The following is a 63959-nucleotide window of genomic DNA, read 5'->3' as shown; positions in this document are numbered from 1 at the left end:
ACAAATTGGAAGTTGCTGGCAGTCTTCAAAGTACCCCAAAGCTGCCACAAATGATTGGAGGATGCGCGAAGAACTGTGGATTACATCGGACTGTCCACCCCGCAGGTTTGAGGACCAGTCATAGACAATTTAGAGTGAAAAGAAAATTTTATTTTCACTCGCATACAAAATCGTTCTAACTTGGATTGTTGTCGTGTCTCTCATGGAAACACACCTGTTGTTGTTGATTTTGGACTAGCGACTGCACAATGCATCAAGGCCGCGGAACAGAGACACACTACGGGCTCACACACACACACACACACACATCCACAAAAAAATTTACGCCACACATACACACATCCCACCCTCCCCCCCAACCCAACGCCCTCAACGCAAATCCCATAGGGGTGATGAATGGATGGTCAGCGCCTGACAGCTGCGGCCTACCACCATGATCTTAAACTACCTTCCCTCTGTTGCTAGATATCTCGAGATGTATGTTGTAATATGTATATGTGTTTTCCTATGGAGGTTTTTTCCCACTCCAGACTGGGCCCAGTCTAGATTGCATTTTTTTACTCATCCTTCCCCAGCGTTTACATTTTTCCCATCTTTTACAGGGTGCCTTATGGCGACCCATCAGCGTTCTTGTTCTGTAACCCTGTACACTGTTTGTTTGTCTAATCTTGGACAGGTTTGTAATGAAAACAAAGTTTCGTTGTACTTGTGCAATGACAATAAAGACCTATCCTATCCTTTAATTTTGAAGAATGTACTTACATTACCATTCGCTGCTTAATTTAGAAAATTAGTATTTTTGAATTGATGTTCAGTACCAGCCTCAACCTTAAACAGGTTGCCCTCAAGACTCACATTCCTTAAAGTGAATACCATATTGTGGAGAGGCGGAGCCGGCAGTACGACAGCGAGGCAGGACACGCCGCAGCCCGGCCCAAGATGGCGGCGAGTAGGCGTGGACGGGAGCACCGGGAGTGACGCGCAATGAAGATCAGGCGCGTGGGTCGCGCACCTGGGGACAATTGAGTAATCCTATCGGATTGTATAAAAGGGCAACAACCGTAAACGTCAAGGAGACAGGTGGAGTGACGAGAAGGAGCCAGGGGGAAGCTGACGCTGAGAAAGAGAGACTGAAATCGTGAGAGAGGCGACGACGGCCGAAGTAGAAAGGCAAGCGGAAGAGCGAGCGGCAGACGGAGCAGCTGAAAAGCAGTCTTTATTAAAAAATAAAGAAGTCTAAACGTGCCGCCGCTATGTCCTTCCTTGACGGTCCTTGGAACCCGCACGACAGATTGAGAAGGCCATCACACATATGTTTTGGACCGTAAGGCGCACTTCAAATCCTTGACAGTGCGCCTTATACATACTTGCCAGCCCTCCCGATTTTCTTGGGGGACTCCCACATTTCAGTGCCCCTCCCGAAAATCTCCCGGAGCAACCATTCTCCCGAATTTCTCCCGATTTCCACCCGGACAACAATATCGGGGGCGTGCCTTAATGCCGCTGCCTTTAGCGACCTCTACAACCTGTCGTCACGTCCGATTTTCCTTCATACAAACAGCGTGCCGGCCCAGTCACATGATATATGCGACTATCACACACACACACACACACACACACACACACACACACACACACACACACACACACACACACAGCTCGGTTGGTAGAGTGGCCGTGCCAGCAACTTGAGGGTTGCAGGTTCGATTCCCGCTTCCGCCATCCTAGTCACTGCCGTTGTGTCCTTGGGCAAGACACTTTACCCACCTGCTCCCAGTGCCACCCACACTGGTTTAAATGTAACTTAGATATTGGGTTTCACTATGTAAAGCGCTTTGAGTCACTAGAGATAAGCGCTATATAATTCACTTCACTTCTCACACACACACACACACACAAGTGAATGCAAGCATACTTGGTCAACAGCCATTATATAGGTCACACTGAGGGTGGCCGTATAAACAACTTTAACACTATTACAAATATGCGCCACACGGTGAACCCACACCAAACAAGAATGACAAACCCATTTTGGGAGAACATCTGCATCGTAACACAACATAAACACCACAGAACAAATACCCAGAACCCCTTGCAGCACTAACTCTTCTGGGACGCTACAATATACACTACCCCGCTACCACCAAACCCCGCCTCCCCCAACCCCCGCTAAATTTTTCAACCAGCTATTGCAAGTAATTTAAGGATTTTACCATCTACGGTAATATTATCAAAAGGTTCAGAGAATTGGGCTCAGGAACACTTCAGAAAACCACTGTCAGGAACTACAGTTGGTCGCTACATCTGTAAGTGCAAGTTAAAACTCTACTATGCAAAGCCAAAGCCATTTATCAACAACACCCAGAAACACCGCCAGCTTCGCTGGGCCTGAGCTCATCTAAAATGGACTGATGGAAAGTGGAAAAGTGTTCTGTGGCCTGACGAGTCCACATTTCAAATTGTTTTTGGAAACTGTGGACGTTGTGTCCGCCGGAGCAAAGAGGGAAAGAACCCTCCGGATTGTTCTTGGTGCAAAGTTGAAAAGCCAGCATCTGTGATGGCATGTGGGTGTATTAGTGCCCAAGGCATGGGTAACTTACACATCTGTGAAGGCGCCATTAATGCTGAAAGGTACATGCATGTTTTGGAGGAACATATGTTGCCATCCAAGCAACGTTATCATGGACACCCCTGCTTATTTCAGCAAGACAATACCAAGCCACGTGTTACAACAGCGTGGCTTCACAGTAAAAAGAGTGCGGGTACTAGACTGGCCTGCCTGTAGTCCAGACTTGTCTCCCATTAAAAATGTGTGGCACAACATGAAGCCTAACGGAGACCCCGGACTATGGAACAACTTAAGCTGTACATCAAGCAAGAATGTGAAAGAATTCCACCTGAAAATCTTAAAAAATAGGTCTCCTCAGTTCCCAAATGTTTCCCGAGTGTTGTTAAAAGGAAAGGCCATGTAACACAGTGGTAAAAATGCCCCTGTGACCACTTTTTTGCAATGTGTTGCTGCCATTAAATTCAAAGTTAATGATTTTTTGCAAAAAAATAAATAAAAATGTGTTTTTCAGTTTGAACATTAAGTATCTTGTATTTGCAGTCCAAGCCCTGCGATTAGGTGGCGACTTGTCCAGGGTGTACCCCGCCTTCCGCCCGATTGTAGCTGCGATTGGCGCCAGCGCCCCCCGCCACCCCAAAAGGGAATAAGCGGTAGAAAATGGATGGATGGATGTATTTGCAGTCTATTCACTTAAATATAAGTTGAAAAGGGGTTGGAAATTTTGTTTTTAACATTTACACAACTTGCCAACTTCACTGGTTTTGAGTTTTGTCGTTCAATTGTGCAATTAAGGTTTTAGTACTAAAATGTTCATTGATAAACTTATTTTTTTATGTTAATGACTTAAAACATCTATCTTTTGTTACTACCATTTCCACACATTTTGCATATACAGTATTTGCCTGGGCAATTTTGCCATGAAATACTGCAGTGGAAGTTTCAGAGTATTGGGTTATTTTCCTTCATTTATTTTTTTTGAATCAGTTTTTCCCTGTGGTACGCTCTGTTGCACACACAATTTGGGAGCTTAGTCAGGAGACTTGAGAGTAAATGTGAAAGGAGGCTCAGCCTCCTGCGATCAAACGGGTGTTGCTGACCACTGGAGTGCAATGCAATGTAACAGCCAGTAAAAGTCACAACAAATACTCCCTAAATGTGCTGCCAGCCAAACTGGAGGAATGAAGCGAGAACTTCTTTCACATTTCACCCAATTTCGGTTTATGTTGCCTCATACCGTAAATAAACTACAGCTATTTGTTAGACCTCTAACACCCACACATATAATTATATACTTTCCTTGAATGTACTTGAAGGGATATAAAATCACAGTCGAGGTTCTTGTTGACATATAATATTTAATGTGGAATGTGTGGATTGTGCTGGCACACACTGAGTAGGATTGGTGAGCTACTGCCCTCTATAGGTGCCAAAGGTAAACTACATGGGCTTTCTGTAGCTACTTACAGTACCACTAGAGTGGAAAAACAAGTTCCCTCTATATTGAAACTATAATCATATATGTCTGATTTATGACACCAAAAGACTTCCAAAGTTTGAGAATTAATATAGACATTTAAAATTGTATCAATCTCACAGATTCCCCAAGCCATTTTGAGAGATAATGAGGAAACCGGTCATGTGGTCGCGTGACGTCGCGCTAGGAAACATAGATCCCTTTCCCATCAACAACAATGCAAATCAAGCAGACTTTGTGGGAGCCAACAATGATTACTTTTAGAATTATTATGATTCAAGACCTTTTTTTTTAGCCCGAACACAAAGTTGAGTTAACACATTCGGTGTGGTGAAATTACTCTCTGCATTTGACCCATCACCCTTGGTCACCCCCTGGGAGGTGAGAGGAGCAGTAAGCAGCAGCGGTGGCCACGCCCGGTAATCATTCTTGGTGATTTAACCCCCAATTCCAACTTGATGCGGAGCGTCAAGCAGGGAGGTAATAGGTCCCATTTTTATAGTCTTTGGTATGAACTCACAAGCTACCGATAGGTTTTAGAAGCCGTGTGACGGATGCCGTTTCATTATGACACCATAGCATCCACAGCATTGCTAGGTGCTAAACATACAAACTAACAATAACAAACCAGAATTAAAACAAACACTGTAATATTTCCACTCTCGCTGGGATGCCGACCGACGGGATGCTCACATAATTCCGTTTAGATGAAGACTTATTTGGAACATCTCACAGGTGAACAGGCTAATTGGACACAGTGGGTGCCATGATTGGGTATAAAAGCAGCTTCCGTGAAATGCTCAGTCATTCACAAACAAGGATGTGGCGAGGGTCACCACTTTGTGAACAAATGCCTAGCAAATTGTCAAACAGTTTAAGAACAACATTTCTCAACAAGCTATTGCAAGGAATTTAGGGATTTCAACATCTACAGTCCGTAATATCATCCAAAGGTTCAGAGAATCTGGAGAAATCACTGCACGGAAGCCATGGTATTAAGGACCTTCATCAGTGTGTAAAGGATATCATCACATGGGCTCAGGAACACTTCAGAAAACCACTGTCAGTAACGACAGTGGGTCGCTAAATCTCTAAGTCCAAGTTAAAACTCTACAATGCAAAGCCAAGGCCATTTATCAACAACACCCAGAAACGCAGCCGGCTTCGCTGGACCCGAGCTCATCTAAAATGGACTGATGCAAAGTGTAAAAGTGTTCTGTGGTCTGACGAGTCCACATTTCAAATAGTTTTTGGACGTCGTGTCCTCCGGAACAAAGAGGGAAAGACCCATCCGGGTTGTTCTCCGCACAAAGTTCAAAAGCCAGCATCTGTGATGTATGGGGGTGCATTCAATCAAATCCTCATGAAGGGTTAAAAAAAAAAAAAAGACAATATAAAATACATCCATAAACGTGGATGCATATGCAAACGTACGATTTATTTTTATTTATATATGGGGCGGCTTAGCTCGGTTGGTAGAGCGGCCGTACCAGCAACTTGAGGGTTGCAGGTTCGATTCCCGCATCCTAGTCACTGCCGTTGTGTCCTTGGGCAAGATACTTTACCCACCTGCTCCCAGTGCCACCCACACTGGTGAATGTAACTTAGTTATTGGGTTTCACTATGTAAAGCGCTTTGAGTCACTAGAGAAAAGCGCTATATAAATATAATTCAATTCAATTATTGCTCTTTTATCCTGCACTACATACAACAAGCTAATGCAACAAAATGTCGTTCTTATCTGTACTGTAAAATTCAAATCTGAATGACAATAAAAGGAAGTCTAAGTCTATGAAGGGTGAAAAAAAAAAAAAAAAGTTCCTGCAGGAAGCGTCTTGTGGGGTCTATTTCGACACATCGGGGATGTGAAAGTGGACCCGCTTGTCAGTCCACGGCCACATTTGTCTACTAGCAGGTGAAGGATGCATGAATTATAATCTTTAATTTACTTTTAGAAAGTTTGAGAGCAAGCAGAAGCAGCTATGGGCTCAATGTGTCAACAACAGCACTCACTGCTCTCAATGCGTCGCTAAAATAGTCCGCCTGCGTCAGCGCTGGTAATAACAATATCACTCATATTTGGTTCATTTTCAGGTCACGACATGTAAATGGAATATTGTTGGCAGTTTCTGGATGTTTTTAGAGAGTATAATGAGTACAACAGAGGACCCTCCATGTGTAGACTCCATGTCTACACTAACTCGTTTAACCCCTTAAACGAATAATTATTTACCCTAAGCCCGTGTCAGCCACACTCAACCAGTGTTTAAGGCATAATAGCCAACCGTCCTGAACGTCCCGGGAGACTACTGACTTTCAGTGACCATAACGGGGGGCGTGCCTTAAAGTCACTGCCTTTAGCGTCCTCTACAACCTGTCGTCACCTTTACTTTTCCTCCAACAATGTACCGGCCCAGTCACATAATATCTACGGCTTTTCACACAAACAAGTGAACGCAAGGCTTACTTGGTCAACAGCCATACAGGTAACACTGAGAGTGGCCGTATAAACAACTTTAACACTGTTACAAATATGCGCCATACTGTGAACCCACACCAAACAAGAATGACAAATACATTTCGGGAGAACATCCGCACCGTAACACAACAAAAACACAACAGAGCAAATACCCAGACCCCCTTGCAGCACTAACTTTTTTGGTACGCTACAATATACACCCCCCATCCCCAACCCGGCCCACCTCCACTCCGCCGCTCCCCCATCTCCCAAATTCGGAGGTCTCAACGTTGGCAAGTATGGTTTAAGGTCCCGCTCCTGTCCGGTGGGCCAGCAGAGGGCGCCACCACCATCCTGTCCGGTGGGCCAGCAGAGGGCGCCACTACTATCCTGTCCTGTAGGCCAGCAGAGGGCGCCCTTGTCAGCCAGGGATGTGGTAATTTCATGGGCGACGGCCTCGCCAATTGCAGCTGCGTTCTACTCGCCGTCGCCACCTGACTCTTCCCCGCTGGTTGCGGGGACACTTGGCCTGGCGGCCCACCTCCTTGTCTTTCCTCCACCCTCCCGTGACTTTGGACTGTTATTTTGGGGGGGTGGGGGGGGGCCTGTTCAAGAACGTCTGGTATCCGTTATGGGAAGGGGGGCTACTGTCAGGCTTGTCCCTGATAGTTTAGTCTATGTCTTAGTTTTTCCTCTGCATATGTCTTTGTTTCCTGTCTTTATTTCCTGTCAGCGCTCTTATTTTGTCTGTTTCCCGTTTTTCTCCCTGGCACTGTTTCCCCTCAGCTGCGGCTGATTGGCACCTGGCCACTCCTGGTGTCAATCAGCCTGCTCCTATTTTTACCTGTTTTGTCCTCCAGTCAGTGCTGGATTATTGTCGTGCCGTGGAGTGTGGATGTCACCACTACCTGTCTTGTCGCTTGTAGCTTTGTCTACTTCTGTTCACTTTGCTCATGCCATAGTTCCGTCGTGTCACAGTAAGTGTTTTTGTTCTTAGCCAAGTTTGTTATCCGCCTTGTGCGCGCCTTTTGTTGGTACCCTTTTGGTTTGTTCTTGTTTTAGTGTTTAATTAAATCATGTTTTCTTACGCAATGCCTGCCTCCTTCTCTGCATCTTGGGGTTTGTCAACAACACAATCAGACAGTTCTGTACAAAAAGTGCACTTTAATTTAGTTGTTTTGATATGTCATCTTAGTGACATCATGCACAAAAGTGCACTCATAGCTTGTTTTAAAATGTCTTTGACAATCTTGCACTTTCCGTTTGGAAATGACATGAATGTTTGTGCCACTGCTTAATAAATGTTAAATAAATACACTTTTGGTCAATTGACTCAGTTGTGATTTGCCTCTCTGCATGAAAGTTTAAAATGAGCATATATTATTAATGCAGTATGAAGAAGAATGTTTTAATGTAGACACATAGAATCATCACACTGCTGTGATTATATGCATCAAGTGTTCATTCAAGGATAGGGCAAAATATGGAGATACAGTATAATGTCAAACAAAAGCAGCAAGCTAGTGTTCTGAATTCAAAGAAGAAAACTTCCAAGATTTTTGAAAAAGATTGAATAAAAGCAGAGTGTGAAATGATGACTGGACGGTTCAGGCATCCATAACTTTTCTCCATGACTTCCTGTGATCAATTCCTCCCCCTGTGCTGATTTAAGCAACTATGGCACTTACTCCTCCCTCTGCTCTTGTTCCTGAGCTGCAGGGCACTTCTCTCCTTATCCTTCCTTATTCCCTTGCCTCCTACCTCCTACACCCTGCCTGCTGCTCCACCACCGGAAAAACCAAGAGTCAAGGCCTTTGGAAGTGCACACACTTACAGTGGGGCAAAAAAGTATTTAGTCAGCCACCGATTGTGCAAGTTCTCCCACTTAAAATGATGACAGAGGTCTGTAATTTTCATCATAGTTACACTTCAACTGTGAGAGACAGAATGTGAAAAAATTCACATTGTAGGAATTTTAAAGAATTTATTTGTAAATTATGGTGGAAAATAAGTATTTGCTCAACCATTCAAAGCTCACACTGATGGAAGGAGGTTTTGGCTCAAAATCTCACGATACATGGAACCATTCATTCTTTCCTTAACACGGATCAATCGTCCTGTCCCCTTTGCAGAAAAACAGCCCCAAAGCATGATGTTTCCACCCCCATGCTTCACTTCTGGTGTTCTTGAGATGCAACTCAGTATTCTTATTTATACCAAAAAGTTCTATTTTGGTTTCATCTGACCACATGACATTCTCCCAATGCTCTGCTGTATCATCCATGTATCCATTTTGATATAAACTCAACTCGTCTTGTTTGGAGGAAGAAGAATACTGAGTTGCGTCTCAAGAACACCATACCTACTGTATGAATGAATGAATGAATGAATGGGTTTATTTTGAGCCATGCAAACAAAACAAGAGAATGACATAAAATACAAAAGAAATATATAGATACATTATTTTTACACCTACATTGAAAACCTTACATGTGCCTAATCTTTTGTAGATGTCAAGATTGGCTCAAAAGGGAGTGGGAAGAAGTAAACTTATTAGGTCCCACCCCTATACATATACAATATATATATACAATATATAATACAATAATATATATAATATAATTCAATTCAGTGGTTGCTGCTATATATTGTCTATATAAAATACATTTAAATTCACACACACTTACATATATACATATGTACACACACATATACACACACACATATATACAATTTATATATATATATATATATATATATATATACATATATATACATATACATATATATATATATATATATATATAAATATATATATATATATATATATATATATATATATATATATATATACATATATACACATACACACACAATCACATACATACACACATGCATATACCCAAAATACACACACACACACACACACACACACACACACACACACACCTATATAAATACAATATATATAATAGTATATATAATATACACTTTTGTCTAAACATTATTAACAGTTTATGGTGCCTATGAGAACAAGCTTTCATTTTGACTGTGATATTAGTGGTTAATAGTGGATCTGTGGCTGTGGAGCTACTGCCCCTGATCAACAGGACCTGAGGACCACTCTTGCTATGTGTCCTATGCTGTGCATTAAAAGAGACGAGGGGAGCCCCCTGCCAGAGGAGTTATCCACGAACATAAGATCCCCCACTCGCCTGCCCTGTACTCCAGATAGTGTACTTATTATGTGTCCTATGCTGCGCATTAAAAGAGACGAGGGGAGCCCCGTGCCAGAGGAGCTATCCACGAACATAAGATCCCCCACTCGCCTGCCCTGTACTCCAGATAGTGTACCCAAATCCCTTTTCTTGGTTTCCATCGGCACCAATTCTTTAGTCAGAATTCATATTTGTTTTTACATTTGCAGAAAATTAGTATTACTCAAAATTGCATATAGGATTGTTTGTGTACACACACACACACACACACACACACACACACACACACACACACACACAGACACACACACACACACACACACACACACACACACACACACAATTCAATGTATTCCTCTCATTGATACTAATTCATATAGTTTAACTAGTTGGGTGATGTCATAGAAGTAATAATAATAATGATAATATCAACAATGACTAAACAATAATAATATCGATAATGATAACAATAATAATAACAATATGAACAATAGCAATAGCAATGACAATAAATGATGACAATAATACATATAAAATAATGAAGATGATGATGATAATAACAACAATAATAATAATAACAATAATCATTATTAGCCAGTGATGGAGTTTAACACTTAGGCATCCATGTTCACATTCATATACATTGCCCATACCATTTTTTTGTATCTTGTTTTGAACTGATGGATATTTGAACATTGCTTGAGCCCCACATCCAATCCGTTCCAAAGTTTCACTCCACGGACAGACACACACAAACTTTTCCTGGTAGTTCTTACTGTTGGAATAGTAAAGATACTACACCCCCTTAGATTATGAACTCCTTCTCTGTGTTTGAAATGTATTTGAATATTGGCAGGTAGAACCTTTTTGTTTGCTTTAAATAATAATTGAGCTGTATTAAAATCAACTAGATCAGGCAGTTTTAATAATTTAGATTGTAAAAATAAAATATTTGTGTGGTCACAATATCCCACCTTGTGTAGAATTCTTATTGCACGTTTTTGGAGTGTAACCAGGGGATGTAGTGAAGTTTTGTAGTTGTTGCCCCAGATTTCTATGCAGTAATTTAGATATGGTAAGACCAATGAACAATATAATAAATGCAGAGCTGTGTAATTTAAGAAGGATTTGGATTTATTGATAATAGAGATGGTTTTGGAGAATTTGCTTTGTATATGTCTTATGTGTGGTTTCTAGCTTAATTTATTATCAATAGTGACTCCTAAGAATTTAATTTCTGACACCGTTTCTAGAATCACGCCATCTATATTTATTGCTGGTCCTGGATTGGAATAGCCGAATAACATAACTTTTGTTTTCTTTAAATTAAGGGATAATTTGTTTATATCTAACCATGTTTTTAATTTTGCAAGTTCAATATTTAGGGTGGATACAAAATGTGTATAATTATCGTTAGAATAGAAAATATTACTGTCGTCTGCGAATATGACTAATTTTAATACATTTGATACTTTAAATATGTAATTAATATATAAGTTAAATAACTTGGGACCAAGAACGGATCCCTGTGGAACCCCACAAGCAATGTCCAAATGCCCAGATGTAAACTCGCCCATCTTCACAAACTGCTGTCTTTGTGTTAAATAGCAAGTCAAAGCTACTCCCCTTATTCCATATCTGTATAATTTTTTCAGTAATATTTGATGATTAATGGTGTCAAATGCTTTACTCAGATCCATGTAAATTCCAGCTGCATATTTCTTACTATCTAAGCTATTGGTTATCTCTTCTACTGCATCAATTATTGCCATAGATGTTGACCTTGCTGTCCTAAAACCGTATTGACTTACATTAATTATCTTATGTTTATCTATAAATTTCTGTAATCTAGTGTTATATAATTTCTCTAAGATTTTGGAAAACTGCGGGAGCAAAGAGACAGGTCGGTAGTTTGTGAAGATGTGTTTGTTCCCATTTTTATATATTGGTATTACCTTTGCCATTTTCATTTTATTAGGAAATTGTCCTGTTTGGAAGGACAGGTTAAATATATAAGTTAGTGGTTTGGTGATGGAATGTATGGTTTTTTTCACAAGTGTCATATCTATGTCAAAACAATCAGTAGATGTTTTATTTTTGCAATTATTAACAACATCTATTATTTCCTCTTCAGTTACTCCCAACAGAAACATACTCATTGGATTCATTTCAATCAGTGACTCCATTTCATTGCTGCTATAATCAGGGATTTTGGCTGCCAATTATGATCCGACATTTACAAAGAAACTGTTAAAACTCTCCACAACATTATTCATATTATAATTACCTTGGTTGTTATCAGTGAAATAGCTAGGATACGAGTTATTTTTTGAAGCATGGGGGTGGAAACATCATGCTTTGGGGCTGTTTTTCTGCTAAGGGGACAGACGATTGATCCGTGTTAAGGAAAGAATGAATGGGGCCATGTATCGTGAGATTTTGAGCCAAAACCTCTTTCCATCAGTGCGAGCTTTGAATGGTTGACCAAGTACTTATTTTCCACCATAATTTACAAATAAATTATCTAAAATACCTACAATGTGAATTCCTGGATTTTTTTTCACATTCTGTCTCTCACAGTTGAAGTGTACCTTTGATGAAAATTACAGACATCTGTCATCATTTTAAGTGGGAGAACTTGCACAATCGGTGGCTGACTAAATACTTTTTTGCCCCACTGTAATCATTGGACTCCAAGGTACACGTTTGTTCCATTTCCAGGGCCCAAAAAAAAAAATCAGGTTCAGGTATGTTCCCACATGGAATTGTACAAAAGTAATAACACCTTGCAGGTACCAGAACTATTTACAGGTCACATTGTTGGGTAGGGAAAATCACTACAGTGCAAACAAACAAAAACATAACACTAAATGTCATAAACTCTGCACAAAAAAATCATCAGTTATCTCTTCCTGAAGGATTTACGCAACTCCCGTTGCCTCAACAGAGCAAAAGACATCACCAAGGACAACACAAACCCGGGCTTCCACCTGTTCGACCTGCTACCATCGGGCAGGTGCTACAGGTGCATCAGAGCCAGAACAACCAGACTCAGAGACAGCTTCTTTCCCAGAGCTGACACCATCTTGACCCCAAACTTGGAATAAACAATTCACCCTTATACGATATCCTATACCTAATAATAACTTTCAAATTTAATAAAGGCTAGATGGATGCCAATATTCTATTGTGGGACTTAGGATACTTGTTTAATCCATCCATCCATTTTCTACCGCTTATTCCCTTTTGGGGTCGCGGGGGGCGCTGGCGCCTATCTCAGCTACAATCGGGCGGAAGGCGGGGTACACCCTGGACAAGTCGCCACCTCATCGCAGGGCCAACACAGATAAACAGACAACATTCACACTCACATTCACACACTAGGGCCAATTTAGTGTTGCCAATCAACCTATCCACTTGTTTAACATTTTTTTGAAAACAACGTAATATAACAAGACTTGAGTCTGCTGTTGATGGGTGTAATTCCAAAGCCACCCATTTGGTGTCACTGTGACGCTGTGACACATAACTCACTTGTTGCCGCTGATTTTATTTTTTAAAACCAACAGAAGCACCAAACTCAAACAAAACAACAAGAAGTTCGACTTACAATGAATTTCAGGGCACGACAAGGAGCAGAATATGCATTTAATGTCACGGTTTTTGCTTATTTCCGCATGGCGTAGGAAGAGGAGGAGCGAGTGTTGCGTTTGAGGAAGTTGCTCAATATGGGAAAAAGAAGAACACACGTTTGATGGACTTGCTGCTTAAAAACATGTCAGCGTAGAAATAAGACGTAAACACTCATTGAGTTAATTGAATTGATGACAGAATGTCAAATAACTCGGTGACGCCTTCTACTTATATTCGTAAACTACGCTACAGTTTGCTTTGCAGGTTGGCCGACTTTTTAGACCCACAGGACCGATGGAAAGACGTCATCACGTCCATCCGGAAGTCAGATGGCGACTTTAGGTACTCTCAGCATCATGTCAAGTATGTCATCTACATCATTTTTTTTTTTATTTATCTAATGTCATCATTCATTATTTCTATTTATCTATATATCTAATGTCTTCATTTATTATTTCTATCCATCCATCTGTTGTCAACTACGATTCTTCAGCTATAAATGATTGAAACAATTACTGAAATAAATACAAACCGGTTTCCATATGAGTTGGGAAATTGTATTAGATGTAAATAGAAACGGAATACAATGATTTGCAAATCCTTATCAACCCATATTCAGTTGAATGCATTACAAAGACATGATATCTGATGTTCAAACTCATAAACTTTATTTTTTTTTGCAAATAATAATTAACTTAGAATTTCATGGCTGCAACACGAGCCAAAGTAGTTGGGAAAGGGCATGTTCACCACTGTGTTACATCATTTGTTCTTTTAACAACACTCAATAAACGTTTGAGAACTGAGGAAACTATTTGTTGAAGCTTTGAAAGTGGAATTCTTTCCCATTCTTGTTTAGAGTAGAGCTTCAGTCGTTCAGGTTCCAGGGTCTCTGCTGTCGTATTTTACGCTTCATAATGTGCCACACATTTTGGATGGAAGACAGGTCTGGACTGCAGGCAGGCCAAGAAAGTACCCGCACTCTTTTTTTTACAAAGCCACGCTGTTGTAACACTTGTCTTGCTGAAATAAGCAGGGGCGTCCATGATAACGTTGCTTGGATGACAACATATGTTGCTCCAGAACCTGTATGGACCTTTCAGCATTAATGGTGCCTTCACAGATGTGTAAGTTACCCATGCCTTGGGCACTAATACACCCCCTTACTATCACAGACGCTGGCTTTTAAACTTTGCGCCTGTAACAATCCGAATGGTTATTTTCCTCTTTGTTCTGGAGGACACCACGTCCACATTTTCCAAATATAATATGAAATCTGGACTCGTCAGACCACAGAACACCTTTCCACTTTGCATCAGTCCATATTAGGTGAGCTTGGGCCCAGCCAAGCTGGCGGCGTTTCAGGATATTGTTGATACATGGGTTTGGCTTTACATAGTAAAGTTTGAACTTGCACCTACAGATGTAGCGACCAACTGTAGTTACTGACAGTGATTTAATGAAGTGTTCCTGAGCCCATGTGGTGATATCCTTTACACACTGATGTCATGCAGTACCGCCTGAAGGATCAAAAGTCCGTAATATCATTGGTTACGTGCAGCGATTTCTCCAGATTCTCTGAATTTTTTGATGATTTTATGGACCATAGATGGTAAAATCCCTAAATTCCTTGCAATAGCTCGTTGAAAAATGTTGTTCTAAAACTGTTCGACAATTTGAAAAGGGACAAGCGGTAGAAAATGAATGAATTAATATTATATTGTATTTTTATACAATATATACAATATTTAAAGGCCTACTGAAATGAGATTTTCTTATTTAAGCGGGGATAGCAGGTCCATTCTATGTGTCATACTTGATCATTCCGCGATATTGCCATATTTTTGCTGAAAGGATTTAGTAGAGAACATCGACGATAAAGTTCGCAACTTTTGGTGCTGATAAAAAAGCCTTGCCTTTACTGGAATTTGCAGACCATGATGTCACAAGGGTGACGGCACCTCATGTTCTCACATTGTTTTTAATGGAAGCCTCCAGCAGCAAGAGCTATTCGAACCGAGAAAACAACAATTTCCCCATTAATTTGAGCGAAGATGAAAGATTTGTGGATGATTATATGATAGCAAAGGACTAGAAAAAAATAAAATAAAATAAAATAAAAAGCGACGGCTACGGGCGGCGGCAGAGTGAGCGTTTCAGATGTAATTAGACACATTTACTAGGATAATTCTGGAAGATCCCTTATCTGCTTATTGTTTTAATAGTGTTTTAGTGAGATTGTAAAGACATACCTCGAGGTCGGAGGGCTGCGGTGAACACGCAGTGTCTCAGAGAGAAGCCGAGGAGCCAAGCACACAGCTGCCTTTTAAACAGCTACTGCAGGAGGATGAATAATCCAATGGTGTCTCCGGTAAGATATACATCACAATTTTCCCATCCAAAAACATGCTGATTGACGTAGAGAAACATGTTCGCTTGACCGCTTTGTGTTGAAAACAAAGAAACGCCACTTTCCACCAACAGCATTGTTCTTTATAGTCTCCATTATTAATTGAACAAATTGAAAAAGATTCAGCAACACAGAGGTCCAGAATACTGTTTAATCGTGCGATGAAAAGAGACGACTTTTAGCCGCAAATGGTGGTGCGCTAATATTTCCTGACAGTCCGTGACGTCACGCGCACGCGTCATCATTCCGCGACGTTTTCAACAGGAAACTCCGCGGGAAATTTAAAATTGCAATTTAGTAAACTAAAAAGGCCGTATTGGCATGTGTTGCAATGTTAATATTTCATCATTGATATATAAACTATCAGACTGCGTGGTCGATAGTAGTGGGTTTCAGTAGGCCTTTAACAAATCCCAATTACCATGTGCAATATTACAGTATATGTAACAGCTGTGGCAAAAAAAAAAAATAAATAAATAAAGAGCAGATCCAACAAAAAAGATATATTATAAACAGTAAGAGGTAGCTAACATAGATGCGGTCAGGTAATATTGCTGTATGGCGAGTGATTATTCAGCTGGATGTGGTTTGTGTTTTTTTAAATAATTTAATCAGAACATTTTAAAGGAACTTTAAGATGTAACAACTTAAAATTTGATATTCTATTACTATCTATCTTGAACAAAACAAAGACAAAAGGGGCAAAATATTTCAACGAAAAAAGTAAAAAATTTGCCCCCCAAAAAAGTCATATTTTGTTGACGAAAAAACTGAACTTTATTCTCATAGGTGCTGTATACTCATCCATCTATTTTTTCTACCACTTTTCCCTTTCCGGGTCGCGGGGGGTGCTGGAGCCTATCTCAGCTGCATTCGGGCGGAAGGCAGCGTACGCCCTAGACAAGTTGCCACTTCATCCCAGGGCCAACACAGATAGACATACTGACATACTGTATACATAATATTTATTTATTACAATACGAAGGTCCTGCAGTCCTGGGTTCAAATCCAGGCTCGGGATCTTTCTGTGTGGAGTTTGCATGTTCTCCCCGTGAATGCGTGGGTTCCCTCCGGGTACTCCGGCTTCCTCCCACTTCCAAAGACATGCACCTGGGGATAGGTTGATTGGCAACACTAAAATTGGCCCTAGTGTGTGAATGTGAGTGCGAATGTTGTCTGTCTATCTGTGTTGGCCCTGCGATGAGGTGGCGACTTGTCCTGGGTGTACCCCGCCTTCCGCCCGATTGTAGCTGAGATAGGCGCCAGCGCCCCCCGCGACCCCGAACGGGAATAAGCGGCAGAAAATGGATGGATGGATGGATATATGTTATATTGCTACTGTGGTACATTTTTAGTCTACTTTATACTTGCATTATCCTTTCTTATTTCCATTCTTATTATTTATTGTGATGTATTAGCATTAACATTATTATAAAGACTATTGACTGTGATGAGGGGGCAACTTGTCCAGGGTGTACGCCGCCTTCCGCCCAAATGCAGCTGAGATAGGCTCCAGCACCTTCGCGATCCCGAAAGGGACAAGCGGTAGAAAATGGATAGATGGATGGAAAGACTATTGATCTTATTCGCCACATCTAGTATGTGTGTGACAATCATTGGTACTTTAACTTTTTAATATAAGACCAATGAATCCAATTTGGGTCATCTATTTACATTTGACATTTAACTCTGATTTTCACGCTACATATACATATACATATATATATATATATATATATATATATTCATATATATATATGAATATTTTTTTTCTCCAAATGAATGTCCTTGCTTAATGCTAAACACGTTTACTGTCGAGTACGAATAATATGATTGATTAATCTCCAAATATTATTACAAATTATATTATTTATACACCTCCATCCATCCATTTTCTACCCAAACAATTGTCACACACACTAGGTGTGGTGAAATTATCCTCTGCATTTGATCCATCCCCATGTTCACCCCTAAGAGGTGAGGGGAGCAGTGAGCAGCAGCGGTGGGCGCGCTCGGGAATCATTTGGTGTTTTAACCCACAATTCCAACCATTGATGCTGAGTGCCAAGCAGGGAGGCAATGTGTCCCATTTTTATAGTCTCTGGTATGACTCGGTTTGAACTCACGACCTTCCAGTCTCAGGGCGGACACTCCAACCACAATGATTTTTATTTTGTATATATATATATATATATTTTTTTTTTTTTTAATTTTTTTTTTTAATGTATATATATATATATATTTATTTGCTTTTTCCTGTATGTTTAATGGATGTCCCGATTTTTGCTGGCTGCAAAACAAGTTTACCTTTGAGTACTAATAAACTAACCCATTATGTATTTTAATTTAATTGATCATTATTTTCCTTCCTTTTTAGTGTGACCCTAGTTCTTTAAACCTTTGCCGTTGTTATCTTTTAACATGCATCCTACAAGTTATGTACAGTATTTTGTATGTTCATTTGCAGGAGATTTGAGAGCCTGGTCTCACAGGGGAAGAGTCCCACAGTGGAGCTGCTGTACGACTGGGGCGTGTCCAACTCCACGGTGGGAGAACTTGTGGACATCCTCAAGAGCCACAAGTTATTGGCAGCTGCTAGTGTGCTCTTACCTGGTATGGCTTATTAATATCTATATGTGTGTGTGTATATATATATATATATATATATATATATATATTTTTTTTTTTTTTTTTTTTGCATAATCAGTTTAAAAATGCTCTGTGGGGTACATTGTGGCCTATAATCACACATCTATAGTTGTTTTTGCAAACTTATTTCCTATGTTACTAATCTACCATGGAAGCATATCAGTGCATGACATCACTGATGGTCGATTAAAAGTGTTTTTGTTCACTTACAGTGGACGAGGATGTTTCTATGGAGGTGACCCGTGCCTCTTTTGCAACACAAACACACAGCAGCCTTCCAACTTCTCCAACCAGGAAGCTAAATGAGACGGAGAAGACCGAGTTAGCGCCTGCTGAGCCACAACCACGCATCCAACTGGAGGAGAGTGAACCAACCCATAAACAAGGTGGCTCTGATATAATTATTAACTATAGATATGTAGTTACTGTAAAACGGTGGTAGCCACACTACAGCCCATATATATATATATATATATATATATATATATATATATATACATATATATACATATATATATATGTGTATGTGTGTGTAGCTGAGATACGCACCCGCGACCCCAAAGGGAATAAGCGGTAAAAAATGGATGGATGGATAAATATGTTTGTTTGTGCCCTTTAGGCAAATCTTATTGTTGCTATGGATGATCATATCTGCTGTACAGATTTACTGTAGAAAAGAAAAGGGTTGCATACTTCTCTTATTGCCTTATTTGTATTTGACCTTTGACTGAGCATTTCATGGAAGCTGCTTTTATACCCAATCATGGCACCCACCTGTTCCCAATTAGCCGGTTCACCTGTGGGATGTTCCCCAAAAATTGTTTGATGAGCATTCCTCCGGGTGGTATAGCTCGGTTGGTAGAGTGGCCGTGCCAGCAACTTGAGGGTTGCAGGTTCGATTCCCGCTTCAGCCATCCTAGTCACTGCCGTTGTGTCCTTGGGCAAGACACTTTACCCACCTGCTCCCAGTGCCACCCACACTGGTTTAAATGTAACTTAGATATTGGGTGTCACTATGTAAAGCGCTTTGAGTCACTTGAGAAAAGCGCTATATAAATATAATTCACTTCACTTCACTTCCTCAACTTACTCAGTCTATTTTGCCACTTGTGCCATCTTTTTTTAAACATGTTGCAGGCATCAAATTCCAAATGAGCTAATAATAGTTTTCAAGTTTGAACGTTAAATATCTTGTCTTTGCAGTCTATTCAATTGAATATACCGGTAAGTTGAAAATGAGTTACAAATCATTGTATTCTATTTTTATTTACCATTAAAACAATGTTCCAAATTTACAGCTTTTGGGTTTATATACAGCCCGGCCCCAGGTCAAATTATTTTAACCAAATGTGGCCCCTGAGTTAAAGGGTTTGGGGACCCCTGGTTTAGAAAGTCAACAATTGCTCCAACACAGCAGCAACAGAACTGATGGATTAGCAATAAGGTCAGCATTAACTGTTGATGGTAAACACGCAGGACTTTCACACAGCTGAGTGGAGCCACAGACATTTTAAAGTGCATGCAGAGGTAAACAAAATCTGAATGAGAGTCTAAAGAGGTTTGCGATGGCGACAGTTTCCAACATTCTATGGACAGGTGGCAGTAGTGAACTCCAAACTAAAGTGGTGTTGCTGCTGCCATTCCTCAGGTTTCACCAGTTTCTCATACAACCAGCTGATGAACATTACCGGAAACTTTGATGAGCGTCCCGTGTCGGCCGGCGGCCGCAGGCTGGGAGAAGGAGGCTTCGGGACCGTCTTCAAAGGCCTCCTTGGCGACAAAGCTGTGGCGGTAAAAAAGCTCAACCCAGTGAGTCAAAGGTCATGTCCCCAAAGTGCTGCCTGTGTGTGACTGGTGTGCTGTCTGTAGGTAGACGACGTCTCACCTGAGGAGCTGCAAACTCAGTTCAACCAAGAGGTCGAGGCGCTGAAAGTGTAAGTGGCTTGACAGAAAAGGTGGCGAAACAAGACCTTAATTGTCAGGTTCCAACACTGATGACATCTATTAAACTAGACAAGAAGCAAAGAATTAAACAGACAGAAATAAATTTGGCTAAATTTGAGGTAAGACGCCTGGACACTATGCCCTTGTACAGTGTCTCAGCACGCTCTGACAAAAGGTTGTAAGCCACCTCATTTATTTGGACTTTCCCCGAATACATGGCAACAGCTGTTTCTAAGGGAGGGGGTCGTAAACAACCATCGCCTTTGGTTACAAAACAGTTAAAAAAAAGGTCGTAAACAGTTCACAGAAAAGGTCGTAAAAGAGTTCAAAGAGGTCGCCTTGAGGGGAGTCTGGTCCTGCTTCCTCTTTGCTTTGTAATTCTTGTGTCAAGACAAAATCTTTCAGTTGATTAAAAATACATGAAAGAAACAGAACACCTTCATGTTGCTTCCCGTCCTACACAGTGGAGTTTTACAAGCCTTCTTCTTGGTAGGATTAAAGACAGCTCTTGTCTGCTCGCCGGGAACTCATTGAAACACAAAGATACAATTATTCTGACATTAATCTTACTTGTATTTCATCAGGTTGAAACATGAGAACCTGGTGGACATGGTGGGATACTCCTGTGATGGGCAGTACCCGTGTTTGGTGTACGCCTTCATGGCCAACGGTTCTCTGCTGGACAGACTGGCATGTTTGGTGAGCGCCGCCTCCTCAGTCTGATTCTCCACCATTAGTCTTCGCCTTCTTCACGGTTCCTGTGTTTCCTCTAGGAAGGAAGTCTTCCTCTGTCCTGGAAACAAAGGTGCTTGATAGCTAACGGCACAGCGAGAGGTTTGGATTATTTGCACAGCAACCATCACGTCCACAGAGATGTCAAAAGGTACGGCTAGAGTTACTGAGCCAATCTACTTTTTTCCTACGTTTTGAACCCTGCGGCTTAAGAAACGATGCGGTGGATTCATGGATTTTTCTCCGCTGACGGCCGTAATGCAAATAGTTCTCACAAAACACATGCAAAGACACTAAATTGGTGTGTTATAATTTGTTCTACGGCGTCAACTTTCGGACGAGTTAGCTCACTTGCTGTTTAAAGCTTTGAACCACAAGTACAATGCCGTTCCGTCTTTTAATATGGAACGCACCCGATTTATAAGACACACCCACTAGATTTGAGAATAAATATATTTTTCCATATGTTAGCCACACCAGATTATAAACTGCAGATATGTATTTTGCGAAATTAGTTATTTACACGAGTTCCCGTAAATGTTTATTTACATACCCTAACTGTTTCCAAGTGGTGTCACGTCAATTGCAGTAACACGGCAGTAAAATGGCTGATCAAACAAAACAGAAGTCATCGTCAACAAACCATTAGCTCCTAAGCTAGCTCTCCAGTCAGCTAAACAGACTCAATAACTCCAGGGTGACATTTCGGTAAATTTACCTGAAGCAATACAAAAATAATGCCACTGCAAAGTAATAATGGAGGCACCAGTGCCTCCATGGAAATGACCCCCTCTACCACAAAGAACTACTCACCCCCAAATCCTCCACACGACATCTCCGCTCCGGACAGGCTAACCTCCTCCAACCTCAGAGGAAAAAAGCTACGAACAATGGGAGACCGGGCTTTCTTCTCCGCCGATCCCAGTCTGTGGAACGCTCTCCCTGACTACCTGAGGGCACTGCAGACTGTGGATGCTTTTAAAAAAAGGCTAAAAAAAAACCTTTTTAAAAAAGCCTTTTTTAGATAAATACATAATAGTTCTAGCTGTCAGGCTGTTCTAGTTATTTTTTTTTTCTTATCTTATTTTTTTTTAATACATTGTAGCATTTTGAGGTTTACTCAGTGTAAAGTGTTTTTACAAATACAATTTATTATTATTATTATTATAATACTAATAGAGACTTGTAAACGTTTTAGTAGAAGTTAATGCTAACAAGGCTAAATTACAGTAGCACGTACAAATATGCATGAAATCACTCCTACAGACATCACACATGGGACAATTAAGTAAGTAAGAATTGTTTTAGTTTATTTCTAAAACTTACAAAAGTTGCTTGGAATGATAAATGGAAAAGACAAAACAGCACTTGTACTTCCGGTTTAAGGCTGTAAACAGCAGCAAACACTGTAGAGACTAACCCAGCAGCACCTGCAGTGAGCGCACTTGTCCAAAAGATGGCGCCATAGCAAAAACAAAAGCACACCTTTTCAGTGGCTTTGCATGAAGAAGTAGCGGTTTATAGTCCGAAATTTACAGTATTCTTTCACTTGTGATGAAAAAATATATATATATATATATATTTGGTAATTTTGGATAAAATATATTGCCAAAAACCGGTCTAGAAAAAGGGAGGGTAATTCTAAAGGGAGAAGTATGAGAGGACCAAAAAAATGATTGGTGCTAAGAAAAGGGATTTAAAACATCTTAGTTTAGTTTGCAACTATCCTTACATCTCTGTTATCTGTCCTAGCAGCTCAGTGCCATATGGCTAAAGTGACAATAATCAAGATGCATCAGAGAGTCAGCTGGGTTTTATCAAAATGAGTAATGTGTTGACCGGTGATAAGGAATAGCTGGTTATTTTCACATCAGAGTGGACTGGACCTCCTGTCACTCTTGGCAACGCAACCGAGTGGAAACACGTTGCCCTTAAAATGTCAAAGTGTCCAACATGTGTGAGTCAGTCGTTTCTTAAAGGGGAACTTCACCTTTTTTTTGGAAATTTGCCTATCGTTCACAATCATTATGAGAGACAAGAACACACGTCTTTTAAATTTTTTTTTTTAGGATTTTAAAGATAGAAATCGCTTGAAAGATGTGACTGATGAGTCACCGTTGTAGCTTTGTGAAAGTCTTCAAAACCCTCCAACGTTTTATATACACACTGCAAGTATATATATAATGTAGTCACAGACAACTTCATAACAATATGTGATATGTACAATATACACACTGCAAGTATATATATAAAGTAGTAACAGACAACTTCATAACAATATGTAATATGTACAATATACACACTGCAAGTATATATATAACGTAGTAACAGACACATAACAATATGTAATATGTACAATATACACACTGCAGATATATATGGTAAATGGTTGTACTTGTGCAGCACCTTTCTACCCCTTTTTTTTAAGGAACCTAAAGCACTTTGACAGTACCTCCACATTCATGCAAGGCGCTAACCAGGACCATCATATAATGTAGTAACAGACACTTTCATAACAATATGTACAATATTCACACTGCAAGTGTATATATATAATGTAGTAACAGACACCTTCACAACAATATGAAATGTTTAATATACACACTGAAAGTATGTGTGTGTATATATATATATTTATATATATATATATATATATATATATATATATATACATACATACACAGTGGGGCAAAAAAAGTATTTAGTCAGCCACCGATTGTGCAAGTTCTCCCACTTAAAACGATGAAAGAGGTCTGTAATTTTTATCATAGGTACACTTCAACTGAGAGACTTAATGTGAAAAAAAAAAAAAATCCAGGAATTAACATAGGGGCGGTATAGCTTGGTTGGTAGAGTGGCCGTGCCAGCAACTTGAGGGTTCCAGGTTCGATCCCAGCTTCCGTCATCCTAGTCACTGCCGTTGTGTCCTTGGGTGAGACACTTTACCCACCTGCTCCCAGTGCCACCCACACTGGTTTAAATGTAACTTAGATATTGGGTTTCACAAAGTAAAAGCGCTTTGAGTCACTAGAGAAAAGCGCTAAATAAATATAATTCATAATTCATTGTAGGAATTATAAATGATAAATACATTTTAAAGAATTTATTTGTAAATTATGGTTGAAAATAATTATTTGGTCAACCATTCAAAGCTCTCACTGATGGAAGGAGGTTTTGGCTCAAAATCTCACGATACATGGCCCCATTCATTCTTTCCAAAACCTCTTTCCATCAGTGAGAGCTTTGAATGGTTGACCACATACTTATTTTCCACCATAAGTTACAAAGAAATTCTTTAAAATTCCTAAAATGTGAATTCCTGGATTTTTTTTAACATTCTGTCTCTCACAGTTGAAGTGTACCTGAGATGAAAATTACAGACCTCTGTCATCATTTTAAGTGGGAGAACTTGCACAATCAGTGGCTGACTAAATACTTTTTTTTGTGCCCCACTGTATGTATATATATATATATATATATATATATATATATATATATATATATATATATATATTAGTGGCACCTGATTCTCACCAAGACACAGGAGTGTGTTTGCACAAAGCCGAAAAGGGCAATTATTGCACAAGTCTTTGTAGGAAGGGCACGGTGTGGAATAATCAAACTTAAAGTGTCCATTAACACACAAATACCTCCCATCCGGGGCTCTCTCAATCCTGCACACAGCACACTTTACTTGTCATAGTTAATTCCCTATCAAACAAGAGAAAACATAACATCAGAAAACATTTCCCAAATGTCATTAATTGGGAAATAGTGGATGTCTCACTTACCGTTTGATGCACCTGCCTTGACACAGAGGAGAGCCAGACCTGAATGAGTTAAGAACTGTTTGTAGCTGTGCCCCACCTGGCCAAGGCTGGGGCGTTGTCCTCTGTGTTCCACTCTGCCTCCATGTCCTGGCTCCTCCCCTGTGAGGTGCCTACCCGTTCGGCGGTGCTTGAGTGGGACTCCACAAAATATATATATATATATATATATATATATATATATATATATAATGTAGAAACAGACACCTTTCTAACAATATGTAATATGTACAATATACTCACTGCAAGTATATATATAATGTAGTAACAGACACCATAACAATATGGAATATGTACAATATACACACTGCAAGTATATATATAATGTAGTAACAGACACCTTCATAACAATATGTAATATGTACAATATACACACTGCAAGTATATATATAATGTAGTAACAGACACCTTCATAACAATATGTAATATGTACAATATACACACTGCAAGTATATATATAATATAGTAACAGCCACTTTCATAACAATATGTAATATGTACAATATACACACACTGCAAGTGTGTATATATATATATATATATATATAAAATGTAGTAACCGACACCTCCATAACAATATGTAATATCTTTTAAATACAATCTGCAAGTATATATATAATGTAGTAACAGACACTGCAAGTATATATAACGTTGTAACAGACACCTTCATAAGGATGGGTAATATGTTCGATATTTACCGTATTTTGCTCATTTTATGACTTCCAGTGTGTTCCTATTTCCGGAAACAAAACGCTTCTGTGTTTTCTAATCATGGCAGACTTGGTAACAAACAACAAAGACAACTATTTTTGGACAAATCAGAATTTACAACGTTTTCTTTTTCAATCTGAATTCATGGAGGATGAATTGCTGTTTCTAGAAGCGAGCACAAAGGTGGTGAGACGTTGGAGCAGACTGAAGCCATGAAAGTGAATTAAAGCTGCAAAATATGGAATTTGGAGACAAGCTATTTTGACATAAGTAGAGTGCTTACCCAAAATCGACAGCAAAAGTCCCCGGTCAGCTGGACCAGACGAACAACATCGAGTGAGTCACTTTAATATCCGCCATGATACATGCAACTACAGTACATACACTGTCTGGCTAGCTGTGTACAAACAAAACATGGAATAATACTTTACAGATACTTTAATATGATTGTTCATGTTTTTCGCTCAGTACAGATTGGTGTACTATCACAGTGTTTTGCATTACTAACTCAAACGCGTTTCGTGTTGACGCAGTTGCTCGCTTATCTCTTGTTGTAGTTAGCTTTTACAGCTAATACCGTAGCACACTGATGTGTTAGTACGCTACAAAGTTTGTCAGTGTTCACTCTTACATTGTTGCTACAGTTTGGTAATTATACAGGTTACAGAACATAAATGAAGTATTGACAGTTTTTGAATGCATTTTTAAAGTGATTTAGAGGGAGAATTGATGGCTCCCATTAGCTGCATTGCTAGCCACCAAGAATGAGACAATTTTTTATAATTTTATTATTTTAGAAAGCAACAAAACAAAACCTTTTGTCTTCTTGTCTCTCATAATGATTGTGAATGATTGGCAAAATTCCCCCCCAAAAAGTGCAGTTCTCCTTTAAAGCCTCACTAACCTCAGCCTTCTTCTTGTCGCAGTGCCAACATCCTGCTGGATGAAAACCTCGTGGCCAAAATCTCAGATTTCGGACTGACGAGAGCCTCGGTTAAGCGCACAGCAACGACCGTGATGACGGAGAGGGTCGTGGGTACTTGTGCGTACATGGCCCCCGAGGCGCTGAGGGGGGAAATTTCGCAAAAATCTGACATCTTTAGCTTCGGAGTGGTAGGCTGGGTGCATTGATACTCTTCCACTACCAAAACAGAAAGAAGAATTACAGGGGATGAACTCAAGTCAGAAAGATTGTAGTTTGGTGTCCCTCAGGATCCTATCTTAGGGCCTGTCTTGTTTTCATTGTGCATGCTTCTTCCCTTGTACTAACTACATTAAAAATATGTCAACACAACTGTGTGCATATTAGTTTGGTGTCCCTCAGGTTTCTGTCTTAGGGTCTGTCTTTTTTTTATTGGGTATGCTTCTTCCCTTGTACTAACTACATTAATAATAGGTCAACACAACTGTTTGCATATTAGTTTAGTGGCCCTCAGGGTTCTATCTTAGGGCCTGTGTTGTTTTCATTGGGCATGCTTCTTCCCCTGTACTAACTATAGTACATTAATAATAGGTCAACCAGACTGTTTGCATTGTAGTTTGGTGTCCCTCAGGGTCTATCTTAGGGCCCATCTTGTTTTCATTGTGCATGCTTCTTCTGTTATATATTAATAATAGGTCAAGAAGACTGTTAGCATTGTAGTTTGGTGTCCCTCAGGGTTCTATCTTAGGGCCTGTCTTGTTTTCATTGGGCATGCTTCTTCCCCTGTACTAACTACAGTAAATTAATAATAGGTCAACGCAACTGTTTGCATTGTAGTTTGGTGTCCCTCAGGGTTCTATCTTAGGGTTCATCTTGTTTTCATTGTGCATGCTTCTTCTGTTATATATTAATAATAGGTCAAGACTGTTAGCATTGTAGTTTGGTGTCCCTCAGGGTTCTACCTTAGGGCCTGTCTTGTTTTCATTGGGCATGCTTCTTCCCCTGTACTAACTACATTAATAATAGGTCAACACAACTGTTTGCATATTAGTTTAGTGTCCCTCAGGGTTCTATCTTAGGGCCTGTGTTGTTTTCATTGGGCATGCTTCTTCCCCTGTACTAACTACAGTACATTAATAATAGGTCAACCAGACTGTTTGCATTGTAGTTGGGTGTCCCTCAGGGTTCTATCTTAGGGCCCATCTTGTTTTCATTGTGCATGCTTCTTCTGTTATATATTAATAATAGGTCAACAAGACTGTTAGCATTGTAGTTTGGTGTCCCTCAGGGTTCTATCTTAGGGCCTGTCTTGTTTTCATTGGGCATGCTTCTTCCCCTGTACTAACTACAGTACATTAATAATAGGTCAACCAGACTGTTTGCATTGTAGTTTGGTGTCCCTTAGGGTTCTAACTTAGGGCCCATCTTGTTTTCATTGTACATGCTTCTTCCGTTATATATTAATAATAGGTTAACAGGACTGTTTGCATATTAGTTTAGTATCCCTCAGCATTCTGTCTTAGGGCCTGTCTTGTTTTCATTGTGAGAATTTCAATTTTCCTGAAGGAATCAATAAAGTACAACCTATCTACTAACTATACATTAAAAGTCAGAAGCAAATCCATTGAGAATAAACAAGAATAATGTTAATGTGTCATCATCAGGTGCTGTTAGAAATTCTGTCTGGACTTTCTCCAGCAGATGAAAACCGCGAGCCCCAGTTTTTGGTAAGACATTCTTCTAGTCATTTGGGGTATTGGTCTGTGCGGACTGAAAATACTGTAACGCCCCTGCCCTTCTACGGCAGATGGACATGAGGTATGACATCGATGATGAAAACGAGGACCTCACCCTGGAGGCCTTTGTGGACAAGAAGATGAGTGACTGCGACCTGAGCCTGGCGGAGAGCGTCTACGTTTTGGCCAGCAGCTGTCTCCACGAGAGGAAGAACAGGCGGCCGCTCGTCTCGCAGGTACTAAAAAGGTGGCACTTGTACTAGGCTGTTTTTTTTTCTTTTTAGGGGGTTGATGTTTGTCAGCATAAAACAAAAGCTTTTTTTATGAAATGGGTATTTTCTGTGTTATAAAGTGATGGCATACATACGCAGTGTCTTCATCAACAGGTGGTGTCTGAGCTAAAGGGAGTTGTCAAGACCCTTTCACTGGAATCCTACGCTTAGGACTGAAACACAAGGTGAATAATTACAGTACAATGTGGATGTACAGCATAAATGCAAACCATGCTTGTTGATCAAGACTGACGATACCAATCAAGTAGTAAACGTGCATCCTCATCAAATAAGTGCATTAAACATTTTCAATTTCAGTGTCAAAAATCAGTCTTGGATCTATTTAGTGACATATAGACATTACATCATTACATAATGCTCAAAATCATGTTTTTCCGCCTCTGACACGTTCACACCATCTGTAATACAGAAGACAATCATTAGTAGAGATGTCCGATAACATCAGACTGCCGATATTATCGGCTGATAAATTCTTTAAAATTTAGTATCCGAAATGACGGGTATCGGTTTCAAAATTAAAATGTATGACTTTTTAAAACGCCGCTGTACGGAGTGGTACACGGAAATAGGGAGGAGTACAGAGCGCCAATAAACCTTAAAGGCTTGTTGACCAAGACTGACGATACCAATCAAGTAGTAAACGTGCATCCTCATCAAATAAGTGCATTCAACATTTTCAATTTCAGTGTCAAAAATCAGTCTTGGATCTATTTAGTGACATATACACATTACATCATTACATAATGCTCAAAATCATGTTTTTCCGCCTCTGACACGTTCACACCATCTGTAATACAGAAGACAATCATTAGTAGAGATGTCCGATAACATCAGACTGCCGATATTATCGGCTGATAAATTCTTTAAAATTTAGTATCCGAAATGACGGGTATCGGTTTCAAAAATTAAAATGTATGACTTTTTAAAACGCCGCTGTACGGAGTGGTACACGGAAATAGGGAGGGGTACAGAGCGCCAATAAACCTTAAAGGCACTGCATTTGCGTGCCGGCCCGATCACATAATATCTACGATTTTTCACACACAAGTGAGTGCAAGGCATAATTGGTCAACAGCCATACAGGTCACACTGAGGGTGGCCGTATGAACAACTTGAACACAGTTACAAATATGCGCCATACTGTGAACCCACACCAAACAAGAATGACAAACACAATTCGGGAGAACACCCACACTGTAACAACATAAACACAACAGAACAAATACCCAGAACCCCTTGCAGCACAAACTCTTCCGGGACGCTACATTATGCACCCCTCGCTACCTCCTACACCCTTCCTCCCACCTCAACCTCCCAAATTCCAAGCTGCTGTTTTGAGGCATGTTAAAAAAAATAATGCACTTTGTGACTCCAATAATAAATATGGCAGTGCCATGTTGGCATTTTTTTCCCATAACTTGAGTTGATTTATTTTGGAAAACCTTGTTACATTGTTTAATGCACCTAGCGGGGCATCACAACAACATGAGGCATAATGTGATAATTCCAAGACTGTATATATCAGTTGATATCGGAATCGGTAATTAAGAGTTGGGAGAATATCGGAATATCTGATACCGGCAAAAAATCCATCATCAGACATCGAGTTATAATTCAAGTAAAGCACAATGTGGTCTTTCTACTGAGCACGGATATCGTGCGGTGACACTTTGAACCCCTCACAAAGGTTTATACCGGTATCGGAATCGGTGATTAAGAGTTGGACAATATAGGAATATCAGATATCGGTAAAAAACCTATTATCGGACATCTCTAATCATTTGTCATAATTGGAAGAACCCAGCATTATTATTTGAAGATCTGTTTTCATTCAAAGTTTCAGTTAGGTGTGCCCCCAGGGGTCTGTTCGAGGGCCCACCTATCTATCTTTGTACTCCCTGGCCCAGCTGTGGTATTAAACATGAGCAAATACTAACCCGGTGTCTGCCAATAGGTGGTGTCAGAGTCATTGCTCAAGACACACCTTGGACTGGAACTCAATCAGGATGTATACAGGTGGTGAAAAGTCCATTCATGTCAGCCATTCAGCGTCAATTGTGAAAATATGTGCTATGAACTCAGTACGTGCAAAGCGAACTATGTCAAGCTTTTGTCGTTTTGATGATCCTGGCTGACAGTTTTCGAGATTTTCATAAGCTGTAAGTCAAAAGGATATGGAAAGTCTTGAAATACCTTGAGCTGCATATTATGAGCTTGTGTCAAAAATTACTTTCACCTTGTAAGTGTAAACATACCTAAGGACTAATATTTTTGAGGTATGGCGTGTATATGCAATTGCTAACTAAACTGACAAAAACACAAGGAGTGCGACTCCATGTCCAGCTGATGTGCAATTTAAATATTTTATTTTCCTTAAAAAGAAAGTTCTGTAAGAAAACAAATAAGACCAAACTTGTCTACTTCTAATGACACTGGATGATTACAGGATGAGGTGAGTGTAGTCGTTAGCCTAATAATGGTGATCAGTAGACGAATGAGTGGCTGTGGTGACACTTTGAATAAATTCCCTTTCCTACTCCTTGGTGAGATGCCTCTTATTTATTTCTCTTATTCACACAGCTTCCTCTGCGGCAAATCATTTATATGAATGAAATATTTCTGGAAGCCCCGTGTTCAATTCCACTGTGATCCTCGACGACATCACCACCAAAAAACAGACATACGCAAACACACGCACACACACACACACACACACACACACAACTACAATATGTACATTTACAGCACTTGCATAGAAAAATATGTTTCTCAGCAGATGATTTTTGTTTTTTTCACTCTTGCTCTCAATGTAAACCACAGTTATGTATATATAAAAAAATGCAATATAAAATGTAATTATGAGTGGGAAAAATTATCATCTCTGTTTTGGAGCACCAGGCTTGTGCGCGCACACACACACGCCCACACACTCACACATGCCCACGCCCCCACACACACACACACACACACGTTAAACACAGATTAAGTGATTTAAGGAATGCAAGTTAAGAATTTGGGCGACCTAAAAAAATACGTGGCGGGGTGTTAAGACATACTAGGAATGATTGGCTGGGAATGATCTCACAGGAGAAACCTAAACTGCTGAACTGTGCAGTTGCTCACGTGTCCTTGGCGTGCATAGCTGAAAAAAAACCTGGTAGGGAATGCGAGGTCGTCATCCTTTTTTCTTTTCTTTTAAAACGAGCAACGTGGGGTACCTCCATCTCAGGATGTTCCAGTGTGGAACGTGTACAGGGTGCTGAGAGGTCTGTTCCTAATCGTCCTCCTGTCTGTCGGCGGGGGGTCGGGTGATGCGGCGGTTGCCTCGCTTCCCTTGCGGGCCTTTGGGCTTGGCGAAGGCCTGCTTGTGCGCATGCTGCTTGGGGTGCACTTCTTCGTACATGAAGTCGCTGGTCAGTTCGTCGCCGTTGTCGATTTCCAACTTGTGACCCAAAAAAAAATCAATAACATTTTACTACTTTGTCATTATTTGATATTTATTAAAAACAGACAAGGACTGAAGTGATCGAGACAAATCTAGAACGTTCAATGCTGATGTTATTGATGCGACAAAATATTGACGACGTCATAGGTTTGTCAGTTTATACCAAGACGAGTGTTTACAGCAGGTTTATAATAATATTACTGCGGTAAAGTTAATGTTTCCCCTCTCATAAGCATTTACAAAATCTAAATAAAACACTGTTACTAATATGACAGTTTGGGGTATACAGTGGGGCAAAAAAGTATTTAGTCAGCCACCGATTGTGCAAGTTCTCCCACTTAAAATGATGACAGAGGTCTGTAATTTTCATCATGTGTACACTTCAACTGGGAAAGACAGAATGAGAAAAAAAAATCCAGGAATTCACATTGTAGGAATTTTAAAGAATTTATTTTTAAATTATGGTGGAAAACAAGTATTTGGTCAACAATTCAAAGGTCTCACTGATGGAAAGAGGTTTTGGCTCAAAATCTCACGATACATGGCCCCATTCATTCTTTCCTTAACACGGATCAATAGTCCTGTCCCCTTAGCAGAAAAACAGCCCCAAAGCATGATGTTTCCACCCCCATGCTTCACAGTAGGTGTGGTGTTCTTGGGATGCAACTCAGTATTCTTCTTCCTCCAAACACAACGAGTTGAGTTTATACCAAAAAGTTGTATTTTGGTTTCATCTGACCACATGACATTCTCCCAATCCTCTGCTGGATCATCCATGTATCCATTTTGGCATAAACTCAACTCATTGTGTTTGGAGGAAGAAGAATACTGAGTTGCATCCCAAGAACACCATACCTACTGTGAAGCATGGGGGTGGAAACATCATGCTTTGGGGCTGTTTTCTGCTAAGGGGACAGGACGATTGATCCGTGTTAAGGAAATAATGAATGGGGCCATGTATCATAAGATTTTGAGCCAAAACCTCCTTCCATCAGTGAGAGCTTTGAACGGTTGACCAAATACTTATTTTCCACCATAATTTACAAATAAATTCTTTAAAATTCCTACACTGTGAATTCCTGGATTTTTTTTTCACATTCTGTCTCTCACAGTTGAAGTGTACCTATGATGAAAATTACAGACCTCTGTCATCATTTTAAGTGGAAGAACTTGCACAATCGGTAGCTGACTAAATACTTTTTTGCCCCACTGTATTTGTGGAGTTTTCTTCTTTTTTCTTATACATTTTTTTTCTATAAAGTTACTGCTTCATTTGTCTTAAGATTGTGACTTAATTTGCATGAAATTCAGATACATTTTGGGGGATTTTAAACATGACAATTTTCGACAATATGATTATAAAAGTTCTGGTTTTTGTTCTCACAAAATGACGTCATTCTTGTTCATTTCACTTTTTCCTGTGACAATCTATTAAAAAGGAAAACAAATCGTCACGTAATTTGGTCTCATGTTACAACTTTCCTCTGGGCTTTATGTATTAATACTTTTCATCTCAGAAAATGTTTTAGAAAATTAAAACCTTTTTCATGCAGAGTTATATTTTCAACATTGTGAAACCACTGTCTGCTCTCTGAATATTACAACCCTTGTATAACAGAAAAAAATGTGAAATAATTATTTAAGTATTATAAAATTACTACTTTTTAATCATAAAATTACTAGCTTTTCCCCATTATTTTATATATTTTTTCCTCATATAATCTCTGACAATCTTGTACCTTGTACAATTATGAGTGTATTTTATTTGTCTATTATTGAGATGTACGGTGCATCCGGAGAGGATTTACAGCACTTGACTTTTTCCATATTTTGTTATGTTAGAGCCGTATTCCAAAATGGAATACATAAATTTTTGCTTTCAAAATTCTGCACACAATACCTCATAATGGCAATGTGACAGTTTTTTTATTTTTATTTTGCAAATGTATTAAAACAAAAAAAATCACATGTACATCAGCATCCACCTTTGGCAGCCAGTACAGTCTCAAGTAGAGATGTACGATAATATCAATAAATGCCAATATTTTCAGCCGATAAATGCTTTAAAATGTAATATCGGAAATTATCGGTTTTGGTAGCAAAAAGCAAAATTTATGACTTTAAAATGCCGCTGTACATAGTGGTTGGTACACGCACGTGGGGAAAAGTACAGAGCGCCAATGAACCTTAAAGGCACTGCCTTTGCGTGCCGGTCCAATCACATAATATCTATGTTTTTTCACACACACAAGTGAATGCAAAGCATACTTGATCAACAGCCATACAGGTCACACTGAGGGTGGCTGTACAAACAACTTCAACACTGTTACAAATATGCGCCACACTGTGAACCCACACCAAACAAGAATGACAAACACATTTCAGGAGAACATCCGCACCGTAACACAACATAACATAAACACAACAGAACAAATACCCAGATCCCCTTGCAGCACTAACTCTTCCGGGAAGCTAAAGTATACACTAAACCAGTCAGCACCCCCAACTCCGCCCACCTTAACCTCCTCATGCTCTCTCAGGGAGAGCATGTCCCAAATTCCAAGCTGCTGTTTTGAGGCATGTTAAAAAAAATAATGCACTTTGTGACTTCAATAATAAATATGGGAGTGCCATGTTGGCATTTTTTCCATTACTTGAGTTGATTTATTTCGGAATACCTTGTTAAATTGTTTAATGCATCTAGTGGGGCATCACAACAAAATGAGCCATAATAATGTGTTAATTCGACGACTGTATATATCGGTATCGGTTGATATCGGAATCGGTAATTAAGAGTTGGACAATATCGGAATATCGGATATCGGCAAAAAAGCCATTATCAGACATCTCTCGTCTCAAGTATTTTTGAATACTGTGCCACAAGCTTGGTACACCTATCTTTGTTAACTTTTCACTCTTTGCAGCACCTCTCAAGCTCCATCAGGTTGGATGGTAGGCGTCGGTGCCCAGCCATTTTCAGATCTCTCCAGAGATGTTTGATTGGATTCAAGTCTGGGCTCTGGCTGGGTCACTCAAGGACATTTACAGAGTTGTTCTGAAACCATTTCTTGTGAGCTTAGGGGCGTTTGTAGTGTTGAAAGATGGAACTTCGCCCTTCCCTCTATCCTGATTAGTCTCCCAGTTCCTGCTGCTGAAAAGCACCCCCACACCATGAAGCTGCCACAACCATTCTTCACTATAGGGATGGTATTGGCCTGGTGAGCCGGGCTTAGTTTCTTCCATGACGCCTGGCATTCACGCCAAAGATTTTAATATTTGTCTAAATAGACCAGATAATTTTATTTGTCATGGTCAGAGTATTTCAGGTGCATTTTGGCAAACCTTTTACTAAGAAAGGGCATCCTTTCGTCTGGCCACTCTACCATACAGGCCTGATTGGTGGGTTGTCCTTATGGAAAGTTCTCCTCTCTCCACGGAGGAATGCTGAGGCTCAACAGAGTAACAATGGGGTTTTTGGTCACCTTCCTGACCAGGGCCCTTTTTCCTCAATCGCTCAGTTTAGACGATCGGCCAACTTGGGAAGAGACATGGTGGTTCCAAACTTCTTCCATTTACGGATGATGGAGGCCACTGTGCTCATTGGGACCTTCAATGCAGCGGATATTTTTCTGTACCCTTTCTCAGATTTGTGCATGAAAGACAATCCTGTCTCAGAGGTCTACAGACAATTCCTTGGACTTCATGCTTGGTTTGTGCTCTGCCATGCACCAAGTGTGGTGCCTTATATATAGACAAGTGCGTGCCTTTCCAAATCATGTAACCTAATTAACCACAGGTTTACTCCAATTAGGACACAGGAACATCTCAAGAATGATCAGTTGAGACGGGATGCAGCTGATCTCACTTTTGAGCTACAGGGCAAAGGCTGTGTATACTTGTGTATTTATGATATCTTCCTTTTTTATGTATAATACATTTGCAAATTGTCCTTATGAGGTATCGTATGTAGAATTTGGAGGCCTAAAATGAGATTAATCCAATTTGGAATTAGGCTGTAACATAAAATGTGGGGAAAGTGAAGCACTGTGAATACTTTCCAGATGCATTGTGATTACAAAGTCTTTTTTTCTTATTTTTTTTTTACAAAACATGAATTTAATTTAATATTTTTTTCTTGTAAAAATTGCCATTTAATTGTAAACTTGAGTATTTCTTTAACCTCTTAAGGCCCAAGCTTTTTGTTTACATGTTGTTGTTTTTTATTTCTCCTTGGTATTTGGGCATATTGGACCCTAATTAGATTAAAACTAAGAATCATCTTTTGATATGATGCACTTAAAACGTGTACTTCATGTTTAGTGACATTCTAATTTTTATTTTTACACTTTTTTCCCCAAATTCCAATGTACGTTATACTCTTCTGACATCACCAGATGGCAGTACAAGTGTCCCCATAAGTGGCCATAAGACTCAAATTCAGTAGTGTACACAATTTTGGAAATAAGAGCTAAAAGGTGCTGTCCACGCATGTGGCCACCAAGCCTTTAATTGTAAAATGACGACTTTCTTTAAGGCTTTTTGATAATAAAAATACAAAAATTGTGCTTGTAAAGTTTTTAGTTCCTGACTAGTTAAGATTGTGTTTTCTTGTGCACGTGTGGACAAAAATCACCTTTTTTTCGATTTCCATCTTCAGCTGGTTTTCCACCATGTCGACCAGAGGGTTTTTGCAGCTGGAGTAGAGCATCCTCTCTCGGATGCTGCACTTGTAGCCCGGCATGGAATAAATGAAGACTGCGCAGAGGAACACCAACAACATGAGAGCAGATAAGATGGAGTAAATACAGGCAACTCACCCGTGGACTCCAGGAAGTCTCCCTCGTGGGAGTGTTTGTAGAGGAAAAAGTGGTAGCGTGCACAGTCTTTGGGGATCCTGGACGGCAGGTCCCTCAGCTCGGTTTGCTCGGTGCTACACAAGCGGATGAGCTCCTGTTCCGCGTCCACTTGCTGTGTAAGAAGGAAAGCAAAAACCACCTTGGTACTTAATGAACAAGCACAGGTACACTTTGACCCCAGAACAGAGAATGACCATTTCCTACCGGACAAATAGGGTTATGATTAGAGATGTCCGATAATATCGGACTGCTGATATTATAGGCCGTTAAATGCTTTTAAATGTGATATCGGAAATTATCACTTTCGAAAAGTAAAATTTATGACTTTTTGAAACGCCGCTGTACGGAGTGGTACACGGACGTAGGGAGGAGCGCCAATAAACCTTAAAGGCACTGCCTTTGCATGCCGGCCAAATCACATATCTATGGCTTTTCACCCACACACAAGTGAATGAAAGGCATACTTGGTCAAAAGCCATACAGGTCACAATGAGGGTGGCCGTATAAACAACTTTAACACTGTTACAAATATGCGCCACACTGTGAACCCACACCAAACAAGAATGACAAACACATTTCGTGAGAACATCCGCAACCTTAACATAACATTGAAATACCCAGAAACCCTTGCAGCACTAACTCTTCCGGGATGCTACAATATACACCCCCCAATACTCCCTACCCCCAACCCCCACCACAACCCCGCCCACCTCAACCTCCTCATGCTCTCTCAGGGAGAGCATGTCCCAAATTCCAAGCTGCTGTTTTGAGGCATGTTAAAAAAAATAATGCACTTTGTGACTTCAATCATAAATATGGCAGTGCCATGTTGGCATTTTTTTCCACAACTTGAGTTGATTTATTTTGGAAAACCTTGTTACATTGTTTAACGCATCCAGGAGGGCATCACAACAAAATTAGGCATAACAATGTGTTAATTCCACGACTGTATATATCGGTATTGGTTGATATCGGAATTGGTAATTAAGAGTTGGAGAATATCGGAATATCTGACACCGGCAAAAAAGCCATTATCAGACATCTCGAGTTATAATTCAAGTAAAGCACAATGTGGTCTTTGTCCTGAGCACGGATATCGTGCGGTGACACTTTGAACCCCTCACAAAGGCCTTTTAGGCCACATGAACAAGGCTTTGTGTCAGACTTTGACAAAAAACACGATGGATTCTTCTTTGTCCTGATAAAGTCACCTGCCCTCTCTTCCTGTCACTCACCAGCTGTACGTAGTTGATTTGCCTCTCCCTGAAACGCTCCAATGCTGCCATTGCATCTTTATGAATGGGAAAGGCCACGCCCTGAAGGGTCTGCTGCTTGGAGTCCACACTAATGTCCGTCTGCACCTGAACGCACCACACACACCCACAAATTACATTAATATTAAAACATAACTCATTATAGCAAGTATAAATTCTATGTTTGAATAACTTTCATCATTATTTTCTTACATGCTGTCTAATGGTGAGGCATTTGAAAAGTAACGGCTATGTCAAAAAACATCATACAAAATAAAGTGAATCACACTGCAAAAACTGAAATCTGAGTAAGTTGAAATATCTCAAATAAGGGTGACATTTGCTTATTTTCTGTCTGATAAGATAATTCTTCTCATAAGCAGATTTTATGTTCGTGTTTTACTTTTTTTAAGGGTTTTGGTCCTAAATGATTTTAGTAAGATATTGCAGCTTGTAGCTGAGATTTGATGACCTATAATGAGTAAAACATGCTTGAAATTAGAATATCAACTGTTGCAAAGCTGTGTAAAGTATAAAACTGCTTTTTCAAAATAAAAATGTCTTATTTCAAGCATGCAAAAAAAAAAATCATGACTTTGACACAATTGTGTCTCATATAAAAACAGATAAAGACCAAATGGACTTTGCTGTATATACAAACATCACTATGAGCCCGTTGACCTTCTAGAAACGTACGGTGCAGCTCAGCTCGCTCGCAGTTCTAGCTTGAGGTGAAGGCTAATTAGCTTTTAGCGTAACGTTAGCTCACTTTGCTGTGTGTGTGTGTGTGTGTGTGTGTGTGTGTGTGTGTGTGTGTGTGTGTGTGTGTGTGTGTGTGTGTGTGTGTTAGGGGCAGCAAAGCCCTGTCTGTCTGTCTGTTATTTTATTGAACTCCATTGTGTTCAGGGATGAATAGTCTCTCCGATTGCTATTGTACTATTTTTTCAGCTATAGTTACATTAATCATTAGTGATGTAGCAGCCTAGTTTTGAATGGCAGGGTCCCTGCTATCACATTTTGATAAAAATATAACATTTACATAATACAAGTCAACTACAGGCTTCCCAAATGCTGTAATAAATTAAGCATGATGAGTTGACTTGAAACTGTTTAATTTTGCACTTTTTATATGTAGAAGAAAGGTTTTTTCATTTTATTTAATCAAAGCAACAACTTGAGGCAGTTTAATGTGGATTAACGTGGGCAGAATTATTATAGTGTTCCCAATGTTAAAAGGATAAAGCCATTGTTTACAAATTTGATAAATAAATAACCCAAAAATTTATATTTTTTTTTTTTCTTACTGTACCGAAAATTAACCGAACCGTGACCTCTAAACCGAGGTACGTACCGAACTGAAATTTTTCTGTACCGTTACACCCCTACAAAGTACCCTTCATTTTTGATTTTTTTTCTTGTATTTGAACACTGACTTTTTGCAGTGCAGTTATTATAATACATTAATAGATTTGTTGCCACCTGCCACAAATAAAATTTAGGCCGCCACAAAAAAATTGTTGTAATGTATTTTTTAAAAATTTGGCACCACAGGATAGGTAAGACTTCACCTTCTAGGTGATGCATGTGCTGCAATCTCCTGTCAATCCTGTTCCTCTTAACATTGACGATGTCAATGATTCTCAAACTGTGGTAGGCAGATTCCATCAAGTGGTACGCCAAAGAATCACTTGATTAAAGTACAGTGTTTTATTTTCCCACATGCAAACACAGTGTGACTGTTCAAACTGTGTATAATTTTACAGTGGGCAAAAATGTGAAATATACTTGTTAAATAAAACCTCTTCCTTGTTTTTAAAGAATACTTTGGCCTACTACACTACTGTATTAAAATGTTGGTCATTATGGTGGTACTTGGAAATTATTTGTTTTAAAATGAGAGTTTGAGGTTTAAACTACAGGCTTACATAGCTCGTCAGCACACACTGGAGAGAGCAGAAGACTGGCTTGGCAGTACAAAGTTAGCGCACCTATCTTTGTTTCCGCAGAGTTTGGTGATTATAGCTATGTGCACATGGACACATTGGATTAAAGGATTAAAAGACTAATCGGAATAAAAATGCTTCATGTAAACACGGCATTCGGTATATTCTGACCCGATCACACGTTTGGATCAAAATTTCATTCCGATAAAGACGGATGGTTCATCCCGAAAGTCTTTCAGATTGTAGCGCATGGAAACACGTCCTCTGAAATTCGGGTTAAAATTATCCTTACTGCGCATGTCTTTGGTGTCAGCTGTACTTTAGTGGTGGAGCAGGACTATATTTAAGTCTTGGAATTAAGAGATCGTCTTGTTGTTTCCCCCCATCAAACTTGTACAGAAGTAGCGTTATATACTGTTTGTTGCTTTAAAACGAGACCAGCAAACACAAAGTATGGTCTGTAGAGTCATGTGTCCATGGCAATAAAAAGATGGCATCCAGTTGTCATCTTAACGAGCTGTTTTATTCACGACATTACATCTACTCCAAGTGCTAACTGCTAGCCTCAAACACAAGACGCGCCGCAACCCGTACATAATCACAACATAAAAAGTAAAACAGCTCCATTTCAAAAAGAGAGGTAAAACAAGAGTAGTGAACAGAAGGAAAAAATATAAATACTGTGATAATGTTAAAGAAGCAGAAATGCACACAGCTATGTTTGTTTACAGTGAAAGTCACTGCTTATTCAGCACCTGCAGTTAGTGACCTCGTCCAAAAGATGGCACCAAAGCACAAATGAAACACCTCTACGTTTATGTTAGATTCTACGCATGTCAAAGAAAAGTATTCAGATTTAAGGTGTGATGCATGAAAATGATGATTAGATAATTATTTTCAAGTTCCATGTACACAGCAACATTCTAATCCGAATGATGAGATTAAATAAATGTTGTCCATGTGCACATGCTTTTATGTAAGCATGTTTCATAAGTAAGCATGTTTCATATCAGTTTTGTTCAGTTGGGGCGGTATCCCTCGGTTGGTAGAGTGGCCGTGCCAGCAACTTGAGGGTTCTAGGTACGATCACCGCTTCTGCCATCCTAGTCACTGCCGTTGTGTCCTTGGGCAAGACACTTTACCCACCTGCTCCCAGTGCCACCCATACTGGTTTAAATGTAACTTAGATATTGGGTTTCACAATGTAAAGCGCTTTGAATCATTAGAGAAAAGCGCTATATAAATATAATTCACTTCACTTCACACAGTTAAAATCTCAATTGTAAAAAGTTTGTACAAGTTTAAAAAAAAGTGATGCAAATTTTTGTTAGCATTTTAATGGGGACCGACTGTTGTTGGCATAAAGCTGGTGGGATAAGAGATAACTTTTAATCTGTGTTGTTGATTTAACATGATTCCTACATGTATGTGCACTTTGTGTGTATATTCATGTACTTTCCTTTGTGTGCTTACTTTTACAGTAACTTTGTTGTGAAGACTATCATTAAACAACCTCAGGTTATATGCTTGTATCACCTCTAATTACAAAGGACTGTTTACTTTTCTGCCGGACTATTCCAAAGTTCAGGGAGGACAGAATGATGCGAGTAAATAAACCAGGGGTGTACAAAATGCAGCATGTGTTGATTTGCAATAGCAAAATAGACAGAAAAAAATTGAAAAAAATGATGAATGTTGATACTAATATAGGACATTTGTATTTTTAAAGTACATGATTTTTACACATTTGGCATCTCCGGGTTGGGGAGGAGACCCTGCCCCAAGTGGAGGAGTTCAAGTTCCTAGGAGTCTTGTACACGAGTGAGGGAAGAGTGGATCGTGAAATCGACAGGCGGATCGGTGCAGCGTCTTCAGTAATGCGGACGGTGTATTCATCCGTTGTGGTGAAAAAGGAGATGAGTCGGAAGGCAAAGTTCTCAATTTACCAGACAATCTACATTTCCATCCTCACCTATTGTCATGATCTTTGGGTTATGACTGAAAGGACAAGATTGGCCGAAATGGGTTTCCTCTGCCAGGTGGCGGGACTCTCCCTTAGAGATAGGGTGAGAAGCTCTGCCATCTGGGGGGAGCTCAAAGTAAAGCCGCTGCTCCTCCACATCGAGAGGAGCCAGATGAGGTGGTTCGGGCATCTAATCAGGATGCCACCCGAACGCCTCCCTAGGGATGTGTTCAAGGGCACCTCCAACCGGTAGGAGGCCACGGGGAAGACCCAGGACACGTTGGGAAGACTATGTCTCCCGACTGGCCTGGGAACGCTTTGGGATCCCCAGGGAGGAGCTGGACGAAGTGGCTGGGGAAAGGAAAGTCTGGGCTTCCCTACATAGGCTGCTGCCCCCACGACCCGACCTCGGATAAGCAGACGAAGATGGATGGATGGATTGATAATTTTTACACAAATTATGTTGACATCATTTTGATACCGTACAGACTGCCATTAATAGGTTGCCCTTAAGTGAGAACCACATATAGTAAATATCAAAACACTAGATTAAGTTGCCTGCAATAAGGTGGCGACTTGTCCAGGGTGTACACCGCCTTCCGCCTGATTGTAGCTGAGATAGGCACCAGCGCCCCCCGCGACCCCAAAAGGGAATAAGCGGTAGAAAATGGATGGATGGAGTGATAGATTAAGTTGCAGCTGAAAATGGAAACAAATATTTTGTTCACATGGGGAATACATTTTTTATTATTGTACATTTTTTTTATACAACTCTTTTAATATTGCCAACATTCCGCGTTGGTCACAACAACAAACAGTGACAAGATGATGAAAAACCATTGAAGCGAACGGGTTTCGTGTCGCTAATTAGAAGCAAATGCAAACAACTTTCAGGTCCTGATGAGACCAGCTCGCATATTAAACACGGCTGCAGGTCTTTCATCCATCTGCTGAATATTTTAAAGCTTCTTCTTCATTACCGTCTAGGAGCCTCACTTCCTGTTTGCTTAGTTGCATTTAAGGGATTGAATGTACTTTGCACGGGAGAGGTAGCGCGCGTCTAAACGTGTCCATATATGGTGAAAAGACAAAAATGATGCAACATTAGTGTTGTGTATAGTTCCTTGTCATGTGAGCCACATGTGCACACAGCGCTCTCTCACTGCACAAGTATGAGCTCCACCGCTGCTTTCAAACGACAAACGGGCGTGACCCACATGAGCCCAAGAAACGCCGCAATCCCGATGAGTCAGCATGTTTTGCATTGAGTTGATACTGCCGGGCAAGCGCACGCATGCTGCTGCTGACCTTGAGTTGTTTTGGAAGGAGGCGGCGCTCGCTTTCTTTTTGACGCATGCACACGCACACGCACACACACACACACACACACACACACAAACACAAACACACTGCAGATGAGAAAATAGGGAACAGTGTGTGGCGCTAAACATAGGCCACACCCATTCTTGTGGACTGGGTACTTTAGGGCTAACAACACATGCTGGCAAAACTTAACCTCGAATAAAGGCGAGATGTATGAAATGAAGTGTGAAGTGAATTATATTTATATAGCACTTTTCTCTAGTGACTCAAAGCGCTTTTATATAGTGAAACCCAATATCTAAGTTACATTTAAACCAGTGTGGGTGGCACTGGGAGCAGATGGGTAAAGTATTTTGCCCAAGGACACAACGGCGGTGACTAGGATGGCGGAAGCGGGGATCGAACCTGGAACCTAGGGCTGGGCGATATATCAATATATACGATATATCGCGGGTTTGTCTCTGTGCGATATAGAAAATGACTACATCGTAATATTCGAGTATACGTTCTCAAGCAGGACTTTTAGCTGCGGGCGTACACTTCAGGTTCTCCTCGCTCTTTCCCCTGTCTCCTTCTCGCAGACAAGCAGGCGCACATTCTTACATACGTCACAACTGTCACGTTATACGTCACATACACGCCCTCGCAGAGCAGAGACGTAGCGGCGGGGCTAACGTTAGCTGCTAACGTAGCCGTACGAGAGAAAGATGCTGCGGATCTGGTAACAAGTGAAGGAAGAATTCATTCCCAATAAAAACAGCAGGGTTTCCATTGTCTGGCGGTGGTTCGGCTTCAAGTGGGAATATGTCGAACAGACAACCCTAATTTGTCAAGAGTGGGGGGGGGAAAGCGTTGCTATAAAAAGTAGCATTACTGCTAATATGTAGCATCATTTGAAAAGTCACTCGCTAGAGAATGAAGAGAATTTCATAACCTTAGTAACATACCACATAGTGAAGGTTGAATACTATTTCATTTCCTATTATGCAGCTCATTTTTATTTCACACTTAAAATGTCTCTGACAATCTTGCAATTCATGTTTAGGAAATGACTTGAATGTTTGTGCCATTGCTTAATGGCTCGGGATCTTTCTGTGTGGAGTTTGCATGTCCTCCCCGTGAATGCGTGGGTTCCCTCTGGGTACTCCGGCTTCTTCCCACTTCCAAAGACATGCAGCTGGGGATAGGTTGATTGGCAACACTAAATTGGCCCTAGTGTGGGAAAGTGAATGTGAATGTTGTCCGTCTATCTGTGTTGGCCCTGCGATGAGGTGGCGACTTGTCCAGGGTGTACCCCGCCTTCCGCCCGATTGTAGCTGAGATAGGCGCCAGCGCCCCCCGCGACCCCAAAAGGGAATAAGCGGTAGAAAATGGATGGATGGATGGAAATACACTTTTGGTCAATTGACTTAGTTGTGATTTCCCTCTCTGCATGAAAGTTTAAAAGTAGCATATATTAATGCAGTATGAAGAAGAATGTTTTAATGTATACACATATAATCATCATACTGCTGTGATTATATGCATCAAGTGTTCATTCAAAGCCAAGGCAAAATATCGTAATATATATCGTATATCACGATATGGCCTAAAAATATCGCAATATTAAAAAAAGGCAATATTGCCCAGCCCTGCTGGAACCCTCAAAATGCTGGCACCAACCGAGCTATACCGCCCCGCGTATCATTAAATGATGCCTGTACATTCTTGTAACTAAGATACTAAGGACCATTACTCCATTCACTTCTGTCTGTCAGCGTCTTAAACAATACTGCAACATTTACAGCAAAGTTTATTATCGTTTTCTTTTCTGGTAAATTTGTTTCTCCAGCAGCCCATTTAGCCAGCTGGCCAAATAACAACTACAATGCTTCCAAACAGGAACAGACATTTGATTAATTAAATCCAGCTTTCCTGATGACTAATTTCAGATAAATACATTTCAAACTGGCCATCATGAGTGACAAGTGTGTACCTCTTGTAGTTTAATCTGTCTCAGCTCCTCCTCAGCAGCAGTGAAGGGCAGCGGTGCCGCCTCTGAGGTCAGATATTTCCTGTATCCACTCAGGCTCAGGTCGTCCTGGAGGACAAAGTATTGATTACCAGAGTGAGCGGCGGTACAACGTCACCCATGGGTAGCTGATCAGAGTCGGAACTAACCTTTGTGGTGCCAAACATCTCATCCCTGATGTGGCCGCCTCCAAACTCCTTCTTCAGTGTGGCTCTGGTAGCAGCAAATAACATTTTGTTTCTCACCTGTAAACATTTTTAAGAAAAAAACATTTTAGATTTTTTGCTAGAATGCAAAATTGCTGTTTACTTTTATCAATGGGTCATTATTTAACCTTACTTTAATAGTCATTATTTAACCTTACTTTAATAGTACACAGTCAAAATACTGTAACATACTGTACAACTTTTAACTGTACTGTTATCATTTGAAAGTAACAACAGTCATTACATTGTAAAAACGATTTAACCACTTCCTTACTGCTTTTTACCACTTCTGTAAAAAAAAAACCTTGTGGAAGTACTACCAGTCTGTGGTTGCCAGTGTTCTGTACTACATCGTAGTGTGCTGGGGGGGCAGTACATCTAAGAAGGAAAGCTCCAGACTGGGGAAACGGTTCTACAATTGGAATAAAACTGGACTCACTAGTGACGGTGGCAGAGAAGAGGACTGTGGAAAAACTAGTGACCATCCCAGATGATGCCAGTCAAACTCTGCATAGCGTTATCAGTAGCCAGAGGAGCCTGTTCAGTGCTAGACTGCTTCATTCAAAGTGCAGGACTAATAGACTACAAAACCCCTTTGTCCCAGACGCCATTAGACTGTACAACTCCTCTCTGGGGAGGGGAGCTGGGGGTACTTGGATGACAGGGGATCCAAAACAGTGCAATACTTTTTCATAACGTGGTCACTACTACCTAGTTTCTCTTGTTATATTCTTATTTTACTGCTATATTCTTATCCTCATTGTTGCTTTTTATTCTTATTGTAATATTTTTCTATTTTGTTTATATTTATACCCCCATTATTTACTTTTTAAATTCGATCTCAATTCTGTACACTGCAGCTAGGATTTCCATTTTCCTGAGAGAACTCTCCTGAAGTAATCAAAGTATTATCTGTCGATCAATCTTATTTGAAAATCACAGAATGTTAATCAAATAAAAGAAAATTGAGCAAACATTCCAGCTTGACAACACTTTGGACAGACATTTACATATCAATTGAGAAGACATAAATACAATACTTATTAAATACAATGCTATCGAAAAAGAATACCAAGTAGGCCTGGGGGATATATTGATATAAACGATATATCGCGGGTTTGTCTCTGTGCGATATAGAAAATGACTATATTGTAATATTCAAGTATACGTTCTCACGCAGTTGCTTTTAGCTGCGGGTATTACACTACAGGCGTTTTTCTACTCCTTCTCGTCTCTCCTTCTCACAGAGACGTAAAACAAGCCCGCCTTTTTACATACGTCACATACTGTTGCGCGTGTAGCGTCGTACGCTCTCGCCGAGCAGAGAGGTAGCAGCATGGCTAACTTTAGCAGAGAGAAGGTGCGAAACTGATCACAAATGGAGGAAGAACGATTAATGCCCAAAAGAACAGCAGGGGGCCATCATCTGGCGGTGGTTTGGTTTCAAGCGGGAAGATATTCAGCAGACAACAGCAATATGCAAAGTATGCAGCAGAAGTGTTATTACAAAAGGTAGCAGCACTACTAATTTGTTCTTTCATTTAAAAAGTTACCCGCGAGAGAATAAAGAGTATTTAGTAAATAACAGTTTTGGTCAATAGACTTAGTTGTGATTTCCCTCTGTGCATGAAATGGCCGGTAAAGTTAAAGAGTTTTGGGAATTCAAACTGGGTGCACCACAGGGCTACTGACATCGTGTGTGTGTGTGTGTGTGTGTGTGTGTGTGTGTGTGTGTGTGTGTGTGTGCAATGAAGACAGTTCAGGTAGTCAGTGTTTTGGCTTTGTTATTAAATAGAACCTTGGTCCATCCCCCTCGACAAACCTCCACTAAAATATAGACTTTTGTCGATCTTGGAGCCCATGATTCATATATTAATGCAGTATGAAGAAGAATCTTTTAATGTAGACACATAGAATCATCATACTGGTGTGATTATATGCATCAAGTGTTCATTCAAAGCTAAAAAAAATATCGAAATATATATCGTATATCGTGATATGGCATTAAAATATCACGATATTAATAAAAGCCAATATCGCCCATTCCTAATACCAAGCATGTAGAAAAGCAACAGTATCAATCATAAAAATACCAATAATAGTTGTTTAATGTTTTAATCCAAAAATGCATTCTTTAAAAGAGTAAATAAAAATATTTTTTATCTGATTCCAAAAATAAAGAAGCGATTTAAAATCAGAATAAATTGAATGAAAAAAATGCGATGTAAATCTTTTTTTAGCACACCTTGTGCCAAGTGATACTTTGTCTACTTCTTAAGAGTTTTATGCAGCTTTTTTACAATCTGTTTGTAGTTTTGCTAACTCAAGATGAGTCCACAGAAAGCAATAGCAAAGCAATGTGTGCTTTGAAACATCCAAGAAGTATCCACAGCATTGTAGACACTGCCTCCACTCAATGGCATGCAAAGTGGATTTTACTTTTATTTTTTACTTTTTATTCTTAATCATGGTAGCAACCTGGCCGGTAAAGTTAAAGAGTTTTGTGAATTCAAACTGGGTGCACCACAGGGCTACTGACATTGTGTGTGTGTGTGTGTGTGTGTGTGTGTGTGTGTGTGTGTGTGTGTGTGTGTGTGTGTGTGTGTGTGTGTGTGTGTGTGTGTGTGTGTGTGTGTGTGTGTGCAAAGAAGACAATTCAGGTAGTCAGTGTTTTGGCTTTGTTATTAAACAGAACGTTGGTCCATCACCCTCATTTGCATTTTATATTGTGTTCAAAGTGGACAAACCTCCACTACATTATAGACTTTTGTCGATCTTTGAGCCCATTATTCATGTTTACATTGTTTCTTATGAAAAAATTGTATACAATACACAAACTATTATATTTACAAATCCTGTTAAAGATACAATTAAGTTTGTAAATCAGGGTTACACTGTAGTGTATATTGATTTAAATTTAGACCACCACAATTAGATTTGGTACAATATTGTGAGGGTGGTATGTGCGTGGCCTGCGGACCTGCAGCGAAGCGGGGTGTGCAAAGACCGGCTTCCAGATCAGCGACAGGTGAACTGACATGATTCACAATGTTTATGTACATTTAGTGAAAAATCTTACTTTGAAACCATTTTTTACTTTAAAAGTCCTGCTTCCTCTTCCGTTTTTTTCTCATGTTCCGATCAGTCAATTTTGATTGACGCAAAAGTCCTCACCCTGCCTCCCTTTTTTGACACGCTTCATCTGCAGCAAAGCGGACTCATTCAAGCATTCATTCCAGCCTTGAGGTGCAAGTTATGAAATAGTTTGGCAAGGTCCAGACAAGCCTGAGCGTGCAATCATTCTTTTTTGTTTTTGAGAAAAAAGGCAAAACATGTTTAACTCTGCCTCGTCAACCAGAGCGCACTTACAACTGGTCCTCGTAACATTCCTTGGTCCAAAGAAACAATTGTTTGTTTATGCATTTATTGTGCTGAAGCCGGTTCTTCAGCTTCTCGCAAAATAACAATATCATTGAATCAGGTGGGAAATATGTTCCCAGGAGGTGTGGAAACAATTGAAGGATTAAGGTGGAGGAGCCCGCCCAGAAGACAGGAAAATAAAAAGCAAGACAAAGGCCATGAAGAAGAAGTCTGCTTACAGTAGACCGGTCCGGAGTCCAGGCAAGGAAGACCCACTCAAAGCCTTGGTTGTTTCTGGAGTCCAGCCTGTACAGGATGTAGCAGGGCATGGAGTCCTCCAGGAGGGGCAGCACTAAAGAGTCATATTCCTGGTCCCACGTCTTGGATGCCTTCCTTGCGGTGGCCAAAGTCAGCTGCTCTGTAAACGCAACAGCCGTATGAGTCAAACGCAAACGTACTGGTTTGACATCTTGACTGATGTTCTATTGTAACCTAGAGCTGTCAATAAACATCTTTATGTATTTACATTTACCTTCCTCGATAATGATCTTCAAGACGCGGTACTCGTCTCCGCTTTTGGCACTGACGAAAATGTCTTTCACATCATTGCCCGCTGGGGAATAAAACATGTCAGGATCCTTGCATTTTAAAACAGGCAATCATTTATACTGCACAAGTTTGAGAATTAACTATTAAACTACTCAAAGAAACATTGATTGATTGATTGAAACTTTTATTAGTAGATTGCACAGTTACACCCGAATAAGTTTTTTGTTTAACTGGTATTCATGACATCCTTGTTGGTTTTTCAATTAGGTGCATATTCCACTTGAACAAATAAACAAGGCACCTAAGAGAGATTACCCCCCCTTACCCCTCTCAGCAAAGACCATAATAATGTGGTGTCATGACTGACCTTGACTATGATTAAGCTACATTCTTCTGTGGTAGGGCTGGGCGGTATATAAAATATACTTGATATACCGCGGGTTTGTCTCTGTGCGATATCGAAAATTACTATATCGTGAGTATTTGAGTTCTCACGCAGTTGTTTTTAACTGCGGGCATTATACTACAGGCGTTTCTTACTCTTTCTTGTCTCTCCTTCTCACAGAGACATAAAACAAGCGCACCTTCTTACGTACGTCACTTACTGCTGCGCCTGCAATGTCCTTCGCTCTCGCCAGAGAGGTAGAAGACAGGAATGTACCGTAAGTAAATTTAGCTGTGGCAGCTAACTTCTGTGGCAGGTGCAAGCAGAGCGGTGCGAGTTGTAATACGAGAGAGAAGGTGCGAATCTGGTAAAAAATGGAGGAAGAAGCTGTAATTCCCAAGAAAAACAGCACGGGGTCCAGCGTCTGGCAGTGGTTTGGTTTCAAGAGGGTAGATGTTGAACAGACAACAGTAATATGTCAAGTATGCGGCAGAAGCGCTGCCACAAAAAGCAGCAGCACTACTAGCATCATTTGAACAGTCACCCTCAAGAGAATGAAGAGTGCTTGAAACTCCGCATGTGAACATCTCGTGCCACACCTGCACATCAACACCATATGAAAAAAAAAAACCAACAGAAGGAGATAACGTCCGCAGGAACCTACAACATAGCGAAGGACATACCCTATTTGATTTCCTATTATGCAGCTAATCTTTATTTTACAGTTATTGAAATATCTTGTGTGACATCATGCACAAAAGTGTACCTTATTTGTTTTACACTATTGTAGTGGCATTCTGTACAAAAAGTGCACTTTAATTAAAGTTAAAGTACCAATGATTGTCACACACGTACTAGATGTGGCGAAATTATTCTCTGCATTTGACCCACCACCCTTGATCACCCCCTGGGAGGTGAGGGGAGCAGTGGGCAGCAGCGGTGCCGCGCCCGGGAATCATTTATGGTGATTTAACCCCCAATTCCAACCCTTAATGCTGAGTGCCAAGCAGTGAGGTAATGGGTCCCATTTTTATAGTCTTTGGGATTTGAACTCACGACCTACCGATCTCAGGGCGGACACTCTAACAACTAGGCCAATGAGTAGGTCTTTTTAAGTGTTGTTTGTTGTCATCTTAGTGACATCATGCATAAAAGTGCACTCATAGCTTGTTTTAAAATGTCTTTGAGACTCTTGCACTTTCTGTTTTGAAATTACATTAATGTTTGTGCCACTGCTAAATAAATACAGTTTTGGTAAATTGACTTAGTTGTGATTTCCCTCTCTGCATGAAAGTTTAAAATGAGCATATATTAATGCAGTATGAACAAAAATGCTTTGATGTAGACACATAGAATCATCATACTGCTGTGATTATATGCATCAAGTGTTAATTCAAGGCTAAGGCTAAATATTAAGATAAATATCGAGTATCGTGACATGGCCTAAAAATATTGCGATATTATTCAAAGGCTATATCGCCCAGCGCTATTATATAGTCTCCTTATCGCGCCGACAATAAAACAGGGTGAGCCCGTTTACTTCACTGATGTTGTGGTGAAAGTCACTCAATACTTGTGGCTCGATGTCCAAAGAGTACAATAAAAACTAGAAAGCTAAATAAAAAATTAAAAATACAAAACATTTCTGCTGCGCGGGGGAGTGGTGAGGAGGAGGTCATTTGCGTCAAACAACTCTGCCTCTCAAAATTTTAAAGTAGCAGTAGAGTGGAAAAGCAAGTTCCCTCTATTTTGAAGCTATTATCATATATCTGATTTGTGACACCTAAAGACCTCCAAAATGTGTGAATCCATGTGATCCAAATAGTATCAATCTCACAGAGATTCCCAAGCCATTTTGAAAGTTAATGAAGAAGCCAGTCATGTGATTGTGTGACAAAGAGTTAGGGACCGCAGACCCCTTCCCCATCAACAACAATGCTAATCAAGCAGACTTTGTGAGAGCCAACCATTATTATTTATGGAAACATTTTATCAATAACCTTCAATTGTTGATCCTGAGTATAAGGAGGGTTAGCTACAAGTTTTGGAAGCTCTGCTAAACAAATCCAGCTTTAGTGACACACTATAGCATTATGAAACAAGAAATACAAAATACAAACATAATAAAACTATAGCTTAATGTCTCCTCTAACTTTGATGACAACTAACAAGATGTCCATATCTTTCCGTTTAGATGAACAATTAATCGGTTGTGTGTGTTTATTTCCATCCCTGGGTATGAATTGAATGTCACAGATAACAACTTCTAGATTCATGGCTAAATCCTTTTATAATCCAGATGCTCTTGAACCAAGCACATGAGCGTATCTAGTCGATACTACTATGATTGCATCAATATTTTTTTATCGTCACAAAATATACATATTTTTTAAATTCATACTATATTCTTAAACTCAGGAAAAACGTCCCTGAACACATGAGAACTTAGATTTTGACCAATGTAGGACCCTGTAAATATTTGGTATCAGATCGATACCTAAATTTGTGGTATCGTCCAAAATTAATGTAAAGTATCAAACAACAGAATAATAAGTGATTATTATATTTTGACAGAAGTGTAGATAAAACATGTTGATACAGAAAATAACCAGATATTAACAGTAAATGAACACTAAAAATTGGCCCTAGTGAGTGAATGTGAGTGTGAATGTTGTCTGTCTATCTGTGTTGGCCCTGCGATGAGTTGGCGACTTGTCCAGGGTGTACCCCGCCTCCCGCCCGATTGTAGCTGAGATAGGCACCAGCGCCCCCCGCGACCCCGAAAGGGAATAAGCGGTAGGAAATGGATGGATGGAACAAGTAGATTAACAAACATTTTTTGTGTACAAAATAATTTGTGTATAAATGACACAATATGTTACTGCATACGTCAGCAGACTAGTTAGGAGCCTTTGTTTGTTTACGTATTACTAAAATACAAGTTGTGTAGTATGTTCAGTATTTTATTTAAGGACAAAATTGCAATAAGAAACACATGTTAAATGTGCCGTAAGATTTTTTGTTAAAATAAAGCCAATAATGCCCTTTTTTTGGTCCCCTTCATTTAGAAAAGTATCGAAATACCTTTTGGTAGCAGTATCAAAATATTATTATCTAGACCAGTGGTTCACAACCTTTTTTTAGTTATGTATCCACTGTGAACATTTTTTTAATTCAAGTACCCCCTAATCAGAGCAAAGCATTTTTGGTTGAAAAAAAGAGATGAAGTAAAATACAGCACTATGTCATCAGTTTCTGATTGATTAAATTGTATAACAGTGCAAAATATTGCTCATTTGTAGTGGTCTTTATTGAACTATTTGGGAAAAAAAGATATAAAAATAACGAAAAACTTGTTGAAAAATAAACAAGTGATTCAATTATAAATACAATTTTACACTTAGAAGTAATCATCAACTGTAAATGCCCTCTTTGGGGATTGTAACAGAAATCCATCTGGATTCGTGAACTTAATTCTAAACAATTCTTCACAAAAAAAGAAATCTTTAACATCAATATTTATGGAACATGTCCACAAAAAATCTAGCTGTCAACACTGAATATTGCATTGTTGAATTTTTTTTCACAGTTTATGAAGTTACATTCATATTTTTTGAAGTATTATTCAATAAATATATTTATAAAGGATTTTTGAATTGCTGCTATTTTTAGAATATTTTTTTTAAATTTCACGTACCCCTTAGCATACCTTCAAGTACCCACAGGTGTACGCGTATCCCCATTTGAGAACCACTGATCTAGACATCCTTACGCGTGGTGCAATCTAACGAAAACGTAATGAGTGAATGTGTTTTTTTTCTGGCAATATTCCTCTGGCAGGTCTGAAATAAACTACATTTCCCAGAATCCTCTGCATAACGCTGACTACAATGTGGGGATGTGGAGGGGAGTGAGGAAGTGAAGTGTGTTTGTAGAAAACACGAGGAATTGTTTTTTATACAAAATTCTTCCCTAACATTTAAGTTATGTCACAAACAGGAAAACCAACCCTGGCAAAAACCTGAGCTCTGTGGCGCGGGTGTAATACAGCGCGCCTGCTGCACACCGAAGCTACTTAATTAGCTACCATCAACCGGAACAGATGAAGCCAGCAGAGCTAATCATCCATTTGTAAGGTATTGACAATATTTGAAGTTAAAATGTGAGCAAACTTTACTGAAAAACTGCATTTTCGGAAAAAAAGTGTCCACTATAGAGGACACTGCTTCTCAAAAAGTAAAAGTTGAGAGAGAAAGTGGAATTGTGTTTGTGTTCAATTATAAGTGTGTTTTTCCTAAACATTCCTGCCAATTACACGCTGAAAAAATAGATTTTAAAGTATTTTTGGTTTTGGACATATACAAACCCCGTTTCCATATAGTTGGGAAATTGTGTTAGATGTAAATATAAACAGAATACAGTGATTTGCACATCCAGACAAGATATTTGATGTTCAAACTCATAAACTTTTTTTTTTTTGCAAATAATAATTAACTTATAATTTGATGGCTGCAACACGTGCCAAAGTAGTTGGGAAAGGGCATGTTCACCACTGTTACATCACCTTTTCTTTTAACAACACTCAATAAACGTTTGGGAACTGAGGAAACTAATTGTTGAAGCTTTGGAAGTGGAATTCTTTCCCATTCTTATTTTATGTAAAGCTTCAGTCGTTCAACAGTCCGGGGTCTCTGCTGTCCTATTTTATGCTTCATAATGCGCCACATATTTTCCATGGGAGACAGGTCTAGACTGCAGGCGGGCCAGGAAAGTACCCGCACTCTTTTTTTACAAAGCCACGCTGTTGTAACACGTGCTGAATGTGGCTTGGCATTGTCTTGCTGAAATAAGCAAGGGCGTCCATGAAAAAGATGGCGCTTAGATAGCAGCATATGTTGTTCCAAAATCTGTATGTACCTTTCAGCATTAATGGTGCCTTCACAGATGTGTACGTTACCCATGCCTTGGGCACTAATGCACCCCGATATCATCAGAGATGCTGGCTTTTGAACTTTGCGTCGATAACAGTCTGGATGGTTCGCTTCCCCTTTGGTCCGGATGTCACAATGTCGAATATTTCCAAAAACAATTTGAAATGTGGACTTGTCAGACAACAGAACACTTTTCCACTTTGCATCAGTGCATCTTAGGTGATCTCGGGCCCAGAAAAGCCGACGGCGGTTCTGGATGTTGTTGATAAATGGCTTTCGCTTTGTATAGTAGAGCTTTAAAGGCCTACTGAAACCCACTACTACCCACCACGCAGTCTGATAGTTTATATATAAATTATGAAATATTAACATTGCAACACATGCCAATACGGCCTTTTTAGTTTACTAAATTGCAATTTTAAATTTCCCGGGAGTTTCTTCTTGAAAACATCGCCCAATGATGACGTGTACGCTTGACGTCACAGGCTTATAGGAAATATGAGCGCTGCGCACACCATCCATCCATTTTCTACCGCTTATTCCCTTTTGGGGTAATTACACAGTATTTTGGAGATCTGTGTTGCTAAATCCTTTGCAATTGGTTCAATTAATATTGGAGAAGTCAAAGTAGAAAGATGGAGTTGGGAAGATTTAGCCTTTAGCCACAAAAACACGTTGATTCCTTGTTTAAAATTCACGGAGGTGAAACTATACCATGGATCACAGCGAACATGGATCCCGACCGAATGTCAACCAGCAGGTTTCGGTGAGAAAATTGTGGTAAAAAGTCGCTTCTTGACGGAGATCAGCTGAGCTTGTGCCGTCTATTAAGCTGCCATCGACTTCCCTGAGACATTGCGCGTCAACACACCCATGGACACACCCCTCTGACTATCAGGTACTGTTAAACTCACTAAAACACTAGCAACACAATAGAAAGATAAGGGATTTCCCAGGATTATCCTAGTAAATGTGTCTAAAAACATCTGAATCCGTACCAATGCAATCGCGTTTTTTTTGTTTTTTTTCTAGTCCGTCGCTATCAATATCCTCAAACACGAATCTTTCATCCTCGCTCAAATTAATGGTGAAATTTTCAATTTTTCGGTCCGAATAGCTCTTTTTGTTGGAGGCTCCCATTAAAAACAATGTGAAAATGTGAGGAGCCCTCAACATGTGACGTTATCATCTGTGACTTCCAGTAGAGGCAGGGCTTTTCCGTTAGCAGGCAAAAGTTGTGAACTTTGTCGTGGATGTTCTCTACTAAATCCTTTCAGCAAAAATATGGCAATATCGCGAAATGATCAAGTATGACACATAGAATGGACCTGAACGCTCACAATTATGTTAGATCCACTATTGACTGGACTCTCACTATTATGTTAGATACACTATGGACTGGACTTTCACAATATTATGCTAGACCCTGGGGCTGGGCAATATTGCCTTTTTTTAATATCGCGATATTTTTAGGCCATATCGCGATATGCGATATATATTAAGATATTTTGCCTTGGCCTTGAATGAACACTTGATGCATATAATCACAGCAGTATGATGATTCTATGTGTCTACATTAAAACATTCTTCTTCATACTGCATTCATATATGCTACTTTTAAACTTTCATGCAGAGAGGGAAATCACAACTAAGTCAATTGACCAAAAGTGTATTTATTAAAGTTATTAAGCAATGGCACAAACATTCAAGTCATTTCCAAAACATAAAGAGCAAAATTGTCAGAGACATTTTAAGTGTAAAAAAAAAAAAGAGCTGCATAATAGGAAATTACATAGTATTCGTCCTTCACTATGTGGTATGTTACGACCAACGTTATGAAATTCTCTCCATTCTCTAGCGAGTGACTTTTCAAATGATGCTACATATTAGCAGTAATGCTACTTTTTATAGCAACGCTTTTTCCCCCCACACTTGACAAATTACGGTTGTCTGTTCGACATAATCCCACTTGAAGCCGAACCACCGCCAGACAATGGAAACCCTGCTTTTTTTATTAAGAATTTAATTTGTTACCAGATCCGCACCTTCTTTGTCTCGTACGGCTACGTTAGCCACGCCTGTAAATGACAAAGACGTGACAGTTGTGACGTATGTAAGAATGTGCGCCTGCTTGTCTGTGAGGAGAGTCAGGAAAGAGTGAGAAGAGCCTGAATGCCAGCAGCTAATGCAACTGCGTGAGAACGTATACTCGAATATTACGATAGTCATTTTCTATATCGCACAGACAAACCCGAGATATATCGTATATATTATATATTGATGTATCGCCCAGCCCTACTAGACCCACTCAACTTTCATTGCACCGGTGTCCCCTACAGGGGGGACCAGGGGTGGACCGCTCGCCTGTGCATCGGCTGGGGACATCTCTGCACTGCTGACCCGTCTCCGCTTGGGATGGTCTCCTACTGGCCCCACTATGGACTGGACTCTCACTATCATGTTAGATCCACTATGGACTGGAGTTTTACAATATTATGCTGGACCCACTGGACGTCCATTGTACCGGTCTCCCCTAGAGTGGGGGAGGGGCACCCACATCTACGGTCCTCTCCAAGGTTTCTCATTGTCATTGCACTGGGTTGAGTTTTTCCTTGCCCTGATGTGGGATCTGAACTGAGGATCTCGTTGTGGCTTGTGCAGCCCTTTGAGACACTTGTGATTTAGTGCTGTATGAATAAAAATTGATTGTTTGATATTTAGAAAAGTATCAAAATACATGTTGGTACAACACTGTTAGCAGCTTAGTGATGAGCAAGTGGCAGCAGGAACAGGCCAGTCAGTCAGTGGAAGCATTTTTTATAAATTAAGGCGTCACCCGTTCAACTCAGCGAGATAACCTGACATTGCGTGACTACACCGAAGTATTTAATCGATTTCAACACATACTTTGTGTGGAAAAAAAAACAAGCAAACAATGTTTCTCACAAAGAGTCTGCCGACAAACATCAAGCTAGCTAAGGCTAGCTAAGAGCGATTGGGAAACTTGAAACGGGCGCTCTTTATTTCTTTACTTTCAGTCGCAGGGTGAAAACAATTCGTCACATGAATAAAAAAGTCCGAGTCGTCAAAATGTGGTTCGAAAGTACCTTGAATGCCCGTCTGGTGCGACATGGTGACCGTCTCTCGTCTGACGAAAAGCTCCAGCAGCTGATCAGGCGACAGGAAAAAAGCAGGAAGTGAATGGCATCCATAAGCCACGCCTCCCTGGTGACGTCAGTGACACGGAACAAAATAAATGAAACCTAAAAATAATAATTTCTAAAAACAACAAAAGGTAACACAGTCCCTACATAATGTAGAACTCACTAACGTTTTTTGTTTTTGGATATAAAAAATTAAATTAAATTCTGAAGTCGAATAAAGTATACGGACTGCACTGAAACATGAAGACAAAAAAAACACGTTTTATTGACGTAAACACTGTGAAACTTGTGGTAAAACAAGCAAACACGTGCAGCATAAGTGAACATGTGGCAGAGAGAATATGACACCATAAACGCAAGCCCGTGACGTCACAGTCAAAGGTAACCTTCACGGATGCGGCTGGCAAAACCATATTTTCAATGAGCAAAGTTTCTGTGCTCAGCAAATCCATCAGTTATCTACCGCAATTGTCCCTCTCGATGTCGCCAGAGGGCTGAAGCCTATCACATTCATCCATCTATCCATCCATTCTACCGCTTATCACAACTACTAAATCATCCATCCATCCATCCATTTTCTACCGCTTATTCCCTTTTGGAGTCGCGGGGGGCGCTGGCGCCTATCTAAGCTACAATCGGGCGGAAGGCGGGGTACACCCTGGACAAGTCGCCACCTCATCGCAGGGCCAACACAGATAGTTACAAAAAGTGTGTTGTGGTTCCATCAACAGACCCAAACAAAATGGAAAGACCATAAAGTAAGTACTTATCTTTGTCGCGGAACCTTCTCATACAACAGGAGTGGACACGTTTTGTTTGTTTTTGAGCATTTTATCTCAGAAAACCTTATCTATCAATACAGCGTGTCACAAATTGGTGTCATTCAATAATAGAATAGAATGGAATAAAATAAAAAGTACTTTATTCATCCCTGGGGGAAATTCAGCACCACAGTTCGCTCACAATAAACAATGGAATAGAATAGAATAGAATAGGCTAGAATAGAATAGAATAGCATAGAATAGAATCGAAAAGAAAGTACTTTATTGATCCCTGGGAGAAATTCAGCACCACAGTTCGATCACAAACAATAGTAATGATAAATAATATATAGCATGATTATATATATGATATATGAATGATTTAAATATATTCTACATATATTCTACATTTAAGTGCAGTCGAAGATAATATCCAGATTCTTTACCGAGTCGCCTTGTTTAATTATTTGTTTGTCAAATGTTACAGTTGTATTAATAAATAGAGGTCAGTGTCTAGCAGGACCGATAATGAGCATTTCCGTTTTTTTGGCGTTGAGTTGCAAAAAATTAGCGGACATCCATTGTTTGATTTCATTAAGACACACCTCCAGCTACAGTCAAGAAGGAACATATGCATTATACAATAAACACTTAGGTATTTTTTTTACATGTTAATAACAAATACAGCATACAGCATTATTCACATGCGAATAATATAAATACAGTCTATTATACAGCATTATTCACATGTGAATAATATAAGTACTGTCTATTATACAGCATTATTCACATGTTAATAATATAAATACACTCAATTATACAGCATTATTTACATGAGAATAATATAAATACAGTCTATTATACAGTATTATTCACATGTGAATAATATAAATACAGTCTATCATACAGCATTATTCACATGTGAATAACGTAAATACAGTCTATTATACAGCATTATTCACATGTGAATAACATACATACAGTATTATAGAGCATTATTTACATGTCCATCCATACATACATTTGCTACCACTTATTTCCTTTGGGATCGCGGCGGGCGCTGGTGGCTATCTCAGCTACAATCGGGCAGAAGGAGGCGTACACCCTGGACTGAATAATATAAATACAGTCTATTATAGAGCATTATTTACATGTGAATAATATAAATGCAGTCTATTATACAGCATTATTCACATGTGAATAATATAAATACAGTCTATTATAGATAATTATTTACATGTGAATATTATAAACACAGTCTATTATACAGCATTATTTACATGTGAATAATATCAATACAGTCTATTATACAGCATTATTCACATGTGAATAATGTAAATACAGTCTATTATACAGCTTTATTCACATGTGAATGATATAAGTACAGTCTATTATACACCATTATTCACATGTGAATAATATAAATGCAGTCTATTATACAGCGTTATTCACATGTGAATAATATAAATACAGTCTATTATACAGCATTATTCACATGTGAATAACAAATATTATATCACCTATTGCACAGCATTATTTACATGTGAATGATTGAATAATGCTGTAATAGACCGTAAATACAGTCTATTATACAGCATTATTCAATAATGCTGTATAATAGACGGTATTTACATTATTCACATGTGAATAATGCTGTATAATAGACTGCATTTGCATTTTTCCAAATAATATAAAGCCAGTATATTATACAGCATTATTCACATGTGAATAATATAAATACAGTCTATTATACAGCATTATTCAGATGTGAATTACGTAAATACAGTCTATTATACAGCATTATTCACACGTGAATAATATACTTAAAGTCTATTATAGACCATTATTTACATGTCCATCCATCCATCCATTTCCTACCGCTTATTTCCTTTGGGGTCGCGGGGGGCGCTGGTGCCTATCTCAGCTACAATCGGGCAGAAGTCTGTGTACACCCTGGACTGAATAATATAATTACAGGCTATTATAAATCATTATAGAATAAATCTATTATTCAGAATTATTCACATGTGAATAATGTAAATACAGTTTATTATACATTCAAGTACAGTCAAAAAGGAACATATGCATAATGTTCAAAGCAGCAAGTTATCTTCAGCCAAAAATATTTCTAGGCGATGCACCTGTTTCTTAATAATGCACTTGAAATTTTCTCAAACAGGATTGCTGTAACATAACCGTTATTATTTTTTATTGATATTTCCAGGCATGGCTCCTTTTGGCTGCTGCTGCCTCTTTGGCTTTTGGCGAGAAATCCCTAAGCATCTGGAAGCGACTGCAGGCTTCCTCTCTCTGCTAACGCCCATCCACCTGCCTGCCCTTCTTTTCATCATTTAGCATCCAACAGCTGGACCCCCTCCTCAGAACAAAAGGTACAATTTTACTTAAGAAGAGTTATTAAAGGACATAGTGTCCAAAGCCTGGCCGTTGGATTTTTTGGCCATGATAAACAATACAAAAACAGAAGCAACTTCATATATGATGTTTACCGCAGATATATTCCTAGACTCTTCCTACTTCGCCAATGGCACACGGTGGTAATACTGGGCTGCAGGGTGATCAGACATACCGGAGATAAAATTAGATGCATATGCAGCTGTGTTTTAAATATTTGTTTACGTGTGCAATCGAAAGTATACAAAACCCCAAATCAGTCAAGTGGGCACGTTGTGTAAATGGTAAATAAAAACACCACTGTGTTACATGGCCTTTCCTTTTAACAACACTCAGTAAATGTTTGGTAACTGAGGAGACAAATTTTTGAAGCTTTTCAGGTGGAATTCTTTCCCATTCTTGCTTGATGTACAGATTCAGTTGTTCAACAGTCCGAGGTCTCAGTTGTGGTATTTTAGGCTTCATATTGCGCCACACATTTTCAATGGGAGACAGGTCTAGACGCGCATTATTTTACTATGAAACCACACTGTTGTAACATGTGGCTTAGCATAGTCTTGCTGAAATAAGCAGGGGTGTCCATGATAACGTTGCTTGGATGGCAACATAGGTTGCTTCAAAACCTGTATGTACCTTTCAGCAGTAATGGTAATTTTCTCAGATGTGTAAGTTACCCATGCCTTGGGAACTAATACACCACCATACCATCACAGATGCTGGCTTTTGAACTTTGCACCTATAACAATCCGGATGGTTCTTTTCCTCTTTGTTCTGGAGGACACAACGTCCACAGTTACCGCTTCATAATGCGCCACACATTTTTGATGGGAGACAGCTCTGGACTGGAGGCGGGCCAGGAAAGTACCCAAACTCTTTTTTTATGAATCCACGCTGTTGTAACACATGCTAAATGTGGCTTGGCATTGTCTTGCTGAAATAAACAGGGGCGTCCATGAAAAATACGGCACTTAGATGGCAGCATATGTTATTCCAAAACCTGTATGTACCTTTCAGCATTAATGGTGCCTTCACAGATGTGTAAGTTACCCATGCATTGGGTATTAATGCACCCCCATAACATCACAGATGCTGGCTTTTGAACTTTGCGTCGATAACTGTGTGGATGGTTCGCTTACCTTTTGGTCCAGATGACACGATGTCGAATATTTCCAAAAACAATTTGAAATGTGGACTCGTCAGACCACAGAACACTTTTCCACTTTGCATCAGTCCATCTTAGATGATCTTGGGCCCTGATAAGCCAGCTGCGTTTCTGGATGTTGTTGATAAATGGCTTTTGCTTTGTATAGTAGAGCTTTAACTTGCACTCACAGATGTAGCGACAAACTGTATTTAGTGACAGTGGTTTTCTGAAGTGTTCCTGAGCCCATGTGGTGATATCCTTTAGAGATTGATGTTGGCTTTTGATACAGTGCTGTGTGAGGGATCGAAGGTCACGGTCATTCAATGTTGGTTTCCGGCTATGCCGCTTACATGGAGTGATTTCTCCAGGTTCTCTGAACCTTTTGATGATATTATGGACCGTAGATGTTGAAATCCCTAAACTTCTTGCAATTGCACTTTGAGAAACGTTGTTCTTAAACTGTTTGACTATTTGCTCACGCAGTTGTGGACAAAGGGGTGTACCTCGCCCCATCCTTTCTTGTGAAAGACTGAGCATTTTTTAGGAAACTGTTTGTATACCCAATCATGACAACCACCTATTCCCATTTAGCCTGCACACCTGTGGGATGTTCCAAATAAGTGTTTTATGAGCATGCCTCAACTTTATCAGTATTTATTGCCACCTTTTCCATCTTCTTTGTCACGTGTTGCTGGCATTAAATTATAAATTAATGATTATTTGCAAAAAAAAATGTTTATCAGTTTGAACATCAAATATGTTGTCTTTGTAGCATATTCAACTGAATATGGGTTGAAAATGATTTGCAAATCATTGTATTCCGTTTATATTTATGTCTATCACAATTTCCCAAATCATATGGAAACAGGGTTTGAATTAGTGCTGCGAATCTTTGGGTGTCCCACGATTCGATTCAATATCAATTCTTGGGGTCGCGATTCGATAATATATAGATTTTTTTGCTTCAACGCAATTCTCGATTCATAAAGGATATTTTTTCGATTCAAAACGATTCTGTATTCATTCAATACATAGGATTTCAGCAGGATATACCCCAGTCATGACATGCTAGCAGAGTAGTAGATTAAAAAAAAAAAGCTTTTATAATTATAAAGGACAATGTTTTATCAACTGATTGCAATAATTTCAATGTGTTTAAACTATTAAACAAACCAAAAATACGACTTATTTTATGTTTGTGAAAACATTGGACACAGTGTGTTGTCAAGCTTATGAGATGCGATGCAAGTGTAAGCCACTGTGACACTATTGTTCTTTTTTACTATTTTTATAAATGTCTCATGATAATGTCAGTGAGGGATTTTTAATCACTGCTATGCTGAAATTATAATTAATATTGATACTGTTGTTGATAATATTCATTTTTGTTTCATTACTTTTGGTTTGGTCTGTGTCGTGTTTGTGTCTCCTCTCAATTGCTCTGTTTATTGCAGTTCTGAGTGTTGCTGGGTCAGGTTTGGTTTTGGAATTGGATTGCATTGTTATGGTATTGCTGTGTAGTGGTTTGTTGGATTGATAAAACAAAAAAACAAAAAACAACATTTTTTTTTTTTTAAATCGATTTAAAAAAAAAAGAGAATCAATTCTGAATCGTACAACGTATTCGAATCGCTGTTTTCGCACACCCCTAGTTTGTGTATATATATATATATATAT

The 63959-nt window shown here is 39.6% G+C and overlaps 2 protein-coding genes and 1 long non-coding RNA gene across 5 annotated transcripts; 1 reads left to right on the top strand and 2 right to left on the bottom strand.

The window, feature by feature from the left end:
- Nucleotides 1-13415: 13415 nt before the first annotated feature.
- Nucleotides 13416-31323, top strand: irak4 (interleukin-1 receptor-associated kinase 4). Of its 3 annotated transcripts, XM_061916759.1 has the most exons (12): nucleotides 13417-13715; nucleotides 18230-18375; nucleotides 18624-18797; nucleotides 20060-20220; nucleotides 20281-20345; nucleotides 20940-21054; nucleotides 21129-21238; nucleotides 26552-26738; nucleotides 28212-28274; nucleotides 28355-28519; nucleotides 28670-28740; nucleotides 30531-31323. In XM_061916759.1, exons 1-11 carry the CDS (start codon nucleotides 13552-13554, stop codon nucleotides 28724-28726), a joined length of 1407 nt encoding a protein of 468 aa, XP_061772743.1. In that variant the 5' UTR covers nucleotides 13417-13551; the 3' UTR covers nucleotides 28727-28740; nucleotides 30531-31323. The 3 variants fall into 3 exon arrangements, with proteins under 3 accessions (XP_061772744.1, XP_061772743.1, XP_061772742.1); XM_061916760.1 differs by having other exon boundaries at nucleotides 13416-13694; nucleotides 28670-31120; XM_061916758.1 differs by having other exon boundaries at nucleotides 28670-31120.
- Nucleotides 20532-24745, bottom strand: LOC133562924 (uncharacterized). The gene is made up of 2 exons (XR_009808950.1): nucleotides 24622-24745; nucleotides 20532-21148 (listed from the first exon to the last, which is right to left on the bottom strand). It is a non-coding gene; the product is annotated as an uncharacterized LOC133562924 (long non-coding RNA).
- Nucleotides 30921-58024, bottom strand: LOC133562923 (twinfilin-1-like). Its single transcript, XM_061916761.1, has 9 exons — nucleotides 57909-58024; nucleotides 49469-49549; nucleotides 49176-49354; nucleotides 45520-45615; nucleotides 45335-45439; nucleotides 38113-38238; nucleotides 36839-36989; nucleotides 36655-36776; nucleotides 30921-32018 (listed from the first exon to the last, which is right to left on the bottom strand). Exons 1-9 carry the CDS (start codon nucleotides 57931-57933, stop codon nucleotides 31851-31853), a joined length of 1053 nt encoding a protein of 350 aa, XP_061772745.1. The 5' UTR covers nucleotides 57934-58024; the 3' UTR covers nucleotides 30921-31850.
- Nucleotides 58025-63959: the final 5935 nt, after the last annotated feature.

This window comes from Nerophis ophidion, linkage group LG12, assembly GCF_033978795.1.
Source record: "Nerophis ophidion isolate RoL-2023_Sa linkage group LG12, RoL_Noph_v1.0, whole genome shotgun sequence".
Lineage (NCBI taxonomy): Eukaryota > Metazoa > Chordata > Actinopteri > Syngnathiformes > Syngnathidae > Nerophis > Nerophis ophidion.
Note: the sequence above shows the minus strand (reverse complement) of the source record. Positions and strands in the feature narration are given on the sequence as shown.

Excerpts from the sequence above, each read along its gene's own strand:
- irak4 (XM_061916759.1), top strand. The coding sequence starts at position 13,552 with ATGTCAAATAACTCGGTGACGCCTTCTACTTATATTCGTAAACTACGC. Across the intron at positions 21,055-21,128 it reads TGGACAGACTGGCATGTTTG|GAAGGAAGTCTTCCTCTGTC; the intron begins GTGAGCGCCGCC and ends TGTTTCCTCTAG. Across the intron at positions 26,739-28,211 it reads ACATCTTTAGCTTCGGAGTG|GTGCTGTTAGAAATTCTGTC; the intron begins GTAGGCTGGGTG and ends TGTCATCATCAG.
- LOC133562923 (XM_061916761.1), bottom strand. The coding sequence starts at position 57,933 with ATGTCGCACCAGACGGGCATTCAAG. Across the intron at positions 45,440-45,519 it reads AGATGTTTGGCACCACAAAG|GACGACCTGAGCCTGAGTGG; the intron begins GTTAGTTCCGAC and ends TTTGTCCTCCAG. Across the intron at positions 38,239-45,334 it reads GACAGATTAAACTACAAGAG|GTGCAGACGGACATTAGTGT; the intron begins GTACACACTTGT and ends TGGTGCGTTCAG.